Consider the following 61756-nt stretch of genomic DNA (forward strand, 5'->3'; position numbering starts at 1 on the left):
ACGGCACAATCTGGACATCCGCTCACATACATGTCAGATTGATTGCTATCTTGTTCTCTTGCTATGACACAAAACATGTGGGACTCCCTCCCAACATTCTAAAGGAGAGTAAATCACTACAAAACAGGAGGGGACAACTGAGGCCGGGGGTGCGTGCGTGTGTGTGTGCGTGTGTGTGCGTGCGTGTGTATTACTAACTATACGTGTGAGAACCAAATGTCCCCACACAAGGATAAGTCTTGTAAATACTGTATTCTGCTATGCTACAACTGGACAACTGAATTTCCCCCTTGGGATAATAAAGGTATCTATCTATCTATCTATCTATCTAGAGGTCATACTGTAGGGGCCAGTGTGAAAAATAGCCGATCTATAAGCTCTTGTTTTTGCTTTAGGCTTACAGTGAAAAGGGCTAAAAGTATAGTCCTAAAATGTTCAAGTTCTCACAGGCATATTAATTCAAACCTGTTGCGTGCATAGAGATAGAGACAGTTTTGCACCAGGCTCTGATAGGATAAAAGCAGCCTGGATGTAAGGCATGGATTGGCTGAGCAAAATAAATACATAAATATACAACATAATCATTTTTTTTTTCAAGAGGTTAAACTCGACTGAAACCACTACGCAAACGTTTTTGTCTATAGCTATATCAACAATTTTATATCTCATTCCAGGATCCAGGAGCCAGGCCTACTGAGCAGTGGCGTCAGTTCAGAAAAAGCTAAGGTATGGTAACATGACTGGCGTCACACCAGTAATGTTGCCATACCTTAGCAACAGGCATGATACATTTTCATGGTACATTTTATGTTTTCCCCCCGTTTCTATGGTTTCTTGGGCTGGATAATGATGGGTTGTTTTGGCTGGGTTAAGCCTATTGGGTTATTTAATTGGGTTGTTTTCATGCAAATGGGTATTCTGATAACCCAATTCGCTGAGTTATTTCTGTTGGGTATGGTGTTATTAGCTGTTGGGTTGTAATTTCCATAGAATTTGTTGAGTTATTTTGGACTACCCAACACGTTGGGTAAATACATCCTGGAGGCTAACCTATCCAGTGAAAAAATGACCACCAAGGTTATCAATAAAGTCAACCAACGAATTCGCTTCTTGCAAAGGGTTGCCCCGCTGATCAATACTAAATCCCGAAAGACACTAGGAGGAGCTCTTATTGGGCCCCTCATTGATTACGGAGTCCTTGTCTGGTATCGCGACGCCCCAGCCGCCTTAAAGTTAAAGCTTCAAACAGCCCAAAACAAACTAATTAGGGTTGTGCTTGGTCTCCCTCCTCTGACCCACCTTACCGATCATCACCACGAAAGCGTGGGATGGCTCAAAGTAGCTGACAGAGTACAGCATCTTGCAATGGGCCTGGTGTACAAGATACACTACACCTCCAAGATTCCCATGTACCTGACAAACTACTTCTTAAAGGTCAAGGATGTTCACGACCACAACACCAGAGGCAGCTCCACTAATCATCATCAACGTAGATTTAACACTAAACAAGGCTCTAACTCGTTCTCCTGCTTGCTACACCATCAACATGTGGAACGCCCTTCCTCAAGCCCTAAAGGAGAGCAAATCCCTAGCCTCCTTCAAAATTGGTATGAAAAGTCACCTTCAGACAGCTGCTACCCGTGACTTGTAAATAGACTAAGCCTAAGCCCCCATGCCCCCCCCCCTTTTTTTATTATTCTTTCTTCTGCCTTTGTATTTGATGTTATGCTTTTGAAACTGATATTATCCTAGATAAAGTACTATGTTCTTTCCGTCTGTCTTTCAATGTTATATGAGATACTTAAAGTGTGGTTCCTGTGGAAATAAGCCTCGGCTTTCTAGGATCTCCTTTTAGTTGACCTTGTACCAGTGATTTGTACTGTCATGAAACTGTACTTTTTTCTATTGCAAACTTCTAATAAATTCTTCAATCAATCAATCAATACGTTGGTCACCATTGCTTTGCATAACAATGCAAAGCATGCTGGGTAAAGCATTTCCAGTGGCATTTTAAGCTTTTAGGAGCAAAAAATGCTAAATGTGTCAATGACACTGTGTGGATATGACACAGTGTCATATCCAAGTGTCTGCCAAGGCAAGCTGACTGACATTATGTCAGAATTTGATTTGTCAGTATTTGAGCTTCAACCATAAGCTAAAGTGCTAGGGTGCTAGGTTAGGGTTGAGCTCCCTCCCCCTAAAGGTGAAATTAGATGCAGAACCTTTGAGGACTCTTGAAGGTTTAGCCTCTGGGACCATGCGATTCTTCCATGTATTGTCTCATTTTGACAATGTCAATAAATTAGTTGATATTGTAACTTAACAGGGAAGATTGGCATAGGCTGAATCGTATCGCCCATGCTTTGTGATAATGTGATTATTTAATTAAATTGACAACTATCAGTTGTACCGATGAAATTTCAATTTAAAAAAGGAACCACCAACATAATAGTAATATATAATAATGAGGAAATATAATACATTTTAAATAACCCAACACATTGGGTTAAATGAATAACCCAACATGTTAGGTTAAATTAACCCAGCGATGGGTCGGTCCAATATTTAACCAGTGTTGGGTTGGGAAACAACCCAAATTGGGTTGTTTTTAACCCAGTGTTTTTCTGTGTAATAAACTTGGCATGTTAGTAAACGTGCCACAATTAACAATAATGCATTGCACCTGTGCAGCTGAAGCTGCGGAACCTGGGAATATACTATTTTGTCAAGATGGGGAGAATACAAGTGTGGAGAACATAATTACCAGTAAGACTCCCTAATCGGGAGATAAGCGACCTTTGGTCGCTTATCTCCACAAATAGGCCAAAAGTTTGTTTTACCAATTATCAAGACATACGGGCAGTTGACAGTTTGCCATGGTTACTCATTGAAGTTGAATCTCCATATATGGAGATAACCTACGCATCACACTAAGTCTGACCTCACCAGCCCATATTTGGGCATGAGCAACTTATGTCTCCATATATGGAGATATGATGACATCACACAGTCCTCAGCCGATGATGTGGCGTGATGTCATACAATACACAAACGAGCCCTACAGTATAAAGGGGCAATTCTTGTCAGGAAAGAAGCATTTCTTCGACTCAGACCTTATCGCCAGGGTTGGCTTATAGCAGCTGTCGGTAGGACCATATATGGATTATGTTAGTGTGGATCTCCTAACAGGGCATCATCTGGGATACAATCCCTTTTATGCCCATATATGGAGATCCCTAACAGAATCCCTTTCATGCCCATATATGGAGATCCCTAACAGAATCCCTTTTATGCCCATATATGGAGATCCCTAACAGCATCCCTTTTATGCCCATATATGGAGATCACTAACAGCTAACAGAATCCCTTTTATGCCCATATATGGAGATCCCTAACAGAATCCCTTTTATGCCCATATATGGAGATCCCTAACAGAATCCCTTTTATGCCCATATATGGAGATCCCTAACAGAATCCCTTTTATGCCCATATATGGAGATCCCTAACAGAATCCCTTTTATGCCCATATATGGAGATCCCTAACAGAATCCCTTGTATGCCCATATATGGAGATCCCTAACAGAATCCCTTTTATGCCCATATATGGAGATCCCTAACAGAATCCCTTTTATGCCCATATATTATGGAGAAATCCATGCTCTGTGTATCTGACATCAGTGTGATGTCACCTGTTTATGCCCATATATGGAGATCCCTGCTCTGCGTATCTGGTTGCTATGGTAAACAGTTGGTTGCTAGGGTAAAAAACATGGTTGCTATGGTAAACAGTTGGTTGCTAGGGTAAACAGTTGGTTGCTAGGGTAAAACCATGGTTGCTAAGGTGGTTGCTAACGTACACTAACAGACCAGCAACAACAGACTGTTGCCACAGCAACGTACACAAAGGTTTGTGTACACATGTGGTGTGATGTCATACTGATGCGGAGATATGAGCAGGGCAAAGGTGTGACGTGTGACGTGTGACCGACGGACGGACGGACGGACGGACGGACGGACGGCCGGTGGAGGTTTTCATAGTAAACTGCTCCCTGACGGTCGCAATAATACCTTGTTGAAGTGACCATGTTGTGAAATTTTGCATTTGTAGTTATTTTACTGTAATTTAACAACATAATAACCAGCACAGTAGACAAAGAGACATTCATGGATTTATATTTAAAAGTAACTTTTATTTCCCACCTGGACTGCAGGGTATGGCAGCTACATACCCCTGTCATACCCAATTTACACCCCTGGCCAGGCCTACTGAGAGAGCTAAACCATGGCCATGCATGCACCACATCATGGAAGCTGTAGAAGCACCACAAACAAGACACCCACTGTCTGCACTTCTCCTATCCGCCTGTGAGCGCTCATTTTGGGCATGACAGCCATATAGGCTACCTGGAAGTCTTCCAGGACCACTTTAGTATCATATTACCTGAACAAAAGTGAGCACTATGTTGCCCTGAGGCAATACACAAAACAAAACAAAAAAGCACTCACAAAATAAGTAATCAAACATGCTTCTTTACATACCCATGCACAATTAATTGCACATGTACTTTTTACTTTTTAAATACATGTATAACTTAAAGAGTGATCTTTATCTTAAAATCTGGCAGCACAGTGTCCCATGTGTCTCAGCGGCTCAAGAACCCACATAATGCTGAGAAATAAATGTCCATTTGGATCCATTTGTACACTGTTTAGAGTTAAGGTTCAGGTCCCTGATAGTATACACAGCCTCTTGTACGTCACATTGGTACAATATTTATAACATTCAAATATCCACAACCATTTTAACTTTCAGCAAATAGCAAACAATATCATATACAGTAAGCGCTCAATACATCGTGATGCGTTATAGGCTTGTAGATCTGCTATTTTTGCTACATTTGTGTCAAACTGTAGTACAACGAAGTAGGGCTTAGAAAAAGCAATTCCTACTCTTATCTTTCTTCGAGATCATTGTTCCCTCTGCACTCTATTTATTATGACCAGTAAGACTCCCTAATCGGGAGATAAGCGACCGTTGGTCGCTTATCTCCACAAATAGGCCAAAAGTTTGTTTTACCAATTATCAAGACATACGGGCAGTTGACAGTTTGCCATGGTTACTCATTGAAGTTGAATCTCCATATATGGAGACATAAGTTGCTCATACCATAGCAACCATGTTTTTTACAGGGCCTGGGATTGATGACATCAGAAATCTCCATATATGGGCATGAAAGGGATTTTGTTTCTGGAAATATGTCTGTGGGGTGCCACATTTGGAATAAAACACTTACATCACACATCTGGATATCCATACAGCCCATCTAGTTTGCCTGTGTCCATTTATGCCCATATATCTGATGACATTGGGACACTGATCTCCATATATGGGCATAAAACGTATGTTAATTAGTAAAGCCTGGGGATCTCCATATATGGGCATGAGGGGTACCCTAAAAGGGCATCATCTGGGAATAGCAAATATAGTTATCCTAGAAAGTGAAAATCTTACATCAAAGGCCATAACTACCTACCTACCACCATACTGCATTCCTCATTAAACTACCTACCAGTAAGATGCCTATAGGGAGAAAAGCAAAGGGCGAGGTTGCACCATTTCTTGGTCTTCTGGCCAGTGATGTATATCGGACCATTTAACCATATATGGAGACATCTGGTACCCAAAGATATTCACAGATATGGGCTTAATATTGATGACATAAGGGATCTCCATATATGGGCGTAAAAGGGATTTGGTTCCCCTGGCATCACAGGGATCTCCATATATGGGCATAAATGGATTTGGTTACCCTGGCAACACGGGGATCTCCATATCTCCATATATGGGCATAAAAGGGATTTGGTTCCCCTGGCATCACAGGGATCTCCATATGGGCATAAAAGGGATTTGGTTCCCCTGACATTACAGTGATGTCAGTGGCTGGTTCTACAGAGGGGATCTCCATTTATGGGCATAAAAGGGAATGTATGTATGATGATGTCAGATATCATAGACGTCATAGGACTTTCACATAACGAATAACTGAGTAAGCATGTAAACCCGTAAAATCTATATTTGGGCATGGCTGATTTATGACCTCATCATGATGACACGAGCAAACACAGCTGAATTGTATAAATGATCAGTGCAGAAACCAACAGAAGTATTTGACCAAGACTCTTCGATTTAAACATCAACAAAGGTGTGACGTTTGTTGATGGTCACAAAGGTGTGACGGACGGACGGACGGACGGACGGACGGACGGACGGACGGACTGACGGTGGAGGTTTTCATAGTAAACTGCTCCCTGACGGTCGCAATTATTTACCTTGTTTAATGAGTTCATTCCCGCTTATTCTGATCTTACGTATGTTATACCAAACCTTTATAGGTCAAGTTTATTCTCAAGTTTAGCCAATGAGGAGCAGCCAAAAGGTAGATCTTTGTGCCCATACATGGTGTTCCATACAAGCCCACACTGTTTCGTAGGTATTCTTTCGTAGGAAACAGTATTTCTAGTTGTAACAGAATTGAGTGAGAGACATAGACATTAGACAGTCATTAGAGAGAGACAGAAAGGCCGGCTTTACACTGCCACTGAAATCTAGCCTGAATCAGATCTGAGTCACATCAAAAGTGGAATCCGATTCTTTTTAAATAGTCTAAATCCAGACAGGTCACATGCATGTCACATGAAATTTGATTTTGAAAAACCACATCCAGAGGTGGTTTCAAATCCTGAGGACATCTGACTCAGTCTGAAAGCAGCAACCACATCCACCCCATAGAGGTATATGCAAGTCACATGCAAGTCACATCAAACTGGCCAAGCGTCACTTGCTGTGCGACCCGAGCGCGGCTGTAAATTACATAATTACAGAGCGCAAGTATTTACTATTTGATTACAGCGCACTGGAGGGACAGCGAATGCCGGTGCCGGAAAGTGTATTGGCTATTTCTGGCGCACTGAGCACATGCGAAAAACAAAAGAGAAGAGAGAAAACACGTGAGCTAAACAGTTAAAACCAGAGAGAAGAGTAAAGAAAAGAAGAGAGAAAAACAATATTGTAACGTGTGTTTACTATGGTCTATTATGTCGCATTTCCTGAACGTAATCAACTAGCGTCGACGTAGTGACGTAACGTCATGACGCCTACGTCGTTACCACGGTAACCAAAGCATACATGTCGCCGCAGGGCAGCTTTGGGCTGACGCTGTCTGAACGCACAGATCAGATCTGTGTCACTTGCAAATGCTGTGTGAAAACTCGGGCCAAAAGATCGGATTTGACAACCAAATCGGATTTGGGCTGGATTTGACTGCAGTCTAAATCCGGCCAAAGAGCGAGAGAGACTGAAGTTCACCCTCACACCCAATTATCTGTTATTATAAGATGTTTCACCAAATGCTTCAACAACTGTTTCTGGAGGCATGAGCTCAGCATGTTCACCAGGAATAACAATTAAGACATCCCACAAGTTGAGTGAAACGACTTGTATTTGAGGCTGACAAACAGGCCTCACACAACCATATGATGAAGAAACATTATCGTGTGGTTCATATTGTTAAAGACAATGATGATAATCTAGTCTACTGTAGGTGTCTTCCGAACATTGATATAGACCAAACTGACTCAGACTATGTCAATGATTCAGTTGCCATCAGGCCTGGAATTCTGTCATTTCAGGGGCAAAGCCAATTGGCCTTTGGTGTTGTCCATGTTTTGAGGGCACAAAGGCCAAATGCCAGGGCAGGAAGGCAATCAAATAAAACAAGATTTTAGTCCATTGAAAGAATTTGTTGAATTTAAGGGTTAGGGATGATAACCTAATCTGCAGTGAAATAGATAAATGATGGTATTTACGATCTGATCCATGCTCAGCCCTGCACCAATCAAAGTCACTGGATTGTTTTAAAGATGGGGACTTAAGTCCAGTGTCTTTTGTTGAGATTCTGGAATCTTAACTTCCCCAATTGGGGAAGTTAAGATTCCAGAATCTCAACAAGAGACACTGGTGTCCACATGACAAGAAAGAGACACCGGTGTCTACTGTCTACATATTGACAAGACAGAGGAGAAAGTGGTACAGTCAGCTGGGGCATCAAGACCACTGTGGCCTCAGAGCATGCCATTGGTTTGAGGGGCACAAGGCCAAACTGAGGGGCAACGGCGGCCATTGCCTTCATGACCTCCATGAGATTCCTGCCCTGGTTGCTATATATATTGCTTTTATTCAAGGGTTAGGGTTAGTTACTGTGTGTACAGTGTTCTGACATGAGGAGCCAGATACATGTCCAGCAGAAGGTTGTCCTTCATTTCATCCAGTAGTTTGAGACAAGAGGACGTAATCTGATACAGTATCTAGTAGCTTATTTGTAGCATTAGAAATGATTATTTAACATTGGGATTTTTGTTTGTTGGCTGAATAAATTCACTCAACTGATGAATCCTATTACAAAAACTTTAGATACCGGTAGATACCTTTATTATCCCAAGGGGGGAAATCAGTCGCCCAGAGGCAGCAAAGCAGTTTAAGGTTACAAAGGTTACACTGTTGTGTACAGTGAAAAATACAAGGCACAAAAAGAGAGAAGAATATATAAAAAAAGATACAAAAAATACAAAAAGAATATATAAATAAAGTGTCTAAAAAGCAGTCAATGCTCATAACTGTCACATCACAACACAAATACTGTAGCAATACTTAAAGCACAACTAATCAATGCAGTGCCAAACAAAAAAGTGTCCAAACAGTCAATGTTAGTCAGTGCTATACACAAGTATCTCACCACCATGTCAAACACATGTAATAATACTCAATACTACAAACACAACCCAATAATGCAGAGCCAACAAAATGTGTCCATTGGTCAGTGCTAACACCACATGAACCCTCCATGGAAAGGTCCCAGAGGTCAGAGTCAGAGCCTTGACTGGCAGCTTTTCATTAATCAGTGTGCAGACTTTTGTTTTTACATTACCTCGTCATCACAGATTAAAAAAATACATGATAAAAATATGGAGTTTCTATCCGACAGCGACAATTTATTCGATACCTTCTTATAGTGTGTGTGTGTGTGTGTGTGTGTGTGTGTGTGCGTGTGTGTGTGTGCGTGAGCCAGGTGTGCTAATGGTTTACATTGTGGTTCAATGGGTCATAGTGTGTTCTCACCCTGAGCTCATTGTAAAGGTCCTTCCCTGGAGCCAGCCAGGCATGTTGTTGTGTGGTTGTTGTTTATATTACATATCTATACAGTACACACAATGACTTGACACACATCCATCCCTGTCACAAGAAGAGAGTTGTTGGGAAGCATTCAGAGACCCTGATGAGGGTCAGCGTCGCCAGTGTTCGCAAACTCTGGGAACAACTTAATAAAATGTTCACATTGCGTGTGTGCGCGCACACATGCACACACACGCACAATGTGAACATTTTAGTACACACGCACACGCGCGCATGCAGTTGCACCCACAAGCACACGCACATGCACACCCACACATACGCACAAACGTTTGTATTACTATACTTGATGATATAAACATTGTGGGACGCCATTTTTATGAATGGCATTTATTTATTTATTTGAAGAAAAAAGAAAAGGGTTAACTTATAGGCCTAAAGCCAAAAATGTTCAGATCTACAAGCTTTGTAGACTAGGGCTACAGTATCTCCGGTGCACGACACTAATCTTTAAACAACTCGAAAATATTTCTGTATAGAAGACTATGAAACTGGTCCTCACATTTGGCCATATTGGTCATTTGATCCTCAAAAATATAGTAATACAGTATGAACACACACACACACACACACACACACACACACACACACACACACACACACACACACACACACACACACACACACACACACACACACACACACACACACACATGCACACTCACGCATGCGAACACTTGTACAATGCGCGAGTGGCAGAGTCCCTAGTTTCCCACCTTGCTCCAGTCGATAGTGTCCAAGGTGTAACAAAAGGGGACACAAGAGCGCTGGCCCAGGATCCACAGTCTCTCAGTGTCTGCCTGTGTCTGGAACTGTGGAAACCAGGCCAGTTATTAGGGTTAAGCCTTCATCTGCCTTTATTCTGCTTTGATTCTCTTTGTGCGCCGAGCCTGCGGGTCTCCAGTTTCCCTTTGTTCCGTCGTGCTGTTTGTGATTCACGGTTTTAAAAAAAAAACAACAAGCAAAAATTCCCAGTTGAGGATTATATAGTCTTCTCTGGTTACATTGAGACAAGAACATTTGTCTTTTTTTTTACTGCATCTCTCTGTGTGTGTGTGTGTGTGTGTGTGTGTGTGTGTGTGTGTGTGTGTGTGTGTGTGTGTGTGTGTGTGTGTGTGTGTGTGTGTGTGTGTGTGTGTGTGTGTGTGTGTGTGTGTGTGCGTGGGGGGGTTAGAGAGTGCTCTATGATGTGTAGGTGGATGGTTGGTTGAATGTTTTGTTGTCCAGAACAATCTTCTGAAAACACATGGGATCGATCTGGCCACGTGATCAGACTCTACATCAGGGGTTTTCAAAGTGGGTCACGGGGCACCCTGGGGTGCCGCGACGGCAGTCCACAGGTGCCGTGAGAGATTGATAATATTTCTAATTTAAGTACAACGTTATTTTCAGCTACCAAAATGGCTATTATGTCAACGTTGTCCTCGCAACATAATCTCAGGGAGAATAAAAATGCCCTTATGTTTCCCCTTATATGGAGGTGAATTCATTTACTCAATTAAACACAAATTTATTCAGATGATGTCATCATCTTAGAGTAATTAATGACAACAAAATTAAACCATTTTGACTAAAATAGTTAGATCATACTGTTATGCTAAAGGTAATATCAAAGGGGAAGACCACCCATTTTCAATATTGAAATATGTCATTAATATAACTTGTTAATAATAAGTTGTGTGGAAATAGAAAAAAAGTTCCCCCCCTTCTGTGTTGCCTAGAACTGGAGGATTGATTTTGGGGTTTGTATTGTAAAGTACAATGTGTGATGTCATCAAGTTGTACTTTACAATACAAACCCCAAAATCAATCCTCCAGTTCTAGGCAACACAGAAGGGGGGGAACTTTTTTTTTGTATTTCCACACAACTCCTCTAAGGTATATTAATGACATATTTCAATATTGAAAATGGGTGGTCTTCCCCTTTAAGCATAAATATAAGGTGCTGGAAGTAAAAAGTATGAATCTAATAGGGGTGCCTCAGAGGAAAAACATATTTATGGGGGTGCCCAGAAAGTTTGGGAACCCCTGCTATACATGTTCCCGGCTGCACGGATGCAGCTCTCCACTCCAAGAGATGAGTCAAATGCGGAGAACAAATGTCGCGTACAGCAATGTATGTGACAAATAGTAGGACTTTAACCTGAACTTGTTAGTACAGGGGTCTTCAACAGGGGGTCTGGGACCTCAAGGGGGTCCTCCAAATCTTGTGACGACTAGAAAAGTGACAGCTGACTAGAAAGTTTTTTATTTTTCCTTTTTTATATTAACAACTTGAACCCTAGTGTCCATATTCTGAGAACTTTAGCCAAAAATAGCAGATCTAGGTTCACAACGCCTCGTGCTGCGAGGCGTTGTGAGCTTGTAGATCGGCTATTTTTAGCAAAGAGCTTTGGTGTAGAGGGGAAAAAGAGCAGGCTGAATCTATTTTTATTGCATCCAGTATTATCTTTTATTTTGATCCCACGATTTTGTGACCCATTTTTCACCCAGTGCCAATTGCCAGTGCCAAAGCAGTAATCCGTGGGCTCTGCTCTCCCTCTGCCAACATGGGAAGAACCCCGAACTGAGCTCATGCTGTCTTCAATGCATGAGGAGTGAACAGATCGCTTCTTATCACCTAACAGGGGGGAACTTTCCCGGTCGGACGTAGTGTGTGGAAGGAACACGTTATTCCAACCAGTTCCTTTCCCCTCCATCAGATGCCCCGGCTGGCCAGGGGGAGGCAGTATAGAGACCAGGATTACTGATTTTTGTGTGGGTACTAACCATAGCGTTATAAGAAGAATAGAGAGGACACCTGATATCCCTGCCCGTCCACTTGCATTGAGTTGCTCACCCAGCGCATGAGGCGTTTTCACCCCTTCTTCCGGGTCGTAAAACCGTGACGTAGTGGGGCCACTGTGACGCATTTTTCGCCATAGTTTGTGTTCATGGACACGCTGGGGCTCCAATTCATGAACGTGCACTTCCGGTATGAACGCGCGTCAATACAAAGAAGCCTAGATGCGCGTTCATGTTAGTGGCCCCAACTGCAGTACCTCAAAACGGCCACCATGTCCATTGCGCTTCAGGGCTCCACCAGGGTTCTGGGGGCTTGGTACTAACCCTAGGGGACACAGGCCCTTTTGCCAATGGGTATGGGCACTGACGACGCAGCGGAGAGAACACGCCCCCCCAGAACCCACAGGGTTCTGTGAGGCGACAGTGCTATACCGACTGCGCCACCCAGCATCCAGTATTAAGAGCCACTTACATTGTGCTCTGTATGAGTGAGTCACAAACCCGTTTGCATAATTAAACAGCACACACCCCTGTCAGATAAAGTGTCAAATTATAATACGTATTACAATTAGTCAGCACAGTTTGAACAGTAACAACATGCACAAAAGATGGAGAGACTTCAGGGTGGTGATCAAATGTCACGTCTTAGTCCACAAGCAGACAAAAGGTGAGTGTCAGCCATTGTTTCCGACACACTTTATTAACGTGGTACTTCTCTGTCACCGCAAAAATCCTGTAAGCTCCCCAGTGACACAATAGAACCTTTGTCCACTCCAGGAATGAAGCTGCTTCTAAGATAGGGGGGCGACCAAACCTTTTTCAAAGGGGGCCATGTTTGAAAATATGAAAATACCTCAGAGCCAACTGCATCACCTAAAGCGGTACACAGTATCTCTAAAGTCATGTCATCAACATGGATCTGTCCCATTTCCCATAATACCTCTTGATTGGCTACGATTGCCTTCTAAAGTTTGTGTATGCGACCTGACGGTCGCTTATCTCCCGATTAGGGAATCTTATTGGTACTGTACTGTACCTCTGGACCATAATAACACTTAAAGGCATCGCATTACAACTATTTGATATAACTACTGTACTGTACTGTACTGTACTGTACTGTACTGTACTGTACTGTACTGTACAGTTCATCATCAGTCTTTTGTTGGCAGCGTAACGTGCATGCCATCCCCACCGGGCACGATAACTATACAAATATTAGTTCTAATTACCAGTAAGACTCCCTAATCGGGAGATAAGCGACCGTCAGGTCGCAGCGTGATTTTAGGGCAAAATGTGTAGGAGCAGTGTCCAAAAATGTGGTTCAAAAAATCTGCCTGATGGTGGCGCTATATGGGACATCCATATTGATGAGATGAGTGTAGACATACTGTGTACCGATTTGCGTGATTTTAGGGCAAAATCTGTAGGAGCAGTGTCCAAAAATGTGTTTGAAAAAATCGGCCTGATGGTGGCGCTATATGGGACAGATCCATGTTGATGACATGAGTGTAGACATAGTGTGTACCGATTTGTGTGATTTTAGGGCAAAATCTGTAGGAGCAGTGTCCAAAAATGTGTTTTGCAAGAATCGGCCTCATGGTGGCGCTAGAAGAGGGCCATGTGAGAAATGAGGGGTGGGGTCTCCGCGTTGCCTTGGCGGACGAATAGGTACCGGCCCCGGCTCTCCCGGACGCTCCTAGCCCGAGTTACGGCATTTTATGTGAGCTGCAGTGGAGGGGGTCCTCCACTGGGGTGCCACCACTTTGGCATCCGTTCTGGAGCACCAGGAGTCGGTGGTCCCCGGGAATTCCCCGTGAGCAGCCCCGTTGGGGTGGTCATTTGGTCATTTTTGCACATTTGGTCATTTTTTACATCTGGGGGTCCCCCAGTCTGTCTGTCACACCCCCAGGTGTGACAGACAGACTGACGGACGGACGGACGGACGGACGGACGGACGGACGGACGGACTGACTGACTGACTGACTGACTGACTGACTCACAGTTTGTGGAGGTTTTGATAGTAAGTGCGACCTGACGGTCGCAACCAACACATTACTTCTTATTATGGCTTTATTCTGTCTTACTCTGTCTTATTACTGTAAAATAGGGTGGGACCAAGATAACTACCAGTAAGGCTCCCTAATCGGGAGATAAGCGACCGTAGGTCACTTATCTCCACAAATAGGGCAAAAATGTGTTTTGCCAAAATCTTCCTGATCCATGTTGATGACATGAGTGTAGACATACTGTGTAGTGATTTTCGTGATTTTAGGGCAAAATCTGTAGGAGCAGTGTCCAAAAATGTGTTTTTAAAAATCGGCCTGGAGGTGGCGCTATATGGGACAGATTCATGTTGATGGGATGAGTGTAGACATACTGTGTACCGATTTGCGTGATTTTAGGGCGAAAATTGTAGGAGCAGTGTCCAAAAATGTGTTTTGCAAGAATCGGCCTCATGGTGGCGCTAGAAGAGGGCCATGTGAGAAATGAGGGGTGGGGTCTCCGCGCCGGCAAGGCGGACGAATACTTTGTGGTGGTTTTGATAGTAAAGTGCGACCTACGGTCGCAATAACCATATCGTGCACCATTGTATTTTATTTTTTATAGTCAGTGTAAACTAGAGCTGGGATCGGGCCCATTTTTTCTGTCCGTTCCGAACCCGTGTCCGACAGTTTTCTGTCCGACCCGAGTCGACGTCCGAGCATTAATCATGAAAAAGCGTCCGACCCGAGCCGAGGCCCGAACCTTATGTTTTCAACGCTTTTTCGCCTCGTTTCTTTTTCCTTGAGGAAGCCACTGATTTACACTCACTAGCAAACGTGTTATAATGTGCAGTGAGTGCATGCAGCGTGCCTGCTTGTTACCCTTAATAATATTAAGCCACATTGTGGCTTGTGAAAGTGTTTTAGATAATTACATAAGTAGGCTACGTTGATATTAAATAATAGGCTATAACGTGCACTGCGCGTCTGGTCTGACTGCTGTCAGTGACTCGCTGCAGTCACACACTTAAAATCCTCTTTTACAAACTGTTAATAAAGTATTCACACACAAACCTTTTCCACAGTTCAATCAATATCGAAATGTATTCAGTCTTACCAGCATAGACGAATCTGACATCTGCTCTGCTTTTAATATCCAGCGTCCACAAACTCCAGTCCACGTAACAGCGGCCTTGGCCGTCTTTCTTAATCAAAAACTATTATTAATCCAACCATTATGGTTTATGGGTTTTAGGCTTAGGCTACATTCAACATCGGACTTTTTAATTATGTCTGCGTTGACAACTACGTTGAAATGCGTCCATACCGCTGATTTCCCTCTTTCGTTTTCAATTGCTTTTAACTTTTATCTCGGCTGGCGGCAACATTATCTCACTCATTCGCCTTTTCTTCTCGTGTATCTGTTTGTTTGTTTGTTCTCTGTCACATATGACACTCCCACTTATTCCTTTTCCCCATGAACATGTGCATGGTTGTCAAGACAACGCACTGAGCGTAGTCACGTGCAGTGCACCAGAAAGACAAGGAAATAGCACACACAGAGACAATAGTTGTATCGTTTTACACTTTATTTTCTATAAATCAAAATTATGTCCGACCCGAATCGACGTCCGACAATTAATTGTGAAAATGCGTCCGACCCGAGCCCGAGCCCGTCGGGCTTGTCGGGTCCCGTCGGATTTCGGTCGGGTATCCCAGCTCTAGTGTAAACACCGCCATCCACCCGACTTCGAATTATTTAAAAAACTATACTTTTATAGTTATAATGCTCAGTCAGTGTGAATGGCCTTTTATTCACTCAGCTATCAGCTGTGCTGTGAACAAAACAAAAACAATTCAGCCGTGTTTCAGGCTTTTTTCACATGCATGTACTGCATTGCAGATTCTAGTCCAATAAATTGACTTTTCTTCAAATGGCCAAGGCCTGGTGTGAAAACGTCTCTAGAATAATTGTAATTCTTACTAATTCGACAACATGCCTAGATTTATCTCAAAGCACTCACAAACTTCAATGTATATGACTATGCTGGCAGGTCATGAACAATACATTTTGGCTCAGGAGTGTCAGCTTGGCAACCAGAAGGTTCCCAGTTCGATCCCGGGCTCCACTGGAGTTAGTGTCGAAGCAATTTGGCTAGCCATCGTCAAAAAAAGGTTCATTTTCCTTCTACGTATAGTCTGTTCTTGAGACTCGAGAGACTAGTGTCGAAGCGACCTTGAGCAAGACTCTGAACCCCTAATTGCTCCTGATGAGCAGGTTGGTGCCTTGCATGGTTTCCTCTGCCATCGGTGTAGTGAATAAGCGCCTTGGACAAAAGCGCTATATAAATTGCCATATAAATTGCCATATCAAATGTGCCCTGGTGCCATGATTGTCCCCTGGGCCAGACTTTGGACATGTCTGTTCTACGATAACATCAATTTTACACTAAGCAGGACTCCGGGGAAACACTGTCGGCTAAACGTCTACAAAATCAATAGATTTGCTGTGTCACACATCTTGTCGGAACCGTGACATCGGATCGCAGGCAGGTTAAAGTTCACAAAGCGCCTCATTCAGACTTGCTTGTTTTCATCTTTTGTCGTCCAATCGCTCTCCCCATTCTGTTGTACGCTCAGATCTTGATGCTATTGACCAGGATTCCCCCCGGACCAATTGGTCACGATCGCCTTCGACTTAATGAAAAGTGAGAGGCTCATGCAAGACGCGTTGGCTACGCATGAAACCGTCATGACATGTTCATGTAATGTAATGTTATCTCCTTTCAGAAAAGTACAAATATACCGTAACTCCAAAGATCCAGAAAGGTCCAGAAATGGAGCTGCCGGGCTTAACTAGGCCAGCCACGTCAAGTCCAGATCCCCAGAGTGCCGCAGGCGGAAAACAACCTCGGCCTTTCTGAAATAGATCTGCCTTGCAGTCTCATCATCTCACTATATCACACAACATTCTCTGCCCGGGTCCAACAAAACACAAAGAAAGGGTGGAGAAGAAGAGAGCTTTGAGAAGGAACGGGAGATGGAGAGATAGAAAGGAAAGGAAAAGGAATGGAGGAATGGACAGTACAGGTGGATGGAGCGAAAGTGAGAAAGTGAGAGAGGAGAAAGGTAGATGAAACGATAGCGGGGAAGTAGTAAGAACAAGAGAAAGTAGAGAGACAGAGAGAGAAGGAGAGAGAAAGTGAGAGAGGCTATAGGTTATCTGAGACACATCTTGAAAACCTGAAACATAAACAAACTTATTTTCACAATTTGCCTTTATCTTAGATTATACATTTGGTTAATTACTTTTGATGCAGTAATGATTTTTATTTGTATTTTTTAATTAAAGTTTAAAGGGGTCTTATAAGTCCTTAAATTAGACCATGCAAGGCACCAGCCTGCTCATCAGGAGCAGTTAGGGGTTCAGCGTCTTATTCCAGACACAAGCCAGGAGCAGTGGTGGAAAAATAACTGAAATCTAGTAATTTAGCAATTTAGTAAAAGTATCAATAGTGCAATATAGAAATACTTTGTTACAAAATTCCGGAATGTCAAAATGTACTTAAAGTACAAAAGTATTGGTATCAAAATGTACTTAAAGTACCAAAAGTAAAAGTACTCATTAGGCAGAATGTCCCATTTCAAGTTTTCAAATCTACAAGCTCACAATGCGTTGCATCGCGATTCGCGAAGCATTGTGAGCTGTCTGTCTGTCCATCTGTCCGCCACGTCACACTTTTGCCCCTACTCTTATCTCTCCCACCGTTGCCCCTACCCATACCAAACTTTGCACGCACACCTTGGCTGCCAAATCACAACCTCTGCCCTGATTTCTCACATGGTCCTCTTCTAGCGCCAACATGAGGCAGACTTTTGCAAAACACATTTTTGGACGCTCCTACAGATTTTGCCCAAAAATCTCGCAAAGCGGTACACAGTATCTCTAAAGTCATGTAATCAACATGGATCTGTCCCATTTCCCATATTCCCTCCTGATTGGCTACACTTGCCTTCTAAAGTTTGTGTATTCGACCCGACGGTCGCTAATCTCCCGATTAGGGAGTCTTACTGGTAGATATATAAAATGTATAGGGTTGAAGTGGTTAATGTATGTTTTTGTAAAAAAAAAAAAAATACTCCAGTAAAGTAAAAACACAAATTGTATTTAAGTACAGTAAATGTACTTAGTTACTTTACACCACTGGCCAGGAGGAGCAAGAGATCGAACCGAAACTTCTGGATTCCAGGCGGCCTCTTTACCACCATGATCCATTTACCTTTTTTGATGGTGGAGTTTCACAAATAAGCGTTTATATCACTGATTGGGTCGGGTGCAACCTACAGTAGGCTACCCGTGTGCGATGAGTGCGATCGCAGAATAAACAACAAACCTACTACAGTATGTAGGGCTGTGGAGCGTACGCATTGTACTGTAGTGCAGTAACAGTGGTCACGGCCACACAATAGGCAGGACAAACACTCCTGTGTCCCAGAGTTTATCCTATACAACAGAGCAGTGTACGGTAAACACATGAGGAGAATAGCTAGCGTTTCACTTTGAAGGATGGATGAGAGCGTGGGGAGGGAGGGAGGGAGTGGGGGACAAAAGGTAGATGCGGGGGACACACCCTATTATTAACACAGTCATCTCCTCCAGTTTGTGTTTAACGGGGTCATGTCTTAGGTATGCACGAGGCCTAGTTTATTCTTTATTTCCACAATGAAGGCCTCGTCCCAAACCCTCCTCCCCATCTCCCCTCCCCTGTCCTCTCTCTCTTGCCTATTGTCCCGCAGGACCAACCGGCTGTGAGGAACGGTGAAAGAGCCGTTGTGCGGGGCAAGGTTTATAAGCGGATCAATGCTGCAGGCCGACTGATCATTCCACAAAACACCTCGTCCAGGAGATATGGAGCGCCGCACGACAGGAACGGTGAGTGTGGCTGGCGGGGCGCGTTCTGATTTATGCAGCAGGCCTACGTTGTTGTTGAGCAGGAGTGGAGTCCCTCAGGGCTCCATGCTGGTGACTTTTCTGTTCTCGCTCTACATTAGGTATCTTCGCAGAACATAGCAAAACGACGAGCTTGTCGATCGGCGATATATTTCCAGGAAAGGTTTGCCCAGAATACGGATGCTGCATGGTGTCTGAGTGGCTTACTGTAGTAGAGGTCAGCACTGTAACCTGATACTGGTTCACTGTAGTTCGATCTGGTTCAATGGAATATGGAATATGGATTCAGATTTTTTGGGTTTATATTTTTATTTTAGGATTGTTTCGTCTGGTTAATGCAGATGCATGCAAAAGGGAAATAAAATAAAAGAAATAGAAAATTCTGTAGAAGAATATGCATGTTTTAATGCATCAAAAAAGAAAAGGATATTTAAAAAATATAATAATAATTTGAAAGGCTTTTGAAGCAATTAAGGGACTTGAGTCTTGACATTGCTGGACCAATGGAGTGTGCAAGTGATATGCGCCAATTAGGAGAATTTCAGTTTCGTCAGACTTCAGTTGAAGGAAATTATTTGAACACCAGTTTTTAATGTCAGTTAACCACTTGAACCCTAGACTCCTTCCTTATTCTCGGGGTGAACATTTTGCCAAAAATTGCCACACTGTGTGTCAGCAACACTGGTGAAAACAAATGACAGTCAGACAGAGGTCGGGTCTGGCTAAAGGCAGGGCATGTCATTTGTCTCATCTTCCTTGACTGCGTTCTTCTGCCCATGATGCTACAAAGAGGAAAATTAAGTCAACTTTATATTATCGCTGCTGACGAGCAGAAAACTTGTATCTCCACAAGTGATACTGAAGTGTACCTGTATATATATATTTTACTTTAATGGGTCCGCTGTACTTAATCAGTTATTGTTAATACTATATCCACTAAAGCTCACATCACACTGTGAGACAGTTTGTCCTACAACACCGTAAAAAGATGAATTATGGGGATACAAAGTTTCTACCCCGCAGCCATGATATACTGTTGTTGCACAAGGCTTTCCTCAAGTTACATATTGTATCATTGTAGTCTGGTGGAAACCAAAACTGAAACTTATAGCACATCATCTTGCTATTACTGTAGGTGTCTAATCTGCTTTCTGTGATGCACAGACTAGAATAGGCTATAGGAAATGTACAGTGAATGATGCATTACTTCTGTCTTCATGTCTCATCATTACATTTGGATTGTGTTTTGTTGTTTCCACACTGTGGACAATAAATGAAACTAACTAACTAACTAACTAACTAACTAATGTTTTTTTTATATAATAATTGTTTTTATTGTACAAAATAATTTCAATATTTCAATAATTTCAATATTTGCCTATAATAACAATTATAGGCGCCGATAAAATAAAATCAGCCGGCTGAAAGAATGGAATATAGCAAATGTAACATGGATAAGAAGCTCCATTGCCTCTGCCGCGTGCGCCACCCCGGACTAATTCAACACTGCCTCTGGTGATCGTCCTGGTGTCTCTTGGTATATTTTGATTGTGTGACTTTTATCAGTTCCGCAGTCAAATATAGAAAGGTTCTTGACATGAAAATGTTTGTGATCCAAGGTTTTACACAGAGAAAGCTAAACAGTAGAGTTCTACAATAACCCACACGTTCTCTATTCTACTTCCTCCTGACGTCGTCCAGATGCTGATCAGGCTCCTGTTGACCACCCTGCCCCTCGCCATGGCCTACCCGCCGGGCCCCGGTGAGATCGCCTGGTCCTCCGGCGAGCAGCCGGGGAACTACACGGACGCCATGCTCCAGTCGGAAGGGCTGCTGCTGATACCCAGCGACTCCCCGCCGCTCTCGCGCATGTTCCCCGAGCACCCCCCAGAGCTCCCCCCCGGCGACGGCTCCATGCCACCAGGCCGGATGGCGCCGGGCGGCTCCATGCCCCCGGGCGGGATGGTGCCGGACGGGATCCCGGCGGGGGCCGGGGGGATGGGCGACGAGAACATCTGTGACGTGCTGATGCAGTCGCCAGACCCGCCTCCCTTCAACTCGGTGCCCTGGTTCTGCGTGTGCTCCCACTGCAAGGGGCAATATGGGCCCAAGGGAGACCGAGGAGACAGAGGTCTGCCAGGTATGTATATGTGATGAATCTATACAGAGGGTTCTCGAAGGTGCAGTTCCCAGTTCGATCCCGGGCTCCCTCAGAGTTAATGTCGAAGAGTCCTTGAGCATTACGACTCTGAACAACTAACTGCTCCCGGTGAGCAGGTTGGTGCCTTGCATGGTTTCCTCCGCCATCGGTGTATGAATGTGTGTTTGAATGGGTGAATGCAATGCACAATCTCTGTAAAGCGCCTTGGAGAAAGACGATATATAAATGCACCATTTACCAAATTTCTTTTTTACAGGTACTGCATGTAGGCCTATATGCATGCATGCATGTGTATGCATAATTCGGCGGAAGCTGCAAGGAGAGTGAGTCTGTAGTTGCACTTAGAACAGCAGACTCACTCCCCAGCTTCCGCCGTGGTCTGAAGACTCACCTCTTTAGACTCACCTCTTCAGACTCCACCTTAGCCCATATAGCACTTAATGTAGACCCTCATTGACCATACCTGTATCTTAGATTGCATTTTTCTTTTCAAAGGTGCTTGGTCTTCCTATGTTCTTCTTAGATTACTATTGCTGTGCATTTGATGTATTGATATTGACCTTACTTATTGTAAATCGCTCTGGATTAAGAGCGCCTGCTAAATCTCGAAATTGTAAATTTTATGTATGCATGAGTATGCACCCACGTAGGGATTCATCAAGCTCCCATGCAGTGCCCACCATTAGTGAGTAAGTGAGTGAGTTAGTGAATAGTGAGTGAGTTATGGTAGACTTGTGAATGTGTGTAACTGTGATAGGGTGATGAGCCAAGTATTGCATGAGCAAATTGATATGTGGCATTCATGTTTGCCCCCTGCAGGCAGACCAGGGAGTCCGGGCAGGAGAGGACTTATGGGATATAGAGGTCGTCCTGGTTTTACAGGCACAATAGGAATAAAAGGTAAGTAAGTAGTTCCTATTGGACTAATAGTAGATTAGTATACCCTATCAGCCTTGTTTGTTTACCCATACTGTAGCCTTGATTTGGTTATTTATATATAATACAATGTATACTGTACAGTATTAGACTAGGGTCCCTTCACTTTTCTGGGTTTGATCCGGTCGGGAGCGGAAACCACTCTACGTCATGTTTTAGTCCTATAGACGGACTACACTTTGGCCGGAACTATGAAACCAGAAATAGTTTTAACCCAAAATAATTCAATGCACTCAAGGACATACTTTTAGGGCCTATCTAATAAACCCCTTGATGCAGCGTAGTTTTGCTTTTGGAAAGTTTGTTTGGTATATGCATATTTTAGTTCAACTCGTAGCGACTGGCAAGACTAGACTAGGCTACTCGAGCATTTTAATAGGGATTGGGGAAACAAACGGGGGGAACCAAAACAAAGCCACGCCGCTTCCTCTGCTTGTGGTTTCCGCCTAGACCGGATCAAACGGCCCGCTGTAAACGATAACCAGGCTTTCCCCCGAGAAAGCCTGGTGATGCGAGGTTAGTACAGTATATACTGTACACTGTCTACTGCCGCTGATGTCACTTGTCCCTCTATATGACTGCCCTTGTGTGCCATACAGCAGTGTTAATTTCATCGACTAAAACAATATTCATCGACTACCTTTTTCACTGATGAAAACAAAATAAAAACAAAGCTATGAGGACTAAAACTAAGACTAAATATTTGTTGATGCATTGTGAGCCTGTAGATCGGCTACTGTCAGCATGCAACCAAGTGTAAAACCAGTCATTACGACACCATCAAGTCCTGCCAAACTGTTCTTTTTTATTGTTGACAAAATCAAATTTAGTCGACTAAAACTAAAACTTTTCAGATGACTAAAATATGATTAAAACTAAATGAGCTTTTCTCCAGAAGACTATAGACTAAAACTACAGGTAAATCAAACTTTGCTGTCCAAATGAACTCTTTCATACAGGTCAGAAGGGAGACGAGGGGGTGGCGGGCCCCATGGGCACCAGGGGCCTGAGAGGACCAAAGGGGGACCGAGGCTACAAAGGTTAGTTTTCATACACACACACACAAACATACACACGCACACACGCACACACGCACATGACATAAAGTGAAAGAGAGATGGTAAATGAGACGCTTTGTAATGTGCACGTGCGTGTTTGCCTGTGCACGCGCATCTGTGTGTACGTGTACTTGTACGTGTGTGCATCTGTTTCCAGGGGACAAAGGCGACCCCGGTTTTTCAGGACCGCCTGGTCTGATGGGCCCACAGGGCGAGGACGGGAGCTGCCCGGCATCATGCGAGACCATGCCGGGACCCCCAGGCGTGGCGGGGCTCTCGGGCCGGCCCGGGACCCGGGGCATCCCAGGGCTGGACGGAGACACGGGTCCTAAAGGCGACAAGGGCGACATGGGTGACATGGGCACGCCCGGCACCCAGGGGCGTGACGGCCCCAAGGGGGACCAGGGCGACCAGGGCGTCTGCGAGTGCGAGGACGGCGAGGGCGGCCCCCCTGGACCAGCGGGACCCCCGGGCGACAGGGGAGACGTGGGAGGCGTGGGCCCCAAGGGCGACCGGGGCCTGGACGGGCCCCAGGGCGACGGGGGAGTAATGGGCATGGCGGGGCCCCCGGGCCCCTGCACGCCGCGCATCCAGTCGGCCTTCGCGGCCAAGGCCATGGCGTCGGAGGCGTACCCGCGGCCCAACTACCCCGTCCCCTTCACGGACGTGATCTGCTGCGGCGGGCCGATGGCGGACCACTTCAACCCGATGATGGGCACCTACTACCCGCCCGTCAACGGCACCTACGTGTTCACCTACCACCTGGCCGTGCACAACAAGATACTGAAGGTGGGCATCTATCGGAACTTCTTCCCCATCATGAAGACCACGCAGACCACGGACATGTCCACGGCCAGCGGGCAGGTGACGATGCACCTCGTGTTTGGGGACCGTGTGTGGCTGCAGGTGAAGGACGACAACACCAACGGCATGTACAGCGACCCCGAGATGAGCAGCGTCTTCTCGGGCTTCCTGCTGCAACCGGACAACTGCGACCCGCCCCCCTTCGGGGGCCGCGACGGCATTGACATTCTGGACCCCATGGACCCCAGCCAGCCGCCGCCGGTGTACACCTGGGACGGGCCGCTGTCCACTACGGCGGTACCACAGACCACAGGCTAAATGAATGAAATTAATTTAATTGCATATATGCGCGTCGTTGTTGTTTGTCGGGTGGAAAACTTGTATGTCCGAAACCGTTTTGTTTTGTATTTATCATCTTTAAAATCATTTAAACTAGTGAGAATAGTCGATCTACAAGCACACAACGCCGAGGTGATCTGTGCTTAAAAAACAAAACAAAAAAACATGCAATTAATTAATTTATATATTTTTCCCATCCTAAATAGTCTAGAGGATCACATCTAGTCGCCACATACTAGAATAGCGTTAAAAACGTATTCCGCAGCAGGAAATCTGTGAAAATCAGTAACCAAGATGCAAAAAATAAATAAATAATAAAAACAATATATCGATTTTTTTTTCAACTATTTTTTTTCTATATCGATATTTTGCGATATTAATAAATGTTATGAATATCGACTTTGATTATCGCCCGTTTCAATAATCGGTCGATCCCTAATACATATAGCCTACACAAACGAACACACGCGCACACGAACACACACACGCACACGCACACACGCACACACACACACACACACACACACACGCACACACACACACACACACACACCACATGTACAAATAGAAATGCAGGAAATACAATTATGTTAGACGTCTCAATATGTTTTTGAAATACACGTATGCTTGTGATTTCCAGCTTGGTAAACCTATATATCTGCTATTATTTATGATAGCCGGCCTCTTGGCCAATAAGCTGGTCCATCATCTGTTCAAAGTAGGATTTCAAGACCGATTCTGTTGATGAATGTAATATTTGTTTGAAGCACCTTCTGGGATCCTCAGAGAAAGACCTATAGCTCTCAGTTTCACAATGAACCTCACAAATAAGTGTACTTAGTTAGTGTATTTATCTCGTGAAACGTGATGACCACTGCTGACGGATGGTGTTTTGAGGAAAAAATAATATATTTAAAAAAAAATGTACCCGTAATTATTGATGCAATCAAGACGTCTGTTGATTGATGTATGTGAGTATAATGTATCAGTTTATGAAAAACTAAAAATTAAAAGATTGAAAGAAAGACTTCTGTCAGTTTAGCTCCTAGTAAATTTGGCTAAATTTGGATATAAAGAAGCAGGGTTTTTACTAATATTACAGAACTAATTCTGGTGTCACTGTTGGCCCAGGTGTAATCTGTGATGCTTTGTTTGTTTGAGCCAGAACAGAATGTTTGCTTCTGTCTACAGCAAATGATTGTATTTGATGAATAAACCCATTAAAGTGATTTGAAATCAAGGTTGTTTTTGTATCTGTTAACACTTTCACCCTGGCATGCCTGTTTTGGTCATGTCAATATAGGCAAACATTTTCAAAGATTTAAATAACTTCTTGAATAGTGCTTTAAGTGAATGTAATTTAAAACCTGAAAAGACACTGTCTTCCTTTGTGCTTCCTTACATCAAGCACAATACTGTCACTTTCCACGTGCAGTTTTGTACAATAATGTCTTTAAAATAACCACAGACTATTATTTGGAGTGTTTAAAGTTAGTGTTGATCGCAGTCCCACGAAATGAAATACTGTAATATGTTAATCATAGAGAAACGCAAAAAGAAATGGGGATGAACTCTGTAAAAGGTGACGTGGAGGCAGGCATACGTGTTTGAATGACGTTTAAACATGTTTTGGGTGTAATGGGCCCTTCGAACTGTCATCTTGAGGATGAGAAAAGGTGGGCGGCAGACTGAGTGAGAGGAGATAAGGGAAGGAGACAGACCAGGAAGATGTATATCGTTGTTGTCGCGTGGAAACCTTGTATGTCCAAAACCTTCCTTTTTTTGTTATTATTTTATAAACAAAAGTTGTGAAAATGGCCGATCTACAACTTAAGCACACAACACCTCGCATTGCTTTTTGCGACATGATGAAGTAGGGCTTTAATTTACAAAAAAAACATACACATTTGAAACTTGGAGATACAATGTTTCTGCCCAACAGTGACGACATAGAGGTTGTGTGAAAGGAAATCTTGGGGATTTTTATGTAATTTCCCTATTTTGTGTTATCTTATTATGTCAGAAATGCCTCGGAAGGACGGGGTTTTAGGGTTCTGTTTAGATTCCTGGACAGCGGATGTAGAGAAAAACAGAAGGAGGATGGAATGTAGACACAAACATAAGATAGAAAAATAGAAGTGTGAGGATGCAAACAAATGCACTTGAAGGCCAAATAGACATGTAAGAGGCTTTATATACATACTAATATACCTTGGTTTAATAATCTGAATTTGTGAATTCTGTCTAAAAATATACAATTAAATTCATTTTAAATGCCATTTTACTGGTTCTTTGTCAATTTGCTCTGGGGATTTGTAGCACAATCTCGGATCTCCCATATTAGTCCATGGGCCATACGAGATGTCGGTATCCGAAAGGTGGCAAAGGTTACCATGCATTTTTGAGAAGCTCTATATCTGTAGATTATATTTTGGTATGATAACCCTTTCTGAGACACAGCTAAATTGCAGCCACTAGAGTTGGTCTCCCATTAACTTTACTATACAGGGGGAAAAAAGCAAAAAATGAATCTGCTTTAAGTAGCATATCAGGGGTCAAACTAGGGGTTTTTCATGATTCTGAATCCATTGCAAGCATCTGTTTTGCACGAAAATCATTTCCTTGGGCTAAAAAACGTTTTTAGCCTAAGGAATGTTTTTCGTGCAAAACAGAACCTTTGCCACTATATTATTTGCACATATCACGCGTTGTTGACAATAACATCTCCAAGACAGAAATGAGACATGAACGTGTCTTTAATGTCATTCACACAGAAGCACATCTCTCCATCCAACAGTATTTCAGCAACAAATTGAAATCCAAGGCAAGCCTAGTGTGTTTTAAATATAACAACAGCACTGCTACACAATAACAAACATTTTGTGTTTTCATTTTTTATTTTATGTGATATAGGATGTACCACATTAGAAAATGACAGACATTTTAAAATATTACTTCTTCAACATTGTTAAAACTATATATTTTTTTGTTAAAAAAATGGGTGTCCTCGAGTCAGAAAATATCTTTCCACTCGAAAGATGTAGGTTTCTACGCCAAACCTTGCGTCCATACACATACAGGTAAGCTATGCGTTTCTTTTTTTCTTTCTCTTAATTCCTAAAATAAAACATTTAAATAATAAAAAAAAAAATTTGCTCTGGTTACGTCATCGATGGTGACGTCCAGTGGAATCTGAAAATAATTGGTGAACCAAAGTTAATCACAAAATTCCCTCGAAGGAACCCTGTATAGGTTATCAACGTTTGTGTTGAAAAGGTCAAAGATCTAGATTGCAGCGTTAATAGGTCATGTCTCCTCCAGTTTAACGGGGTCATGTCTTAGGTATGCACAAGGCCTAATTTATTCTTTATTTCCACAATGAAGGCCTCTTCCCAAACCCTCCTCCCCATCTCCCCTCCTTCTGTCCTCTCTTGCGTTTTGTCCCGCTGAAATGTAGAATAATTAATTCCGCTGATTGGGGAGTGGTGACCACTGTGGTGCATCTATAGGAATGCAAGAGAGGCTTCTTCTTCTAGGTGTTTTTATGCCAAAACAAAAGTCACGAAAAAGGGTGCTTGAACGCAGTCCCAAGTTGCAAATAAAGAAAAATAAAGTGTCTTCTGTGAAGTAATCCAACACACAAGAATAATTTCCAAACAGGTCAAAAAACAGCTCCTCACTCTAAACAGCTCCTCCTCACTCTACAACTGCTGCAAACAAACTGAAATGACCCCCACCCGGTGCCGCGCTGTGAGCTTGTATCTGCTATTTTTCACTGGTTAAAGCATTCAATAATTCTAGGCTAGAATGTCCTTCATCACACCGGCAGACCGACCGGCTGTGAGGAACGGTGAAAGAGCCGTTGTGCGGGCCAAGGTTTATAAGCGGACCAATGCTGCGAGCCGACTGATCATTCCACAAAACACCTTGTCATTGTCCAGGAGATGGAGCGCCGCACGACAGGAACGGTGAAAGTGTGGCGGGACGATAGATAGATGCAGTGTGTTGTTGTTGAGCGGAGTGGTGGAGTGGAGACCCTCAGGGCTCCATGCTAGTGGATTTTCTGTTCTCGCTCCACATTAGGCATCTTCGCAGAACATAGCAGATCGGCGAGCTTGTCGATCGGCTATATTTTCAGGAAGTTTGCCCAGAATATGGATGCTGCTAACCTGACTCCGCCAGATGGTGGCAGCAGTGCGTACCGGCCTTCCTTACCATCTGAGACCGCTCGGGGAAGAGTTCGGGGGGAGATAACATTTTTACGAGTGTTATCAACTGGCCTGCTCACGTATTCGGAGGGTGTCAGGAGTCACAAGAAATAAAGACAGTTGTTTTCATTGAATCTATCATGGTTAAAATGGAGTTTGAAGTTATAATGGGTTTGTATATATATTTTATGAACACCTTGAATAGTTTTTAATTTACTTCATTCAATAATTAGATATTTGTTGTAAATGTTATCTGCTGTTATCTTTATATTAGGTTTTATATTAACTTAATAACTTTATATTATCGCTGATGGCGGGCAGAAACCTTGTATCCATATACAAGTGATACTTTTCAGGAAGTGCTTTTTTAACATTGTTTTAATGGGCTTGCTGTAGTTATAATGTATCATTTTAATAAGTCATTATTGTTAATTACTTTTCATATATTTATCAAAAACCACACAGACTACAACCACTTAACCTGGCGTCCTTATTTTGGGAATGTCAATAGGCGATATAGCTGAATAGCTGATTATATTTGAATTATCACGATAATATCGTAAATCGCAATTTTACTAATCATCCCATCCCTGTTGTAGGGGCTGTTTGCACTTTTTTATGGATTGAAATAAGCATAAATACATTTTTAGCTTAATTTCAATATTTGCCTATACTGTGGCTGAAAGAATGGAATATAGAAAATGTAACATGGATAAGAAGCCTCTGTCCTGGTGTGGTGTCTCTTGGTATATTGTGAGTAGGCCTATATTGTGATTGCGTGTTACTTTAGTTTAAATATTTGACGTGCGACAAATCTTTGCCAAAAATGCCTTTTCACCGGAATTAGGTGATCTACATTTTGAGAAATCCAGAAATATATTTTTTTTCTTTTTTTTTTTTACAATTGTTAAAATGTGTGCCCTCTTCCCTTTTAGGGGTCCCCGGGAGGCACAACGTTTTTTTCAGAGCGGCTCCGCAGTCAATATATACTGTACTGTATAAAGGTTCTTGACATGAAAATGAAAATGACAGGATAGTTTACTTAAGGGTCACAGGTGCAGTAATCAGCAGATCGTTACTTAAGGGTCACAGGTGCAGTAATCAGCAGATACAGGTCACAGGAGGACACAGGTTGTTGGGAGAGCAACCTTCCTTACCAGCAGACCAGAAAGCAGAATAATACAGGAAAAGCACCTCAGAAACCAAAACAGCAATAGGCTATCGATGGTAAGTTCATTTCAACTGACAACTTCATTTCAATAAATACACCCTAAAACTGGAAATTTTGGACTCGACATCCATATTGTTTGTTTCTGTGTCATACTGCATAGGATCACTCACTACAACCTGGGAAGTAATGTGCAAGGATATTGGTGAAATTGCCATTAAAGTTCTACACTAACACACGTCTACTCTACTTTCTCCTGATGTCGTCCAGATGCTGATCAGGCTCCTGATGATCACCCTGCCCCTCGCCATGGCCTTCCCGACGGGCCCTAGCAAGATCCCCATGCCCTTCAGCGAGGAGCAGCCAGGGAACTACTCGGACGCCATGCTCGGACGCCATGCTCCAGTCCGAAGGGCTCCTGCTGTTACCCAGCGACTCCCCGCCGCTCTCGCGCATGTTCCCCATTGCTAGCCCCCCGACACCGACGTCTATCCCGTCGTCGGGGGGGGTTTTGCTAAATTTGGATTTCCAAAAATACTAATTCTGGTGTCACTGTTGGCCCAGGCGTAATCTGTGGTGCTTTGTTTGAGCAAGAACAGAAAGTTTGCTTCTGTCTACAGAAATTGATTGTATTTTAAGCAGTGTTTTTACAAATGTTACGGAGCAGTCCAAAAATACTAATTCTGGTGTCACTGTTGGCCCACGTGTAATCTGTGACGCTTTGTTTGAGCCAGAACAGAATGTTTTCTTCCGTCTACAGACATTGATTGTATTTTATGAATAAACCCATTAAAGTGATTTGAAATCAAGGTAGTTTTTGTATCTGTTAACACTTTTTCACCCTGGCATGCCTGTTTTGGTCATGTCTTTATATAGGCAAACATTTTCAAAGATTTAACTTCTTGAACAGTGTTTAAAGGGTTTCCTGCAGTGCTTTATTGGCCAGGCGGCCTAAAATCTGTAGCATACGGCCAAGAGTGGTGAAAATTATGCGAAATTCCTCCTAAACGTGCAAAACAAACTATACTTTTGAGTTTGTTTAAGAAACTTCTCATCCTATGTTGAGGGCAAAAATAAGAATTGGTCAAAATTAAGGGATTAATTAAATCGAATGAATGAATTAAATTGTGGCGCAAGTCAAGAGTCCCCCCCCCCCCCCCCCCCCCTCAGCCAAGCCTTTTTTCCTGCAGAAAACCCTACCTGAAAAGACTACCTTTGTGCTTCCTTACTTCAAGCACAATACTGTCACATTCCAAGTGTAGTTCTGTACAATAATGTCTTTAAAATCCCTACAGACTATTATTTTGAGTGTTTAAAGTTAGATGTATTGTTGATCGCAGTCCCACAAAATGAAATGCAGTATGTCAATCATAGAGAAACCCAAAAAGAAATGGGAATAAACTCTGTAAAATGCGAAGTGGAGGCAGTCATGCGTGTATGAATGATTTAGACATGTTTTGGGTGTAATGGGCCCTTCAAACTGTCATTGTGAGGATGAGAAAAGGTGGGCGGCAGACAGAGTGAGAGGAGATAAGGGAAGAAATATATTGTCAGGTGGAAACCTTGTATGTCCAAAACCTTCCTTTTTTATTTTTTAAAACAAAAGTAGTGAAAATAAGGCGCTGTGTGCTTCGGCTATTTTCACTACTTTTGTGAGCTGCTTTTTTGGAGAGGTTTCAAGGTTTTTGCCCGACAGTGACGATATGGGAAGTTGTGTGAAACGGAATCTTAGGGATTTTGATGTAATTTCCCTGTATTACAGTATGTTAGCTCAGTATGTGAGACTTGGTGTTAGGGTTCTGTTTAGTTTCCTGGAAGGTGTATGTAGAGGAGAACAGAAGGCGGATGAATGTAGAGACAAACAGAAGATAAGACGCAGTGCTGAATGCAGGGACGTGCTGGGCCCCTGATTCAGCCCGGGAAAAAGAGTTGGAGAGGCCCTCATTGCGAGTAGCAACAGCGCTATAGAGAGAGATCTCTCTCTATAGCACTGCTGCTACTCAAAGATTTGCCATTTCAGATCATGACAAGTGACAAGCCAGTGGGCCAATTACATGAGTTAAATTTTGTCGTTGTCGGGTGGAAACCTTGTATGTCCAAAACCGTTTGTTTTGTATTTATCATTTTAAAAACGATTTAAACTAGTGAAAACAGCCGATCTACAAGCACACAACGCCTCGCACCGCGAGGCGTTGTGTGCTTGTAGATCAGCTGTTTTCACTACTTTTGTGCAGCAACGGCCTTGTATGGTGAAGCAGGGCTTTGCTTTGCGAAAAAATGTACTAATTTGAAACTTGGAGATACAAGGTTTCTGCCTGACAGTGACGATTTACTTTGTTGACCGCCCAATCCCCAAAATGGAACGAAGGCCGTCATTTTATTTTGTTCGGGAGTTGTCCCGCTTTTCCCAATGGCCAGCACGTTCCTGGCTGAGTGAGAAGTGTGAGGTTGGATGATGGTCCCTCGCATCACGGCCGCTAATGAGTTTTATCATTAGATCATGTGTGTACAGTATGTGCAAGCCTGTGTGCACACACCCATATGCACACTTGATATACAGTATGCAAACAAATGCACTTGAAGGCCAAACAGGCATTAAGTCCTCGATCAGCCTGTATATACTTTTGTTTAATAAACTGAATTTGTGAATTCTGTCTAAAATGTTCTAACATTTTCTGGGTCTTTGTCATTGTTGCACTGGGGATTTGTAGCACGATCTCGGATCTCTCATATTATTTGCACATCTTGCGTTGTTGACAATAACATCTCCGAGACAGAAGAGATGAATGTGTCTTTAATGTCATTCACACAAAAACACATCCAATAGTATTTCAGCAAACAAATTGAAATCCAATGCAAGCCTAGTGTGTTTTAAATATAACATACAGTAATATTACAATAATTATCTCAACAGCACCGCTACACAATAACAAATGTAACCAAGTGTTTTTTTTTATGTAATTTAGGATGATTCGAAAATCATGAAGACATTTTAAAATATTACCTTCTCAACATTTCGAAATAATCAAATAAAAAGATCTTAATGGTCCTTAAAAAGTCTAAAAAAGTCTGTACTAGTGGACTCCTATAGGCTAGTGTCATAGTAAATCATTGTCATACATGTTCTGGAGACTAATTGGGGCTGAACATAAGAAAAAAATGCACCAGAACGACATTTTCCACAGACAAGGACAAGTCTTTGCCACAGACACATTTGTCCGTGTACAGACATATTGATGACCCCTGGTTGTGAAGCGTCTCTTTTTTCAGTGGTGTAAAGTAACAAGTACAAGTACTGTACTTAAATACAAGTTTGAGGTATTTCCAATTTCCAATCCTATTACTGTGGGACAGCGTCGCATCACAACACAATGTGAGCTTTATAGATCTACTATTTTCAAGCGATTGTTGTAGGCTACATTTAAAAAGACATTCTGCATAATGAGTACATTTACTTTTGGTACTTTAAATACATTTTGATGCCAAAACTTTTGTACTTTTTACTCGAGTACATTTTGAATTCCGGAATGTTACTTGGCAACAGAGTGCCATTTTCTACGTGGCGGTATTGACTTTTACTTAAAGTACAAAATGTGAGTACTTTTTCCCACCACCGTTTACTTCTCTTTGGGCGCCATGTCTTCACCCCCGGACACGTTCCCCCCCTCCTCCTCCTCAGCGGCGTTCATCCCCTTCACGTAGTTGCGCTGGAACTCCTCAAACACCATCTCCTCCTCCTGTTCACTGCAACACCACAACTCTATTATTATTATTATTATTAATGAAACTCCTCGAACACCATCTCCTCCTCTTGTTCACTGCAACACCAGAACTATTATTATTATGAATGAAACTCCTCGAACACCATCTCCTCTTCCTGTTCACTGCAACACCACAACTCTTATTATTATTAGCTTCGTGATCCAGGCATTTCAAGAGGAAAAGCCTGGGCTAGCCCCCCTGTAACTGTGGTTCACAACATTTTAATTGTATATAAAATATATGTAGCCATTCAGACATCTTATTTTACATCAGTATTGTTCATGTGAACTGGTTTGTTTAGGTTTCTGTTTAGGGGAGCGTGTCACTGTTACTACATATCATCTTTTCGACACCCAACTCTAACCCTCACCCTAACCCTAACATCCGTGGTGAGTGGAGGGGCATGCTGACGGTCAGAAGGACGGACATTCGCTAAATTAATATTTATAGATGGCTTAGCTTAGTTTTCATTTAGTTCTTATTTGGTTTTCATCACAGAAAAAAGGTAGCCCCTGAACATTGCAACACACACACATGCAAGCACAGATGTATGTACGTATGCACAGATGCACACATGCCCGCACACATAGAAACAGACATAAAGTCAGATTGACAGTGAGAGAGAGAGAGAGAGAGAGAGAGAGAGAGAGAGAGAGAGAGAGAGAGAGAGAGGTGGACACTGAGACATGCAGGCAGGTATAGCAAGAAGAAATACAAGAGAATCTAAACCAGATCAAATGTGTATTCATCTACAAGACAATGGAGAAAGAGAGTGAAAGGAAGTAAAGCAAACGTTTCTTTCTATAAACGGTGTGTGGTGAAGAAAGAACTATAGAATAGCTAGAGGATGACGTGCTATGAGAGAACAATGTCAGGTCAAAACTACAGGAATGATAGATGGCTTTGGGACAGAATTCAAGACATTCTGAGAACATGATACTCCCTGGCCCTTTGTGGACCCACACATAACCCAGGATTAATATAGTACATGCCCAGGTCAGGTAAATAATACACTACTACCAGCCAGTACTACTGTACGTACAGTATGACTGGCAGGTATTATATATACCGTAAATAGATTTCTTTCAGGTATTATATTAACATACTGTCAAGTACTAAACCAGTAAGACACCTCTAATAGTAAGGGAAAGTTAGCCGAGTGCTGGACCAATGGGAACTAAATCATTACCAATAGCTTTCTTTACAAATGTGTTCATAAAGGTGTCTACTATCACCTCAGAACTTTTTCAATCACAACTCCCTTGTGAAACTTTGTGGGAGCTAATCAAAGTTGGGGGTATCGGGATACCCTGGGCCTGGGATTAAAGGGGAAAAAATAAAAAGTTGCCAATATGAGCGTATGAGGTGTGTAATTAGGGTATTTTTGGGCTGCCGAATCCATTCCAACCATTTGTTTTCAGTTAAAATGACTCCTTGGCCATAAATGATTTGATTGGCTCCCACAAAGTTTCACAAACTTGAAAAAGTTCAGGTGATAGTAGACACCTTTATAAACACATTTGTGAAGAAAGATATTGTTAATGATTTAGTTCCCAGATTGGTCCAGCACTAACTTTCCCTTACTATAAGGGCAAAAAGCACTGTAGATGAACAGGCAGAATGACGCAGTCTTACCTCTCTTTCACTGCAGGGGGCGGTAGAGAATAGATAAAAGAGAGATGTGTGAGAGACATAATATGATATCTAATAGTTTGTTACAGTTTGTAGTCTTACATCCAAGGAAGTTAGAAAATATTGTCACAATGGTCTAATGAATCTGTGAAATGGGGGCATCCCACAAGGACAATGTAATATAAGAGGAGCTACATGGAAATGTTTTGACTTCACAGTTACGCCTCCATTGCACGAAGCATGTACTTTCTAACCTCCTCGCTAAATTCAAGAAATGAGTCATCCTTTTGAGTCATGGTGGGTCCCTTCTCTGAACTAGCAGTGGCTTGCTGAGTGAGCGCATATATACAGGGAAGCAGTTAAAAGTATAACTTAAAGTGCCTGTATAGCTAAATAAATATGATACAAATTGTGTTCCAAGTTTGTCATACAAATTGTGTTCCCAGTTTGTCACATAACAGATCTGCTATTTTCTAAAGATTTTGTATACATTTGAAAACTTGAAATGGGACATTCTGCATAATGAGTACTTTTACTTTTGGTACTTTAATTACCTTTTGGTGCCAATACTTTTGTACTTTTACCTCAAGTACATTTTAAATTATGGACTTTTACTTTTACTACAGAGTATTTCTGCATTGCCGTATTGATACTTTTAATTAAGTAAACAATTTGAGTATACTTTTTCCACCAATGCCCAATTCCAATGCAAAACTTCTAGGATTTCTGCTGTGGGGGCCCATGGCGGAAGTAACTTCCAGGTTAGAGCTGGTAAGTGTATTGGTCAACACTGTTGTTGGATGACATATTTCACTATAAAATCAGCCACAAATACAGTATGTAATTTCTGGACAAAGTGCATGAGTGTTTAGCCTGCAAAAGGAGAGCGTCAAGCAGCAAGTACCGTTGTCTGGTTTCGGGTGCATCAATCTAAATGGAAGCTCCACACAAACCTCACTGCAACAAACCAACAAAGAATGAAGAATAAAATCAATAAGGTCCACACACACGCACGCAAAATAAAAGATTCTAGATATGCTCATTTTAACAACCTTACTGAAAAATATACAGTATAGTCCAACCATTTTTCAAAGAGAGAGGATCAATAATAAGGGAGAACCATCAGTTTGAAGTAGAATGTTTCATTCTGCAGTGATAACACACAGAAAGCTGTACTACAGCAAGGCTATCACATTTTCCCTATACTAGAGGTGTATACAGCTGCTGTATGATGTATCTATACACAAAAATCTGTATGAGAATTATTCCCCCCAGGTGATACCGATGCGATTACCCCATACCCCATACTAAAATATGAAACTGCAATCTACAGTCATGTAGGCTATGTATGACATGGATGAGGCCTACCTGGCTCCCATGCCCATCAGCCTGCATGTGAAGAGATTAAGATGACCGTTAGTAACGGAGGGATTAGGATTAGAGTGGAACACACACACACACACACACACACACACACACACACACACACACACGCACACGCACACGCACACGCGCACGCACACGCGCACACACACAGAACTTACCCGCCCACAACAAGTTTCACTGCAAGTTTGTATGAAACCATGAGTCCCAGCACTTCCTTCTCTACACCCTCCTTTATACTGGAACACAAATACAAAACAATATACTGTAGTATATTCCAAATACTTATCAGGGTAGGGGGCGTCCCCAGTTCAAATATGATTATTTTTGGTGGTCACAGGTTCACAGGTTTTTTATATTGTATAATATCAACATCTCTATATACTCTTAATGCTTCTGTATCTCCTGCCTGATGGGAGGAGATTGAAGAGGTAGTGTGCGGGATGAGAGTTGTCTGCTATGATTTCTTTTTTTTTGCCATCCTATTCTCACTCTTTTCCATAAGAGATAAGCTTAGCTATTAGACATCTGAACTTACATTGACTCAATATGTGGCAATATGTACCTATATACTGTAGCACTTTAAAACAACTGTATGTATGCACTTGTCTTTCTTGTTTCCCCTTTCCCCCCCTTTTTTGTGTTTATGGGTGTTCGCTGTTCGTATAGTGTGCTGCTGCACTGTCATTGTTTTATGCTTTATGTTTTACGTCTGAGAGTGAAAGACACATTCCTATCAACTATGTTGACATGGAAATAAAGTTATTGAATCTTGAATCTTGAATCATTTCAATTGAATTATTGAAAGTAATTCTCACACGCTGGATGAAGCCAGGTTGGTGTCTTCGTGCTTCAGCTGTCCATCGAGTGCTATGCCCCGCCTCTCCGTGTTGTAGGCCAATAGCGCAAGGATGGTGAAGTCCTTCTGCAGGCTTTCTCCTGGAGCCACCGTCTCTCTGAACCAATAGGAACCAGAAAACATTTTATTATCAAATTATCATCTCAAACCTAAAAATGTGATGTTTTAAAATCGAGACGGGAAACACTATATGTATCTATATCGTCTCTGTCGGGTGGAAACCTCATTATGTCCAAAACTATTACTTTTCAGGATTCAAATTCAAAAGTAGCAAAAGTATCAGATCGACAAGTGGGGCGTTCATTCGTGAAAAAAAAAAAAAAAAAAAAACGCACAAAAAGTTAGAATATGGAGATAAAGGGTTTCTGCCCGACAGTGACGATATAATATAAGATCATATAGGCCTATCCTGGTGTTGCCAGACACAAATTGGCTGATGCAAAAAAGAAATTGCCGTCGGCAGATATCGCAGTGTTATATACAGTAATCTGGAGTGTCCTTGAAACTCCTCAGTCTCTATTTCCTCTCCAGTCCTGTCTTGGGTGTCACCTGGCCTGAGTGAGCCTAGCCCTTGTGTAGTTGTGCCCCTAACATGCACTCAGCACACTCCACACATTCACACACTGCATACATGACTGACTAGTGACTACTGACTTATTCACACCTCGCTCCATTCCTTTTGTTTATTTCTTTAGTTTTAGTGAAATAAATCTAAACATAAAATGTTTGAATCATGTGTGGACTCCCTTCTTTTGCCATGTGACCCAAGTACATGACACTCATGCAACGCGCAGATGAAAATGGAAAATGTCGCAGACCATTACCCAGTATCCTCGATGGCCACACATGTGGCGTAGCTCTCATTGGAGTACAACACCACGGTGGCCACCTGGTCCACTTGGAGAGACAGGAGACGGGGGACAGATGGACAGACCAAGATGGAAATGTCAGTCTGAGGAACAAGTCTTGCTGCATTTTAATGAGTAATAAGTGTAACTCTGGTCGTTCATGGAACGTTAGTACATCCTACCAGCTGGTTAAACACATGAGCCCTGTAGTGTCCCTATGCATGCATAGGGACACTACGGATTTCAAATATTTATTTTTCCTCTGAGATTTAGCGGAGTAGAAGTAAAAGTATTGAAAATTGGAAATACTCCAGTAAAGTAGAAATACCTCAAAATTGTACCTAAGTACAGTACTTGAATACTTAGTTACTTTACCCCACTTCTCACCGGTTAATATGATGTTCTTGACGGTCTTGCCGGAGCCGTTTGTGAGGTTCACGTGCACAGTGATTGTCTCCCCATGGTAGTATGTCTGGCAAAAGGAAGGGGAGTTTAATATTTTTTAGATTAATTACTAAAACTGTTCGCCTATGACATGTAAACCATGTTAATGTGGTGAAACCGACTTTAAACTGTTAGTGCAGTGGTTCTCAAGCTTTTCAGGCTGCTACCCCCAGAATAATCATATTTATTCTAGGGCTGGGACTCGATTAAAAAAATAATCTAATTAATTAGAGGCTTTGTAATTAATTAATCAAAATGTATGTTTACACGCATATAAATATTTGGCCTGAGAAGCAATTGTATTTAAATAAAACGCATTTTGGTGAGTTTTTTAAATACAAAATGTTCCAACCACTGGGCCGAGCAAATAAGCAGTCTGATCCGCAGCTTCTCCCATTACATGCACTGAGGTTTGTTGACTGTTGGTTGGTGCACCTGTGTGATCGGTGTGCCTGAACCTTGTCCAGTGAGAAAGGTTCTATGGTGCAAAAACTAAGTGCAATTAAAATACTGTAATGATGAATCGAAATTAATCAGTTAAATTCCCAGTCCTAATTTTAACTAAACATATGATGAAGATAGCCAATCTACAGGCACACAACGCCTCGCGGTCCGAGGCGTTGTGTGCTTGTAGATCTGCTATTTTTACTAGTTTTGTGCGACAGTCTTTGTATGAAGGCGAGGCAGGGCTTTCATTTACGAAAAACATGCACATCTCTAACTTGGAGATACAAGGTTTCTGCCGGACAGTGACCATATCCTACCTGCTTGTCCAGGCTGGCCTGCAGGCTCACTTGGGCCTTGGAGGTCTCTCCAGAGGGCGCCTCACCGTCCTCCTCCGGGGCGTACTGGACCTTCCTGATGATCAGTCTCACTGTGCTCCTGACACACACACACACACACACACACACACACACACACACACACACACACACACACACACACACACACACACACACACACACACACACACACACACACACACACACAAGCACATGCACATGCACATGCACGGGAACAGGAATACTAGTAAGACGCTTCAGGGCCAATTCTTGGCCATCTGGCCAGTGATAATCGGACCAGTTACCCATATATGGAGATCCATGTACTGTATATAGTACATCCCTTTTATGCCCATACATGGAGATCCCTGTCTGAACCAGCCGCACAGATATGGGCTGTCTTCCTCCATTTATGGGCATTCCCATATGAAGTCCTGTTAGATATGGGCTTAATATTGATGACATCAGGGATCTCCATATACTGTATGGGCATAAAAGGGATTCTGTTAGAGTGGTTCCCATGACATCATAACATAAAATATATTTTATGCCCATACTGTACATGGAGATCCCTATCTGAACCAGCCACACAGATATCATATGGACCATGTCTTGGCCCTCTGGCCAGTGATATATATCGATGACATCAGGGATCTTCATATACCGGTATGGGCATAAAAAGGATTCTGGGGAATACCCAAATATATCTATGATTTCAACCACTTTAACCATTATTTTATAATTTAGCTGTTCAAAAATAGCAGACCTACAAGCTCGCTCTTAAGAGCTTATCTGCTATTTTTCAAAAAACGAGAAAGTTTGTGCAAATATTTTTATAGTGATTATTTTTTACTCAAATCTTTGCTTCTGGGGGTCCCTGGAACATGATATTTTGAGATGAGGGGGTCGGCGGCAAAGTATATCTAATTCTGGGGGTCCTTGATTTAAAAAAGACTGAGAACCACTAATATAGCAACATACCTTTTACAGAAAACTGTTAAGATTTAGAAGACATTTATTCAATCGGGTCTAAATGGGTTAAAATGGTCATCCATCCACCAACTTGCCTTATGTTGACATCAAACTAATATTAATGGAACAGATATATTAGATATAGGCCTATTATCCTACTCACCGTTTGCGCACTTTTTCATCTTGCTTCTCAGCAGCGAAAGCTTTGACCTCAAACTCCACGCAACATTGCTGCAGACACATTAACATGCAATAACAGACAATATTGTTAAAGGCATTTAACCGTACGGTATAGAGGCATTGAGAGTGGCATGAGCACTAACCAACAGGTTGAAACGTTGTACTGTTTGTCCAAAGCGTTACTTTTTAGGGGGAAAAAAGAAAAAGGAACCTGTGTTCCAATTGATCCAAAGTACAAATAGTTGTTATTTTCTATTGTTCTATCGAATCAACTTCTGATTGATTCAATATTTATGAAACCTACAGACACGCTGTGAGCTTGTAGAATGGCTATTTTTGCCACTTTTGTGCGACTCTGTAGGGTGACACAGTAGGGCATTCATTTACAAAAGAAAAAAAGAGATATGACACTTCTTTCCGGCAGCAACGATATGTTTGTTCATATAACTAAATGGTTAAGATTGATTCCTCAGCCAGAAGAGTCTTACCTTGCCCATGTCATTTGGTCCAGGCTGGAGACCCACTGAGCAAGGCAGGTTGTCTGGGAACTGAAATGGGAAAAAAAGAAAACATGCCTTATATTCAATCAAGGACAGCCTACCCTACAATACCTGTGTTTTACTGTATGTGTAGGCTATGTGTATGTGTATGTGTGTCCTAGTACTGTACACAGGTGCAACCTTTACAAGTGTGTCTTTTACAAACAGACAAAAAGTCAAATATATAGCCTCCCTGCATAATCTTTAGCAAACAATATTATTTGAGATACTGAGTTACTGTCAAAAAGAGACAAAATAATAACAAATAAGTAAATAATCTAATTATAAAATGGTAGCGAATTTAGGAATTCTAGAGTTGTCCGGCCAGTCTATGACATAAGTATACTGAAGACAGTCACCCCCATAGTTGGTCATACAGGGTACGCATGCACGCACGCATGCACGCACGTGCTGAGAAAGTTAGAGAGGCAGGGGCTGTCATTTCTAAAAGGGCCTTTTGGTGAAAATATTGAAAATAGCAGACCTCCGCGTTGCAACGCGTTATGACCTTGGAGGTCGGCTATTTTCGGTGCACAACTACTGTAAGCATAATCAAGTCAATACTGGAGATGAGGAGTACAGCATTTCTACACGGAGAGCACAATTCTTTCAACATAAGATGCTGCATTCAAGTTCAGGATAGTTTGGACAAAGGCAGTTCTCTTGAATGCTGCCCTCAGGTATGGCATGGAAGGAGGGGCATTCGCATTTCTTTCACCATAGTAAAAACTGCATTCATGGTCTGGAGAGGGCACTTTTTTTTTCAGATGGATAAAAGGGCAGGGGCTGTGTGTGCACATGCCTGAGATAGTCAGATGATGGTCCATGAGTTCCACTGGCTCTCCTCTCACCTCAAAGAAGAACGGGTAGGCCTCGACTCACATCAAAGAAGAAGGGGTAGGCCTTGACTCACCTCAAAGAAGAAGGGGTAGGCCTTGTCTCACCTCAAAGAAGAAGGGGTAGGCCTTGTCTCACCTCAAAGAAGAAGGGGTAGGCCTTGTCTCACCTCAAAGAAGAAGGGGTAGGCCTTGTCTCACCTCAAAGAAGAAGGGGTAGGCCTTGTCTCACCTCAAAGAAGAAGGGGTAGGCCCTGTCTCACCTCAAAGAAGAAGGGGTAGGCCTTGTCTCACCTCAAAGAAGAAGGGGTAGGCCTTGTCTCACCTCAAAGAAGAAGGGGTAGGCCTTGTCTCACCTCAAAGAAGAAGGGGTAGGCCTTGTCTCACCTCAAAGAAGAAGGGGTAGGCCTCTCACCTCAAAGAAGAAGGGGTAGGCCTTGTCTCACCTCAAAGAAGAAGGGGTAGGCCTTGTCTCCCAGCTTGTTGATGAGCCTGGTCTGCATGCTGGTGTGCATGCCCTGCTCCTTGTCCTGCAGCGGCGGGTACACCTGGCGCGTGGCCAGGTACAGCTCCCTGCGGAAGGCGATGCCCATCACGTCCTCATCATCCCTGCCGTACTTGAAGGTGCAGGAGATCCTGACGAACGCTAGGTGGCGGCAAAGAGACGTCAACAAGAGGATCAGTGCTCTGATTACTGCTGGCCAGAAAGAATACAGCCTACCTGTAAGACTGCTTTTCTGGAGCAGGGGTTTTCAAACTTTTTTCATGTCAAGGACCCCTAGCCCTCGGACCCCCATTTGAAAAGATTTGCCAGGGACCCCCATTTTTTTTTCTTTTATGGATCTAGCAGTGATTCTGAACCATTTTAATTTCAAGGACCCCCATTTTGATATGTATTGGGCTACGGACCCATTTAGACATAGTCTACCTCTGGGACCAAATTTATAAAATGGGGTCAAATCAATGTTAATTTAACTCTGTCCATTTGGTTCCATTTGTACTCTCTCAGAGTTAAAGACCCATAAGGGTCCATTAGGTTCCTAACTGTCTATCATTTAGCTGGGTACTCCCCCTGGGGGTCCCCGTACCCTCCTTTGAGAACCGCTGCTCTAGAGTGGGTGAGTTTAGTTAGCGAATGGAATACAACCACAAACAAGACCACAAACCTTTGAGTGACCTCTAGACCTACTGCACATACAAACAGAGCTACCTTTAAACACATTTTAAATCTGAGGCTTTTTTGTATACTATTTAAAATCATTTTGAGGAAAAAATGCTGCTATTTGTCCCAAAGCGACTGCAAAATATTGCTGCTATTTGTTTCAAAAAGCTTCATATCGCCGTTGTCGGGTGAAAACCTTGTATGTCCAAAACCGTTCGTTTTGCATTTATCATTTTAAAAATGATTTAAACTAGTGAAAACAGCCGATCTACAAGCATACAACGCCTCGCGCCGCGAGGCGTTGGGTGCTTGTAGATCTGCTGTTTTCAGTACTTTTGTGCGACGGCCTTGTATGACGAAGCAGGGCTTTACTTTGCGAAAGAACGTACAAATTTGAAACTTGGAGATACAAGGTTTCCACCGGACAACGGCGATATACGGTATTAACATGTAGGCCTATATAACGACACAATGTGACATAGCTCTGTTTACACAATGCTGTACCCCTCCAACTGTATTATGTTGCCCTTTTTCCACAGTTTTTTAAATTATATTATGACACTTGCTTGCAATGTAAACATACAGTATGTTTTCTCATGCCCATAAAGCTCCTTTGAATTGAACTGAATTGAATTGAGTGATGACAAACACCAGAGGGAGCTCGTCTGACCTCATTCCCACAATATATATGGATATAATGTAACCTGGCTGGGGAGAAATGCATCATACTATATGTCTATGCTGCCGGCCTGCCGCCACCAATTGTCCTCCTTACCAACACTAAGCTAAAAGAATGGATGACCGTGAATTGCAATTGGACCTAGGCTATATCAGACCACCTTTGAACGCCTTGTATCACAGGGGTTAAAGCCAAGAGAAATCCCAAGACTGAGAATTTATTTTCAGACCATGTCCCAATATGTGATTTTAGAAACATGGCGTGTGCAGCAGTTTCCCTGAAGTTCTGAACTGCCTTCACTGATTGTGTGTGTGCCAATCCATGCTTCATTTTATAGAAGTATTTTCTGAAGTTGTATTCTATTGCTAGTCTGGCCAATTCAAATCATATCTTGAAATTATAACTGCTTTTTAGTTTGGAGATCACTTGACTAGCGTTTTGACGACTTTGTCATTCACATCGCCATCGCTACATCTCCCCCTTATTTATTTATTTCTTTGCGGAGCTGCACTGATCTCAGAAATAGACCCTATGGAATCCTCAAGACTGAAATCAGTCCCCAGGACTGAGAACTTTAACCCCTGTAGTATCACCCCTATTTTTCTGTAAATAAAACTGTACCTTTTGCTGGTACTGAGCTTTTACTGACATGTATTGTACAGTATATTGTATTGAATGTATTGTACATGCAATGAATGGATACATGAATCGAGCAGGCCTACAATGGACCACAATACAAACAAGCCCCCTGGGGCTTTTTATGTTATCATTTTAGCATAACTTCTGTCTGTAGTTCTTGTAGTGTTAACAATCTTGATTAATAAAAAAGTATAGGTACGTATTACTTTTGTCTCTTCAACATTTATTCTCTGTTCAATTGCAGGGGTCGCAGCTTATAATATAAATCAGATGGCGGACTGCCCCGACCCCAGCTATTTAAATATATTGGGCTATGGGCTCGGTCTCCCAGATGTTTCTCCACTTCTGCATTTATCTTTCTGGGGCTTGGGTTGCCATGACCTACTGACCTTTTCTTCCCTTCAGGGCATCAGGGTCAACCAGTACAACGCCATCTGGTGGTGAGGAGAAGTACGTGTCAAAATACAATGTCACTCAAGATGAAAATGGAAACAGAAAAAAAAAGGAAAAAAAAAGAAAGAAGCACAGCTCTTGCTCCATTAAAACAATGGTTCTAAAAACGGATGATTTACTATGAAAACCTGCAGCTCATGTCCGTCAGTGAGTGAGCGAGTGAGTGAGTGTGTCACACTTGTAGCACCCCAGCTGTGGGCAATCACTGACGCACCACACGATAGGTAACGAGCCATGCGGCTGTGGGCAATCGGTGTGTGTTGTGTATGAGCCCCACAGACACAAAACATACTGTACACACACACACACAGAGAGACACACAGGCGCTCCTCGCCCTTACGGCGTGTAGTTGTCTATTTTCTTACTCTTTGGATAAATTAGTTAAAGGGCCTTTGCCCATGCCCTATTTTTGGAGCCCATGTCTCCCTTTTGATGACTCAACAATTACTGTATGTTGTATGCATTTTTCCATTTATTTGTGTTATTACTCACCCACTGGGTCCACATGGTCCACATGATCCACAAAGTCTCTCCCCCCCATGTAGACTCCAACCTGAGGGAGAATAACAACAGCTCAGCACACACATGCACATGCACATGGGGGTCCGCTCAATATCCTGACGGGCCGCTGTTCCGACTAGCGTCGGCAGGTTAGTTACTCGTCACGGTTACTGAGGTTAAGTTTAGGGTTAGGGGTAGAGTTGGGGTTGGTTTTAGTGTCGGAATACCGGCCCGTCGGCACACTGATGCGGACCCATGCACATGCACATGCACATGCACATGCACATGCACACGCACACGCAAACGCACACGCACACGCACACACACACACACACACACACACACAGACACAGACACAGACACACAGACAAAGCATGTGCGTTTCCTGACTAAAAGTCGGGATTTCAAAAGCTTTTCAGGATTAAAGTCAGGATATGGCTTTTATTTAAATGACCGTTGCGTGCGATCAGCGGCACCCGCGGGTAATGCAAAAACTCAACTTCCCATGATCCTTTGGGAGATAACAATCTGATATGCTCTTGAACAATCTCAAGCCATCCGGAAGTCAAATCTCCAGATTGCGCCGATAGTTGAGAAACATTGTTTTTCACCGGCCCGTATCTACATGACGGACAGTCGCGGTAACAATTTTTCTTTTCCGGGTGAAAGAAAACATGTTCGATCAATGTAACAGACTGGGAGAAAAAAAAAAAAAAGAAAAAACTTAACAGATCAGGGGACAACAGTGGGTTTCTCTGTTCCCATATAAGGATAGGGGCCCAGAATATTCAGTATTCTATTTGATGTTTATTTATGACCAGACTCACAGACTTGTCCTTGGACATCTTCTTGAAAACACGTACGCTTTGTTCACCCATGGCGATGAGAGAGGTGTGTGTCAGTTATATCTGCATAAGAGAAGTGGAGGGGGAGAAACTTAGAGAGTTAGAGATATACATTCTAACAGTGTCATGGTAATATAGTCAACGCATCGTAATATGCAGTCACGTCAACACATCGTAATAATGTACAGTCAACACATAATATACGGTAATATACTGTCAACACAGTTAACTCCATTGGTTTATCAAACTGTCTGCTAAACCAGCTAACTCCACCAGAGGGTGGAAGATGCTGTGACTCAAAGCTGAAAGACTGATCAGACTCAAGCACAGACTCATTAAAGGTCTGCAGGTCATTGGACAAATCCATGCTGCTGCTCCTGCTGCCCGGCAAGCTGTAAAGCTGCTGTCCATGGTTTGGATTACTACCTCGTCTTATGTGGCCGCTAACCATGAATGACATCACGCTCACAGGAACTGAGAAGACGGAGAGGATGATTATGTGAGAAAGTCATTAGGGGTTTTTCGATGCCTATAAGCAGCGTAGTCCTGTATGCTCAGGGCACGGTCTCCGGAACCGGATAAATTGGAGCAACCGGATCCAACGGCTCATTGGACCACGTGCTCTATACCTCCTGGGTCACAGACGTGGATTTTACTGTGGTCATGGGGCTCTCTGAATAATTAGGCTCAGAAAAGTTAAATGATTGGCCTCCCGTCTTTGATGTCACAGTCCTTTCAGCCCCTCCCCTCGCCTCTCTTTCTCCCCCTGGGGGATGTGTGGCTGTCCAGCTGTCTCAACATCGGAGTAGCACAGTACGTGCTAAAGTAATAAGCTGTCAACACAACACATGAACACATGAAGACTCATGGGTATCTCCTACACCCAACATGTCACAAACGAGGACGTCCGGCAAAAGATCAGCCAAGCCATTGGCCCACATGATGACCTGCTCTCCACTGTCATGAAGCCAAAACTTAGGTGGTACGGAGTACGGACACATCACCAGATCCTTAGGCCTTTCAGAAAGAAATAGTGGGTGGCGAAAATTAAGTTACCATAAATTTGTCCCATTTCTAAAATGGCAAAAATTGTGGATCTACACTATACATAAGCTGCCGTTGGGTAGCATACTGACGTCGTCAAGCGAGTTGCATTAGATCAACTATTTTTCTCTATTTGTTTGGGGGGCAAAAAGACAAAATGTTTGAACATGTTCACCTATTCCCAAAATAGGGATGCCACTTTGAAAGTGGTTTCAATCAATGGTTGCATACAATAAAAGGGTTATCCAAATTATAATACATTTCACACATGCAGTGAAATAGCTGAATTTAAGGTTAAATGTGAAGTGAAGTGAACACTTTATGTATAGGGGGACTAAAATGATGCCCCTGAAAACACTAGCATAAGACTAGCACAATTAAAACTACCAACAAGCTAACATCATGGATATGTAACACTATCAACTTCAACACTATAGGGCTCTGTTTTGATTGTCTTAAAGGAGCTATAGTCAACTTTTTGATTGCAGGGCCGACACTTTGTTTACATCCTAGTCTAGACTAGAATGTAAACAAAGTGTCGGTCTGACAATGGCCAAAATGATTATTTTATCATTATTTTATGCTTTTTGTTGTAATTTTTTAATAGAAACACATTATGTGAAGCTTATTTTTTTTATAAAATATTTTCGAAACATTTTATTTTAGCATCCGTTTTTCAAGAAAAAGTTGACTATAGCTCCTTTAAGTACCAGCTCTTATGCCTTAACTTAAAGGCCTGTCCAACATACTGTCTCCGACCACCGAACCTTTCGTCGCTCTTAACACTTATAAGAGACTGCTTATAACGAAAGGGGTGTAAGTGATATTTTGTTAGTTTGAGTTGTATATTCTGATACCCCATCTATCCAGCTAAACGTAAACATTTTCAGGTCAGGATACACCCAATCAAACCGTAACACTAGTCTACGTAATTAGTACAAACACTCACATTATCATTCTACGTCAATCACTGGCTTCTATTAAGACTGGAGATAGATATTAAAAGTTGTAATGACTGGTCATAAACATCTTCCGTTATTAGGCTACTTTTCCCCCCATCTATAAATATAGCTATTGGAATGTGTTGATAACTAGTGTTAATGTTTTAATACTCTATATGTTCTGTTGATGAATTTCATACATGAATGTCCAGGACCTTTTAAGTGTGTGTTCAAACGTTTTACTGTACGTCTGTACTCTTTACATTTTTGTCTAATAGAGTATTCAATCAATCTATCAATCAATCAAACCAGTCCACTACAAAAACTGTCATTACCAACACATAACACTACCAACTTTCCACATTAAATATCTATCTTACCACACACACACATACGCACATGCGCGCATGCACACGCACTCACTGACCTGTGATGTAGCAGTTGGTGTGCACAGAATGGGAGCAGAGCGATGGAGAAGTCTCTGTATGTACCTGCGCTCTCTTCGGCCCGTGACGTGAACTCTCGACCCCCGACTCCCCCAACTCCTCAACCAAAATATACAGGCATCCCCATAGACAGACAGACAGACAGACAGACAGACAGACAGACAGACGGACAGGAGGAGTTGGCTCACATGTGGACTTGTTGAGGCTGAGAGGATTGGGCCGGTTCCCCCTAGCTCAGCACAGCATAGGATTTAACATGTTAGGGGGAAGAGAGAGAGAGAGAGAGAGAGAGAGAGAGAGAGAGAGAGAGAGAGAGAGAGAGAGAGAGGAGACAAACCACGAGCACATTATGAATTAAACACTTAAAGCCTATTTCAAATATAGTGAGATTAGCTTGTAGATCTGCTATATTCACTATTGATTTAAGTTCAGCAATGCACTGATACATACTGTATATTTAAAATATACTCTTTTGAATAATCAAGTCTTTTTTAAAGCATGAACCTTTGCATACTTTTTTTTTAAAGTACTCCAGTCATTTTACTGAGCAACTTTCACATGTAGTTTAGCAATATTTGACCAGCACTACTACACTTTGACTCAAGTACTAGGTGTTAATTTTGTCGACTAAAACTATGACGGAAAATGTTCATCACTGACAAAAACGAAATAAAAACAAAGCTACTGTATGATGACTGAAACTATTAAATATATTGACAATTTCGTCAACAACTAAAAACTATATACAAACATGTTAGGGAGGGACTAAGACAAGTCATTTTCTGCTTGGTTGCGCATCCATGGATGTCCGAATATAGCCGAGCTTGTAGATTGGCTATTTTCGGCACGCATCCAAGTATAAATCAGGCGTTACAACGCCATCACAGCCCGCCGCCATGATGAATGCTAGTCGACTAAATCAACTGTAGATTTTGTTGATTCATTAAAACCCTCTGATATTTAGTCAACTAAAACAGGACTGAAACTAAAACATTTCACATGATATGATATGACTAAAGGCCCTTTCCCACCGCGCCCGATAATGATAACGACATGTCGCAGCGTTCACGTCAGTTATGCCGGCGTTATCGTCGTGGTGTGGACGCTATACCATCAGGGACGTGCTGGGCCCCTGATTCAGCCCGGGAAAAAGATTTGGAGAGGCCCTCATTGCGCGCTATAGAGAGAGATCTCTCTCAATAGCGCTGCTGCTACTCAAAGATTTGCCATTTCAGATCATGACAAGTGACAAGCCAGTGAGTTATACATGAGTTATATTTTGTCGGGTGGAAACATTGTATGTCCAAAACCGTTTGTTTTGTATTTATCATTTTAAAAATGACTTAAACTAGTGAAAACAGCCGATCTACAAGCACACAACGCCTCGCACCGCGAGGCGTTGTGTGCTTGTAGATCTGCTGTTTTCACTACTTTTGTGCGACGGCCTTGTATGATGAAGCAGGGCTTTGCTTTGCGAAAAAATGTACACATTTGAAACTTGGAGATACAAGGTTTCTGCCCGACAGTGACGATTTACTTTGTTGGCCGCCCAACCCCCAAAATGGAACGAAGGCCGACATTTTATTTAAATTTTTTTCCTAATGGCGGGCCTGGACCGGCCGGGAATGAACCGGCTTTGATTGATTGATTGAAGACTTTATTAGAAGTTTGCATAGGAAAAGGTACAGTTTCATGACGGTACAGTTCACTGGTACAAGGTCTACTAAAAGGAGATCCATGAAAAGACTAAGCTTATTTCCACTGTCCCGCTTTTCCCAATGGCCAGCACGTCCCGTTATCGTATCGCGCCTCAGAGGGAAAGGACCTTAAAACTAGATGGAATTGTATTCAAAAGACTACGACTAAAACTAAATGTGCTGTCAAAATCCACACTGATACATACGTCCTAGTATGAGCCAATAGGGGAAGGGGATCAACGTCATGTGATTCATTGTTTGTCCCGGCAAAAACTCGGATGGGTGTCTCGAATTATGTGATCATTATTGGCAGAAGGAAAGTGGAAAGTTTTGAGTATTTGGCGGTTCCATTTTCATTTTGCAGAAGATCGGTGGTTGTTGTAACCTGCACTACAAGTGTTGTTTTTTGCAGACTTTGAACCCCCCGACCTTCTGCATGAAAGGTATATGCTCTAACCACTAACACTAAGGTGGCCCCTAATTACCTGCAACATACAATACCCCTACAAAAACTCATTAAATGTAACAACTTGTACGTTCTGAAATGCAATCAATTGTGAAAGCTGTTGTTGTTTTCACACGGATAAAAAATGGCTGCCTGTATGTGTGTCTCTAAGAGTGTACCGGTACATGTGCAGTGATCACCAGTGGTAGTGTACTGTACTGTACAGTGTGTGCAGTGATTAGCGGGCAGGACTTAAATCCCTGTTCTCCACTGTCAGCAGGTGGAGGCTGAGGTCTCCATGGTGACACTGATGGATTACCCACACTCACACTTCACTCACACGCACACACACATACAGGGAACTGGCATCTGCTCAACTCAAAAGTCCTCACAGCATGGGTGCCTATGCAGTAGTATAGGCTACCCTAGCTCTGGTTCTCCACTAACGCTATGGACCAGAGCTAAGGCTATACCCATAACTAAGTACCACAAATAATACCTAATGAAGACATCAGCACTCACACTGAGCATGCAGCAGAAGAAGGAAAATGGATGTGTTTTGTTTGCCCTTTATTAAAACAAAAAACTTAATTGTGAGTAGGCCTACCGACAATTTAATTTCCTATAGGGATGGATTACTGCCACCATGGACAATCTAATCATGATTATAACACTGGAGATTATACTATACGCACACTCACGCATACTTGCCTGCACGCACACACACACGCTCATTTCCACTTTCTGTCAATAGAGGGAGATGTTCCATGTGAGTCCTTACCATTTTCTGTGATGTGCATGTCTCTCACCTGAATCTTACAGTCAATGATTATGTTTTTAGTTGACAATCATTATTGTCTCTATCATATAGATCTGCTTCTAAAACATGATGACATTTATTCTGTGAGTGGAAGATGTGACACAACTTTGCACACAAAAATGTTCTGTGGTGCCTCTGGAATCAATGCAAAGATTTCCAAAATACAAAAAGAAACTCCACAATAAATACTGGAGTGGTGTTCCTCATTCTCCAAACCACTGAAAGAAACTGAATATCTGTTATGCTCAGAATTGATGTTGAATCAAATATTCCTTTTAGATACAGCATATTTGTTACGCAAGCTTTCAGTGTTAACAACATAATTAGCCAAAAGGCTCAACTGCTACAATTACAAGTGAGATAATTTTGGGGGGTCGCGGCCTGAAAAGGTTGAGAAGCACTGACTTATTCCATCCAACGGCTTGCGAACTGGACGGTGTGCCCACCAGTGTGGGAGGCCTCAAGTATTCCATAAGCTTTCATATCGTCACTGTCGGGCAGAAACCATGTATCTCCAAGTTTCAAATGTGTATGTTTTTTCGCAAAGTAAAGCCCTGCTTCGTCATACAAGGCCGTCGCACAAAGGTAGTGAAAACAGCAGATCTACAAGCACACAACGCCTCGCACCGCGAGGCGTTGTGTTCTTGATCGGCTGTTTTCACTAGTTTAAATCATTTTGAAAATGATAAATGCAAAACGAACGGTTTTGGACATACTGTACAAGGTTTCCACCCGACAACGACGATATGCTACATAAAATGTATATAGATAATGTTTTACAAAATCATGTTATCAATGTTCACAGACAAGTAGTATGTAGGCCTGTGGAAATATAAATGCTTCTACAGTCATTATCAGAATATGAGATAACGACACACTAATTCAGTATTATGAAGGAAGATGCTACTGTATATGAACCTACTTTCTAATTACAGTATGTGTTGAATGGTGTGTAAAAGTAATTTATTATTATATCAATACATTCTATGAATATGTTCTGTATCAGTAAACAGTGACTTATCTTCTTAATATGAACAAAATTGTGGAGCAATGCATGATTATAACATATTTTGTAATTTTGTTTAGAACAACAATATACAGATGCCTTCGTATGAAAAAAAGTTTTATTTAGAAAACAATAAAGTTGGCATAATCTCACTCACTCATTGCAATTACAAATACAATTATTATATGATGTATTTCTATAATTACTATTTTGATTCAGCATAAACCACAAAAACGATACTTTCTAACTTAAAAAAAGGAAGAGGAAAAAAGACAGGATGACGTTAGTCTCGCGAGCAGACTGTTGGCTCCCACAAATTTAAATTGCTTCCGTGATGGAGCAACGGAAGCTCCGAAAATGAATGTTTCGTCTTAACGGTCGTGCAATTGTGTCCTTTTAGAAATCAAAATGATCAAAGCCTCTGTAGCTTGCTGCTTAAATGTCAAGATATATTTTTTAATGTATTTTTCGTGAATCAGCTTCTTTTCTCAGCTTCCGGGATGTGTAGTTCCAGACTCTATATATAGCATTCAGAGATTGTAAAATAGTTGTCTGGCTACGCGAGACTAGGATGACGCAACGTGATCTAGAATGAGAAAGACGACAATATAGCGCCGACTCCCATTGTAAGAATGGAATGCGGAAATGCTCATTCTATCTCGATGGGATATAGTTCCAACCTTTGGAACTATCTCACTGAGATAGAACGAGCGGCGAGATCAAAGCGTGTCGCAACTCTCTTCTTCTTCTTCCACGGCTCTGGGATGAGGATGACGGTGGTGTCCCTGACAGGAAGGAGGAAGTGGCAAACAGGAAGTGACATCAGACGTAGGCCTGGCTCTTGGTTGTTTCAGGCTCTGACCTGGATGTCGCTGTGTAGATTTTATGTGTCTGGTTGGCACTGGCACCAGCACCATAGTAACCCCTGGAGAAACGTCAGTGGAAATAGAACTATAGAATTAGAACTACAGAATTCAAAATTTAAAAAAGTACAAAAGTATTGGTATTAAAATGTACTTAAAGTACCAAAAGTAGAAAGTACTCATCATGTCCCATTTCACAACTTATCATGTGAAAAATGTTTAAATATCTATTGAAAATAGTTTTTCAAATGGAAAAAATGTATGTAAGGCTGAATTGGTTAATATATTTTGTAATAAGAATATTAATCTACAAAGTAACTAGTAAATAAACCTTTCAAATAAGTGTTGAAGTAAAAGTACAATATTTGCCTCTGAGATGTAGTGGATTAGAAGTAAAAGTATTGAAATTTTGAATTACTACCACAAAATTAGACAAAAGTACGGCACTTGAGTAAATGAACTTAGTTACTTTACACCACTGGTATTCTACTACTGCTGTATCGTTGCTGAGGTCACTTTTGCTACCACTACTTTAATGACATCTGCTAGTTACGCTACAGTACTAGTTATAGGAGACGGTTTGTAGCCTATTCCTAAAACCTCCACCTTGGAACGGCCTGCACACAAACAATAATCATACTATTAATTGAAATACTATTCAACTGTACCATTAAATGCATCTACAATACTCATTATATATAGTCTATTGCATTTTCATGTAGATCAGTTATTAATTTCTTCTTTCATGTTTTTCATTAATTTGAACTGAAACATGCTGCCTTGTGCTGCAGAAGATCAGACAGGTCACTTACCCTTTTCTCTCATTGGACACTCTCTTGCAGGCACAGCAGAGCATGGCTCCACCCAGGATGGCCATACAGGCTCCGCCCCATCCAATATACAAGCCGGTGCCCAGTTCAAACCTGCAGGCAGAAGATATGACACAGTGGGTAATAAAAAGAAAGTCCATTCCTGTATTTATTGATTCAAATTAAAAGCCCTATACAGCGTATTATACATAGGTTTTGACCTTGTTTCTGAGAAGTGAAATGTTTTTAGTTTTAGTCTAGTTTTAGTGGAATAAATACCATAAGATTTTAGTCAACTGAATCTACAGTTGATTTTGTCAACTTAAATTTTATTTTGGCAGGCTTTGATGGCGTCGTGGTGGCTGATTTTACACTTGGTTTCATGCTGATAATTAGCAGGTCTACAACCTCACAAAGCGCTTTCAGAGCATTCAGGGCACAACACAGGAGCACAACCAAACATAACTGACTTGTCTTTTACCGGTAGTTCTACTGGATCTCTTCTCCACTAGTCCTTCCCAAACATTTTAGTCTAGTTTTTAATATATTACTGTTAGTTTACTGTTAGTTTTTCATCATCATAGCTTCATTTTTATTTGGTTTTCAGCAGTGAAAAATGGTAGTTGTCGAGCATGTTTGTCGTAGTTTAAGCATTTAAACACTGGTTGTCTCGTTTCTGGGTGTTCTTGACTTACTTCACGCCACCAAAGAAAGGGTTGTTGAAGTCCTCCACCACTTGGCTGGCGTACCAGGACACGGCTACCATCGTACACAGACCTACAGGGGACACGCAAACATTAGGTTAGGTTGGAATAGTTTCAAAGATATCATATCATTGTGTCATTGTCACACAAGAGATTAGGCCTATAATTTTCCCTTGGTCTCTTTTATTTCAAGCCCCTTGTACACGTTAAGGATCAAGTACATTGCTCAGAGGAAACCTTGGCAGTTGATGCCCAAGGCAGCCAAGGAGGGAGAACGTTTCTCGGACTAGTCTGTGCTGGGTTTCCAACAGGTGACCTACAGTATCACTGAATATCATCAAAAAAATCACACCTGTGTGAACTGAGCGGTGGTCGTGGAGGCTGCGCAACAGCAAAACAAATATATAATAATAATAATAATTATAATAAAAAATATTTAAAAAATATTTAAAAAAATAAAAAATAAAAATATATATATATATATATATGGGGGGGGGGGGGGGGGGGGGGGAGCCATCCATCCATCCATGTCACTCAGGCCACCACTGGTATTGCAGTTGATGCTCAGGGCAGACTAGACTCAACAGCACCTCTCTGGTCACCAGGGGTACTTAGGCTACATACGGACCCACCCACCCACCCACATACATAGACGGATACACACACGGCCACGCTATGGAGACGGTGTGACCACCGCTCAAAAATTGTCTGTGGAGAGAAAAGAAGAAGTAGTCCTGTCACTTCTTTCAAGGAAATATTGTTTATAAATAAATGCATTTTGTAAGAGAATAGCGTGTGCAGCAGAACAACTTTGTTTCTATCCACGTTGGCTGCTCTCTCCTATCCTATATCCTTTTAAGTAGGCGTGCAAAAATGACATTTCTCTAATCTGTGAACATGATCAAATAAAACATGAACAGAACATTTTGGCAAAGGTAGCTAATTTCACAAATGCTGTCCCAAAATTGCTCCAAACTGACCCTTAATCTGTCAGTCAGTCATTCAAACTCAGTTTGGGATTTGAACCCTTGTTGGATTATGTGGTGAGAGGTAGTTAGAGTAAAACCTGGTTCCAGTTGTGTGAGGATAATTCTTTTAGGGAAAAACCCTGGTTAACAATCCAGACTCACCAGAGAGGATGGCCAGGATGCCGCCGGTCACAGCGATCTTGGCCTTGGACTGCTCGGTGGCGGAGCCGATCTTGATGCACTTCAGTCCCAGCAGGGAGACGATCATACAGGCCAAGCCCAACAGCAGAGAGACGATCATCAGGGCCCTGCACGCCTGCACATGGCCTGCACAAAAAGAAAACACACAAATCACCTATTATTTTAAGAATGTCTGTGGTGTGTGTGCATACATGCCCCAAACCTAATGGTTCTCAAACGTTTTAATTTCAAGGACCCCCATGTACGAATGGAACCAAATGGACCTCTTAAAGGGATATTCCACTTTCTGCAGGGAGCAGTGGTAGGGCCTCTCTCCACATACACACCCATTGTAACTTCAAACTTCATTTTAACCATGATAGATTCATTAAAAACACCCATTGTTTTTTCCTGGTGACTCATTTTACCTTCCTAATACGTGAGCAGGCCGTGTTTTTTCCAAAACTTTTTTCATTTATTTTTAATAATTATTTGGGAAAATGGAAAAAATGAAATACAAAAATAGAATTATTAAAAATAAATGAAAAAAGTTATCGGAAAAAACACGGCCTGCTCACATATTAGGAGGGTAGTATGAGTCACCAGAAAAAAATAATGGGTGTTTTTAATTAATCTATCATGGTTAAAATGAAGTTTGAAGTTACAATGGGTGTGTATGGGGAGAGGCCCTGGGCCTGGAAGGGCCTGGTAACATTTACATCAAATATCTATATTCAATCAAGCTAATTAAAAACTGTTCAGGGTGTTCATAAAAGCCTGATTAGACGATAAAATGACCAAAAGTTTTTTTGAAAGTGAAATATCCCTTTAAAGGTTCATTTGGAATCCCATCAAAGAACCACAAGGGTCCCTTTCTTTAAGCCTACTCCACTTAGAGAAACATTGCCCCAAACAAGTGTTTTAACTTGTGGTACTGCCTGTAACTTAAAAAAATAGTCGATAAAGTATTCAATCAATCGATCGATTGATCAATCAATCAATCAATCAATCAATCAATCAATCAATCAATCAATCAATCAATCAGACATTACAAGCTGTATGGTATAAAGAAGAGTGCTGTCACCAAAGCCGCCACACCCATAACTATACCAACACAACCATTTAGACAGACCTTTGGACAATTTCTCTTTTTATTCTTGTTAGTAGGCTACATGATCTACATCTCCTGCAATTTGTTCTTTGTTAGTTCTGTTCTGCTCCAGTTGCTTGTATACTGTACAGGTTGCTTGAGTGTTTTAAAGGCCCATTACATGTCATGTAACAACGTTGGGCAAATGGGTAATTAACACATCGTGACAGTGTCTTCTTATAATTGTTATTAGTTAAACTTTAAGTTGTTGACCTGTTTTGGACTAACTAACGGACTGCTCCTGTAAATGGCTCAGCTTTTCCCTCCATTTTGTTGTCAAAGGAGATTTACTTAAAATGGCGCCGCGACTGAAGACACTCCATTACACATTATGACAGAGGACAAGCTGAACTTTTCAACTATAATACTGAAGTTAAGCTAAAAATATTAAAACAAGAGACATTATTAATAATAACCTTGGTTATAAAGTTGTACATTCCTGCTCGGTACCATATATTCAGTACCAGTGACATAGGCGGGAAACCACTCGTCATAAAACCAACCTTTATCTGATTGAAAACCCATGACACACAGTAGTAGTCTGCTCTTTCAGGTCAGGTCCTTAAAAAGACCTGATCGTGTTATTCATATTATCGTTATTAAGCCTGAGCCTAATAAGGACAATCACCTGAAAATGTGTAATTTTTACCAGAATACAAAGTTCAACAACTCCCACTGTTGGAACTGCACCGTCAGCCAGTGTTCACTGTACGCTAGCTGATATCATCAGTGCCTTGCTCAAGGTCACATCCCTGTGTAGCATGCAAGAATTAAGCCAAGGACCTCAGCTTTGAGGTTCTGTATATCAGTGTTTCTCAGAGTGGATTTCGGGGACTCTTTAAGGGGGGTCTAAATTGACCCAAACAAGTCTGTAACTCTGACAGTGTACAAATACTACGATGATCAGGTATTATGATTATAGGTTTATATTATATTTATATTTATATTATACGTTTCCCCCCCCCAAAAAAAAAGTGAACAGAAAGTGTTAAAATTACGTTTTTATGTGGCCACACCCACCAGTTCATCAAGTATGGGTCGGGCCTTTTGACTCAGAGACTTTGAGCTTTCAGGAAGAAACCAAAAATACACAGGGAAGACATATTTGCATATAACCACACCTAGGGGTCTATTAGAGTTATCTCCATAGACACATACTAAACAGAAAAAGTACAACACTATGGCACCACCTCTTTAAGGGGAGACCTTGACATTTGAAAGTTCGGAGAAACACTTCCGTATAATTGTTCAGTCTTTTTCCTCACCTGGGAGGGCGAGCAGGGACTCAAAGTCCCGGCACTCGGCGATGCCGGCGCTGTTCTCGGCGCAGGAGTGCCAGAGGTTCTCGAACTGCCTGTGGGAGATGATGACGCTGCCGGACACCGTGGACACCTTCCAGTAGTCGTTGGCCAGCGAGGCCCCGGTCACCAGCCAGCTGGCGATGACCAGGAAGAACCCGGTGGCTTCCACCGCCGTAGACATGATGGCTCCCCAACAAATCCAATAAGGGTCAACAGCAGCTCAAATAATCTGTCCGCCAACGAATCCCAAACTGCTCGATAAGTCTAAACAAAGGCACAAAACACCAACGTTAAAAAAACGTATTGAATGAAGCTAGACTTTAGCGTTAGAATATTGCGTCTCTTCCCTGCCGTTGTAATCTTGTAAATGAGGTTTATGGCTCGGCGTTGAGGACTTTACACCCTGCGAGGGCCATAAAAAGCTGGGAGCCGCTCCCTACACATATACACCCCCCTCTGTCCCAGTATTGATTATACCATGACGATGACAGTGACAGTGACATAAGAATCCCATGGCCACACCTTAACCGCATGAACTCTTATACCTATTCTGGGCATGTAATAATAGTGTCAATATTTGGGCAGAACGGGAACGTTCAGGGAAAACAGATGATCTACACCAGGGTTCCCCATTTAGTTTTCCCCAAGGGCCGAATTATGTCTAGGGTACCAAGCCGAGGGCCACAACATTGCAGGGGGCGACGGTGGCGTTCCCATTACTCCAGCGACAGTTTTCGTCGGTGAAAATCTTGTATGTCCAAAACCGTTCGTTTTGAATTTATCATTTTAAAAATGATTTAAACTAGTGAAAACAGACTATCTACAAGCACACAACGCCTCGCGGTGCGAGGCATTGTGTGCTTGTAGATCGGCTGTTTTCACTACTTTTGTGCGGCCTTGTATGATTTGCGAAAGAACATACAAATTTGGAGATACGAGATTTCCACCCGACAACGACGATATACTTGTGTTGTTGCTGCTCTTATACCACCATTATTACTGGAGTGGTGGGGGCCAGCAGTAGCCCCCCGCGCACCACGTTGCAACACGTTATGAGCGGGAAAAACCATGGGGTCAAGAACAGACCCCTGAGAGACGGAGTATACGTGTTTTGTTGTAATCTTCTTCTCCTGTGCTGTAGAACAGGCGTGATTAAATTCATGCTTTAACCAATTTCAAGTCCAGTATATAGCTATAACATTGGGGCGTGCCAGTAGATCGTCCGTCGGTCCCAACCTTAAGTTGTGAACAAGATATCTTTGGAACGCCTTGAGGGAATTTCAGGGAATCTTGGCACAAACGTCCACTTGGACTCAAGAAGCATACAGGTGGTCAAAGAGCAAAGGTCACTGTCACTGTGACTTCACAAAACATGTTAATAAAATTCCTCTTTCTTGAGATTCAATTTGTTATTATTATTAGTGTGTTTTTACAGTTTGACCACTGCGAAAATAACACAGTTTAAGGTCTGAAAAACCGGGTGACATTTATGGAAATGAATGAGCAATCATATTAGTAATACAAAATTGACGCGCAATAATCATTATGCCATTGAAAACTGAGTATAATGCAGATAATTGCTATGAAACCAAGATAAGGATTTTATGACTATGAGACAGAGAACTAGATGTGAATCACACTGCACCAGTGATTGCTATACGTACTGTATGCATGTGTCCAACACAATGAGATTACCATATCCAACACTGTACTGTCCAGTGCATTGCTATTGGATATTCATACCATGCATTGGAACTGGAATCGGAACTCCCCCAAATGCATTCAATGTCTCCATTGTATATGCAATTATACATTTTGGGTGAATCTGGTTGGTAATTACTGGCAACAGTGTTATACAAGGGGGAAACACATACAATGAGTAATTACTGGTACTGATCTCCAAGGGTTTGTCACCCATTTCCTCTTTATAACTAATTTCTCTCAAATATTATAACTTCCTCACTATTAAGCTGTGTTTACTGTGCAATGTATAGTCTACGACTGTATATTATACAGCAAAATGTGTGTACTGTACCTTGTAGTCTACTGTCTGAATAGATACTGTATATCCTGCTCTCTGATTGAATGTTGCGCTTAATGCATATAGTCTACTGTCTGAATGGATGTTGTGTCTAATGTATAGTTTACTGTCCGAATGGATGTTGTGTCTAATGTATAGTCTACTGTCTGAATGTATGTTGTGTCTAGAATAGAATAGAGCTTTATTGTCACATCACATGAATTACGGGTAAGAAAATGCTTTGGTTCTCAAACTTTTCAGGCTGTGACCCCTCAAAGAATCATATTATAACGGCAGGGACCCCCCACCCTGATAAGCCATTGGAATTTTGTTTGACAGTTTTTATAGTATAGTCTGTTGAATACTTGTGATGCAGTAATGGTCTTTTTTCTTTTCTTTTGAATAAAAAATAAAAAATGAATAAATAAATCATGTAGTGTGTCCCCTGGGTCACAGTTGAGAACCACTGGTCTAATGCATAGTCTTACTGTCTTGACCTGAAAAATACCTAAAATGTCTTCTAAATAATAATGGCTTTCTGAAAAAACTATGTTTCAGTATCAGTGGTGCCTAAACTTTTTAATGTCAAGGACCCCTAGAATTATATGGATTTGACAGCAAACCCCCATATCAAAATATTGTGTTCCGGGGACCCCTGGAAAGCAAATTTGATTTACACATGTTCACTTTAAAATATAGGCCTACAGTAGTATACTGTATATATTCAAAGATTTGTACAAATGTTCATTGTTTTTCAAAAATAGCAGATCTACAAGCTCATAGCGCGCGGCACTCGGTGCCACACTATGAGCTTGTGTATCTGCTATTTTTCTATAGCTAAAGCATAAAATAATGGTTAAAGTGGTTAAAATCTAGAGTGACACAGATGTGGTATTTATTAGTGTACGTTGTTGTGTCAAATGTATACCGTCTTAAAGGAGTAGTTCACCCCCAAAATCTAATTATATTGATTAGTCACGCCATGGAGACTAGAGTTCAATAATATTTTGAATTTTTTGTCACATTCCTAAGACAAAAATTTGATTCGAGTAAATTTACCCCCATTGATTCCGGATGAGGACCCGTTTCAAAGTGGGTCCCCATCCGGAACGAATGGGGGTACATTTATTGTTATCACATTTTTGTCTTAGGAATGTGACAAAAAAACTAAATATATTATTGAACTCTAGTCTCCATGGCGTGACTAA

General features: G+C 42.0%; 2 protein-coding genes across 2 annotated transcripts; both read right to left on the reverse strand.

Annotated features, from left to right (window-relative positions):
• Nucleotides 1–33255: 33255 nt before the first annotated feature.
• Nucleotides 33256–46187, reverse strand: LOC308285191 (S-arrestin-like; the record flags this gene model as incomplete). Its single annotated transcript, XM_080725907.1, has 13 exons — nucleotides 33256–33382; nucleotides 36401–36421; nucleotides 36577–36654; nucleotides 37234–37371; nucleotides 38099–38171; nucleotides 38510–38594; nucleotides 39331–39448; nucleotides 40484–40551; nucleotides 40989–41048; nucleotides 42322–42521; nucleotides 44745–44789; nucleotides 45301–45361; nucleotides 46137–46187. The coding sequence occupies 13 exons, from the start codon at nucleotides 46185–46187 to the stop codon at nucleotides 33256–33258; spliced, it is 1125 nt and encodes a 374-aa protein (XP_080582033.1).
• A 20-nt stretch (nucleotides 46188–46207) lies between these two features.
• LOC308285192 (claudin-15-like) lies at nucleotides 46208–58709 on the reverse strand (the record flags this gene model as incomplete). The annotated part of the gene is made up of 8 exons (XM_080725908.1): nucleotides 46208–46217; nucleotides 46475–46628; nucleotides 46972–46987; nucleotides 53251–53338; nucleotides 54229–54339; nucleotides 54921–55002; nucleotides 56060–56224; nucleotides 58493–58709. The coding sequence occupies 8 exons, from the start codon at nucleotides 58707–58709 to the stop codon at nucleotides 46208–46210; spliced, it is 843 nt and encodes a 280-aa protein (XP_080582034.1).
• Nucleotides 58710–61756: the final 3047 nt, after the last annotated feature.

Source organism: Nannobrachium achirus, assembly GCF_963921795.1.
Source record: "Nannobrachium achirus genome assembly, chromosome: 5".
Lineage (NCBI taxonomy): Eukaryota > Metazoa > Chordata > Actinopteri > Myctophiformes > Myctophidae > Nannobrachium > Nannobrachium achirus.